The sequence below is a fragment of the Alnus glutinosa genome, chromosome 6, assembly GCF_958979055.1.
Source record: "Alnus glutinosa chromosome 6, dhAlnGlut1.1, whole genome shotgun sequence".
In the NCBI taxonomy this organism is placed as follows: domain Eukaryota; kingdom Viridiplantae; phylum Streptophyta; class Magnoliopsida; order Fagales; family Betulaceae; genus Alnus; species Alnus glutinosa.
The window spans coordinates 24,106,092-24,176,515 of NC_084891.1; the positions used below are offsets into that span (position 1 = coordinate 24,106,092).

A 70,424-nucleotide genomic window follows, 5' to 3' on the forward strand; every position below is an offset into this window, starting at 1 on the left:
TAATAATTTACAACTCGGTCCTGGGTTTCCGGTTTAACCGGGTCTTTTGAAATCATGAACCCAGGACCGGGTATCCCGGGTTACCCGGTTTTGAAAAACCGGGTACCTACCCGAGTCCGATTTTCCGGTTTTCCGGATCTGGTTAGTGCCGGTTCCAGTTCCGGTCCGGTTATAACTGGCCCGGATTTTCACCCCTATTCAAACATGGTAACAATAACGTTTTAAGTGTCTAACATAGTAAAAATGTAAATGACAAAGAAATTATCTCATATGGCCAGCTAAATGTTATATTTGGCTAGTGGAGAAGCTGAAATAGAAACAAAAAGAGCTACATCTTGGTTGCCAAATTTGGTGAGTTACTTTTTACTTACAAAAATATAAAAACATAACATTTTGTTAATTTCTGCATTCTCTCTCCTTTCAAAAAAAAAAAAAAAAAAAAGAAAGAAAGAAAAATTAAATCTTTGAGGTAGAATATTTAAATGGATAGGGAAAACATTCTTTGAGCATTCACATCCGATTCAGTTAATATTTAGTTAAAATTTAGCTAATGAACACATTTTTTTCTATTTGAGTTACTCACTTTGAAAAAAGAACCTACACCTCAATTCAACATTTTAGCTATCTATTTTCACATTTTAATTTAAAATATTATTTCTTTATTTACTTTTATTATTCCTAAAGAAAAGAGAGAATTTGATTGATTTTTTTATTAATATAAATTATATATGATTGAGTTATAGTGCTTAGTTATTTTGATTAGTCGTAGAGTTTTTATTATTATTATTATTTGTTATAAATAGAATTAAAAAAAAATTATCTAAATTAGAGTGCAAATTTGCTTAGGGGAATGTGAAGTGTGAACGCTCTAAACCAGAATGTGAAAAGCCAACCGGTCCATCACCGGGATACGCTAAGATTATTATGGGTTTAGCCGTGTCACCAACTTGAGTGCGGCACACGTACTGACACAACCACTCACGCACTGACGATGCACAGGAACTCATAAAAGCAACTGGCTGGGTTTCGTAAGACCCTAGCGCTTCGCTCTGCTAAATAGCTCATTGCTTCTTCTTCTTGGGTTTAACGTGCGTCCGGGCTGGTGGGTCTTTTCCTCTGTCTTCGCGGTAGATTGTAAGTCCCCACAGCCTCTGCCTTCCTTTGATCGAGTTCTGATTGTTTAACAGTTCCCTTTGTGATGGACATGTAATTTCTTTTATGGGTCCGAAACCTGCATTGTTTGGTCGCCCAGAGAAAGTAGGAAAAACAGAAAGAAAATCTAAGCTTTGAATCGTTTTTTTTTTTTTTTGCTCAGGACCTTAGGAGACAAAAACATTTGCTTAGTTGTTAACAGACTAGAATGACCCATTTGCATGTACAATAAATACATGATACATACAGACATATATCTGTTTTTTTCCCTTTGTTTTTCCTGGTAACCAAACGGAAGGTGAACCTGGGCTTCCATTTCTTTGGAGATTAGCACGTTTTTGTCTGTGGATGCATGTCATTTGGGTGAAACAAGAATGTCGCTTTTAATGGGTTGGTGAAAATTTTTCACATTTTTCTTTTACGAACATTTTCGCGTATGTGGGTTACTCGGTGTTTAAATATTTGGGCAATCAATCATTGTGGTACACAGTTAGCGTTCTTATTAAGGCATTGCTTTGTGATAATGAGTACAAGTTGATTCGAGGTCTTTGGTATGGCGCTAAGAGTTTTTACTTGCTAAGCTAGCTGGTACCTTAAGCTTCCGCCAGACATTACATGAAATTGAAAAGCGCTTATATCTGGCTCCCTTATGATATACATGCAATTTAATAAATTATGCCTCTTACTATGTGTTAAGATGTAGTCTAATCGGATAATTGGCTCAAGTAATAGAAGGTTACAGCTCAAAAATGGAAAGACAACATAATATAATATTAAGGCATCATCGTAGTAGTGGGTTTTTTTTTTTTATTATTTTTAAAAAAAAAAAAAAAAATTGTTGCTAAAAAGCAAAAACATTAACAAACTACCTCAAAGACAAAACACTCGAAACTACTTTCACCTTTATGACACATCAATTCATCAAAGCACTTTTTTAACAAACGAACCCAGTATAACCGTAAGGTTAAGAGGGAACAATGACATGTTCTGTTTAAATTTCTAATTGTATTATTTTACCATCAATGGCAAATAGTAATGCATGGGATGCTATCTGGTACTTGTTCTTGATATTAGACAGTCCATTTTGCAGGCAAACTATGAAACGCAAACATCTTAGAAGTGGAATAAGCCAGATTAGCAAGAAAGGTGTGGAGGAGGATGCAGCTACTCGAGTCACTCGGGGGGATTTGATATGGGTCAGACTCAATGGTGGCTCATGGTGGCCTGCACAGGTATTCGAAATTCTATGCATTCTAGTTTCATTTGGTCTTCACAAATGGTACCTATTGATATTACCAGAATATATTTGATGTTTATTTGTTTATGTACTCAATTCTGTGGTAGGTTGCTGATGAGAACACTGTGAATGGGAGCATTAAACCCAGAAATAAATCAGCGGGTGAAGTTCTTGTTAGGCTCTATGGAAGCTATAAATAGTCAGTGATTTGACCTTGTTTGACTTTTTTGTTTTTCCACCCGTTCGCACCTTTCTGTTGATTAACATGTCTGGCATCTATCTCACAGCTTGTATGTGGATCCTGTAAAATGTCATTCTGAGTTTGAGTTAGTAAGTGTTTAATGTAGATTACGTAAATTTTGATGCTTCCTTCTATGGACGTCAAGTATATTTGTTTTCGTCACATTTCAATTATTATTCTTTACATGTGCCTGATATTCTGAATCTTTAAACTCTTCAGATACTCCAGCAGAATAATGGTTGCCGTCGTAAAATTTTTGAGAAAGCACTGGAGCAGGTAACCTTTTCTTTTACCCTTTTTGGGCAACGTATAAGAGGTTTATCAGTGTGGTAAAGCTGCTCCTCTTGGGTGGTGAATGATGTTAGATGCTTGTAATTTATGGTTTTTCCCTATCATTTGGATATGGCTGTAGGATTGTCCCCGCTCAAAATATGGTATATCAAAGAGACGAGGAGCCAAATCTAAGGGTGAGCCAATTTTCTTGTGGTCATGTTCATTGTTTTCCCACCTGGCAGTCTGTACTATGTATGGCATTATATGCATGAGTTGGACATGAATCCTTCGAGCCTTGGGCATTTTATAAAAGACTAAAATAATTTGTAGTTTACATAAAATAAAATTTAAAAAAAAAAAGAAAAAAAAAGAAAAAAAAAAAAAAAAAGAAAGAAAGAAAGAAAGAAGAGGTAAAAAAGAGCATTATAGCTGAGAGCAAGGTCTGTAGTATTTATGTTGATTTTATGTCAATTTCAATGAACATACAAAACAGAATTGTCAGACCTCTGAAAAGGGGAAATGCACTACTTACCTACATACGTTGTGGAAAGATAATTAGTATATCAAGAGTTGCAGTTCTACTTTATTTATTGGAGAGATGTGGTTTTGGGGAGAGATGGCGAGGCTGGATTGCTCATTGTATTTCAATTGTTTTTTTTTTTTTTTTTTGATAAGTAGATTTTATTGAAAAGAAAGCGTAAGGCGCCCCTACGTGCACAAGAAGTATACACAAGAGAACCACAGCTGACCCAAAAAAACCCAATCAAAACCCAGCAAACAGCCCCCAAGACTAAACCTAGAAACAAATAAACAACCAAAAGATTACCCACAAAAGAACCCAAACAGCACCCACAAGGCCAATAGGTGCCCCTACGACCTATTGGCCTTGTCACTCCTACACCTCGAAGAAGCTTTGATGTCTCTGTATCTTACGAAACTTTGCAGATTCCGAAGCTCCCTCTTACTCTTGCGTTTCTTGCTCTCAATCATCTCGCCCCAAATCTCTCGATGCTTCTGTCTCTGTTGTTTAGTCACCAATGGATACATCTCGAAGATCTTCCCCTAGAGCCCTGCCTCGATTCTCCAACAATCATTCTCCCAATTCTGATCGCAAACAATAGCTTGATCCTTCTTCTCTAGAAGCTTTGATACCTGTTTGCTTCTCTATCATTATCAATGGGTTGCCTTTAGGGTTTTTTAGTAGCTCATAAGGTCTACAACAAGGGGATCATTTGTCTCTACTACTGTTTGTGTTGGTGATGGAGGCCTTAAGTTGGGTGATATCTGCTAGGGTGGAAAGTGGGCGACTCTCTAGGTTCTCAGTGGGATCGAGATCTCAAGAGGTTATGATGGTGTCTCATTTATTATTGGACAGAAATTTCCTACAAACTGGTTTGTAAGAAATTTCTTACAACCTGCATATAAAAATGACACATGTCCCTTAATCATGCGAGAATCACATGTTTTTTAATTAATGCTATTAAAAAAGCTTATAAGAAACACATGCTATTAAAATAACATATGATTCTCACATGCCAAATGACATATGTCATTTTTATATGTGGGTTGTAGGAAATTTCCTACAAACTAGTTTGTAGGAGATTTCTGTCCTTTATTATTCGCATATGATACATTGATTTTTTGTGACCTTAAGGTTGACCAATTTCAAGATTTGAGATGTTTGCTGCAATGTTTTTGAAGCAGTTTCAGGACTGAAAATCAATTTGTCTAAATCTGAGATTGTTCCTATATGTGAGGTAGGGGATGCGGGGGAGTTGGCTAGCATTCTTGCGTGTGGTGTGGCTTCGCTTCTTATAAAGTATTTGGGTCTTCCGTTGGGTGCTAAGTATAATGATTCTCATATTTGGAATAGCATTATTGAGAAAATGGAAAATAGATTAGCGGGGTGGAAGAGATTGTATTTATCTAAGGGTGGGATGTTAACTTTGATTAATAGTACTCTTTCAAGTTTACCTATATATTTTTTGTCTCTCTTCCTTATCCCAGTGAGAGTGGCTAATCGTTTGGAAAAACTTAAGAGGGATTTCCTTTGGGGTGGTATTGGAGATGAGTTTAAATTTCATTTGGTGAATTGGTCTATGATTTGTTTATCGGAGGTTTGGGGAGGTTAGGAGTGAGAAATATGATTCGGTTTAATAGAGCTTTGATGGGTAAATGGCTATGGAGGTTTGCTATGGAAAGGGATGCTATTTGGAGAAGGTGGTGGCTATTAAATATAGGAGTATGAGGGGTGGTTGGTGCTCTAAGGAGGTTGGGGGTTTGGAGTAGGAGTATGGAAATGTATTAGGAGGAGATGGGATGCTTTTGCATCTCATGTGAGATATGAGGTCGGGGATGGGTCTCAAGTCTTATTTTGGCATGATGTGGTGTGGGGAGTTACCTTTGAAGAGTCTTTTTCTAGAACTGTTTCTTATTGCATGTGGCAAGGATACATGGGTAGAGGAGAATATGCAGAGGCAAAATGGCACATTTCTATGGAATATTTTGTTTACTCGACATGTTCATAATTGGGAGGTGGAAGTGGTTACTAGATTTTTTGATATGTTGTATTCTCTTAAAGTAAAGTGTGAAGGAGATGATAAAATTTATTGGATTCCAGTGCGTAGAAAATCCTTTGAAGTTAAGTCTTAGTATAAGGTTTTATCTAGTCCTATATAGTCTTTTTTTCCGTGGAAAAGTATTTGGGAAGTTAAGGTTCCCCTGAGAGTGGCTTTCTTTGTTTGGACGGCGACTTTAGGGAAAATTCTAACTTTGGATAATTTACGAAAGAGGAATATTATTGTGATGGAGTGGTGCTATATGTGTAAGACTTCTGGAGAGTCCATTGATAATTTATTCTTGCATTGTATGGTTGCTACAGAATGGTGGAGTACGATCTTAAGGATGTTTGGTGTTGTGTGGGTAATGCCGCGATCGGTGAAAAAGAGATGTTGGGAGTTGGAGGAGGCCAAAGGGTAACGTTGATGCCGATTTGGCGTATGGCTCCGTTGTGTTTGATGTGGTGTATATGAAGAGATCGGAATACACGCAGTTTTGAAGATTGTGAGATTGGCTTGATTAACTTGAAAAAGTTGGTGATACAAACCATGTTTATGTAGAGAGTGAAGATACAGTCTATGTCTGAGTATTCTTATTCTGATTTTCTAGATATATGCTCTCTTTTCTCTTTGAATTAGGGGTATCATGTATACATTCTATGTACTATAGGTTTGCGCCTCTCTGCGCTTTTTGAAATATACTTTACTTAAAAAAAAAAAAATGCTTAATTAATTTCTGATTTCCGAAACTCACATGAAACTCTAAACGATTATTTTCAAGCATGCCAATTTTGATATAAAATGTGCATTTTTGTATTGTCATGAAATGCTTTGTGATTTAATGTTATGATATCAAAATGCAATATACATCATCTATCACTAAAACCATTGAGTTACTGTTGAATCTGGAAGAAAAAGAGAACAATAGTAGATGAATAATAGTTGCTTGTAATCTATGATTGCATATTGGCCGCTCCTCTTGGGGGAGTGTGGCGATCAAAGACACCCAAAAAATTTGCCATGTGTATAGAGTAGATGAATAAATATTCTCCCATTATTTGGTGTAGAATAGTTCATTAGATTCCTAAACCGATCACTGAATTTTTTTTTTTGGTTTTAACTAAATAAGTACCATACTGCACTGAATCAACACACTGGTCACAACTGATCAGTTTGAATCGGTTCGGCCGATTTTTTCTGTTTGTTTGGTATCATGAACACCTCGTGCTTTAGGGTTTTTCCACATATACAAACTTGAATAAAGATATGTTTTCGGCTTTCACGATCTTCTTGCTCTTTTTTTCTTTTTCTAGTTAGGTGTTTCTTTTTTATATATATTCTGTGTACTTGGGTCATGCCCTTATGCTTTTTAATGAAATTCGATTTACTTAAAAAAGAATATATATTTTCTGCATGGTTTCTATGAAACCAAGCTATGGCACATGCATACAGAGGTTTGGTCCCATCCCATGTAAGGGATTACCATGATCCAACAATTAGTGTTTGTGTTGGAAGATGAGGCTTATATCCATGTATGGATATTGTATGTTATAACGTGCGTTGTTGCTGTCATTTGGTATTCAACATACACAATACTATATAAGTTGGAGACTATTGAAAAAGAAAAAATGTGTCCTTTTCATTCCAATTAAAGATTCTTATACTGGTCAAAATATTTTTATTTTTGGACAGAAAATGTAGGAATTGACGCAACTAGAGATAAGTCCAATCAAAATCAAGTCAAGGATCAGGATATAGAAGCCTCAAATTATGTAAGTCTAGTTTTGATCTCAAAGCATCCTATATCTTAAACTGCTGATGCTTGTTATCACGTTGGCTGGCTTTGAAGACTATTTATATTCCATTGGTTGGGAAATATCCGGCTACAAGTATTAGGATAACTGAAGGCTTGTAATAATGCCAATAGTTCCCAGTACAGTGTTTCTGAAAAAGAGAAAGATGCAACGTAGAGCCAAGGAGATTAACTTGTTGGAGTACTGAAGCTTCTGTGAGCTTGTTGCTGCTTTATTTGCCTGCCTTCTATCCTGGTCTTGTGTTTTGGACTTGCATTACTTATGAATTTGATATTTGAATACCAATTTGGTGTTAGGTAAGGGTTTCTCCAAGAGGGCATCCTCCAACAATTACTCCAAAAGTGAAGGTGAAGAATGGAAGTTCCAGAAAAGCTGAGGAAGCAAAAAATGAGGCCTCTAAGCAAGATGGGATGAAAAAGAATCTTAAACCAAATAGCTCAAGCTCTGAGGAGAGGGCAGCAGAAAATATAACCTCTAAACAAGATAGGAGGTTGCAAAGGAATCTCAAACAGTGTAGGTCAAGTGGTGCGGAAAAAACCTCTAAGCAAAATGTGGTGCAGAATAAACTCAAGCTAGATAGCCCAAGCGTTCGGCCAACCAGTCGAAGGGCCAAGAAGGAGGCAAGAATTAAAATCTCTATGCAAGGAGCACGGCAGAGTCTCAAGCGAAAGAGCCCAAGTAGTGATGAACAACTAGATAACAAAGCCCATGAGCTAGATGATATGCAGAAGAAACTCAAGCCAAATAGCAGCAAAAACTTTAAGCAAGTTGAGGTGCAGAATAATCTCAAGACAGAGCATGCGGGCACTGAGAAAGGGAAGAAATGCAAAATTCCTGATCAAGATGTGCAGAAAAAATCTAAGCCAAATAACCAAAGCACTGAGGAGGATGCAAAAATTAGAACCCGCAAGGAAGATGAGGTGCTGAAGAAAAACAAGTTAAATAGCCCAAGCTCTGTAAGTATACCTGACTTCCTTTTCCCCATTTTTGGAGAAGCTTTTACTTATTCTCATATATAAATTTGGAAAATGTTTCATAGACTCCCTGAAATTAGGGTTAATTTAAGTGGCTTCTAGAAGTTTCAAAAGAGAGATTTAGACCTCTACGATAGACGTAATTTAAGAAGAGTGCGGGTTACTACAAGTTTCTTTAAAAACTGGCATGGCAATTCTTAATTGGTGAAAAATGATTAAGCAAAAAATTTAACTTATCAATTTAATAAGTTTGTGGCTTCTTTGTTTACCTATTTCTTCAATTGTGAACTGCCATGCCAATTTGTTGAGAAATGCTAGGGGTACTTAAAGTTTTACTAAGAGAACCTTATAAACTGATGTGGCATTTCTTTAATTGAAAAACTCATTTAAACCTCCCACGTCATTCCTCTCTTCTTCTTTTTTCTTTTTTTTTTTAAAAAAAATAAAAAATAATAATTATCTACACTTGTTCTTTCTCGGTTTCTCCAACGCATACAGCTCTCTGTGTGCTTTTCATCTTCCTGCTTCATCTTCATGTTTATCTTCATGTTCATCTTCCATAAACTAACATGCTACGGGTCAATTTCTCTCCCTCTCCAAAAGATTTAGAAAAAAAAAAAAAACTGCTTCTTCTGTCCCTGGTCTTCTCTCTCCAAAAAAACTGCTTCTTCTCTCCAAAAGATTTAGAAAATAAAAAAAAATAAAAAAAAAAAAAAAAAAAAAAAACAGAGAGGCCAATAGCAGATGATGCTATTATTATCACATATCAAAGATGACTATTTCTTGCATGTACTGCAAACAATTCTCAACTTTTTTTTTTTTTTTTTTGATGAATTAAAACTTTCATAAAACCAAACTCAGCAATTTACAACATTCATGAAAAAACTGGAACTAAAATTCTCAACAAGAGAATAAACAACAGCCACCAGCCCACTACTACAAACAGCAACAGGAACCAACACAAACAAGCAACAAAAAATCAAGTCTGCAGACAACAAAGGACAGCACAAGCTGTGCCTCAAAACAAACAAAATACAAGTCTGCAGACAAAAGAGGACAAAACAAACTGATCCTCAAATCAAACGCCAACTACAAGCAAGATTTTTTTTCTAATTCTTTTGGAGAGAAGAAGCAGTTTTTTTTGGAGAGAGAAGACCAGGGACAGAAGAAACAGTTTTTTTTTTTTTCTAAATTTTTTGGAGAGGGAGAGAGACTGACCTGTAGCATGTTAGTTTATGGAAGATGAACATGAAGATAAACATGAAGATGAAGTAGGAAGATGAACAGATTTTTCAGGAAGATGAAGTAGGAAGATGAAAAGCACAAAGAGAGCTGTGTACGTTGGAGAAACCGAGAAAGAACAAAGACAGCTAATTATTTTTTATTTTTTTTAAAAAAAGTAGAAGAGAGGAATGACGTGGGAGGTTTAAATGAGTTTTTAAATTAAAGAAATGCCACGTCAGACTGCCACATCAGTTTGTAAGGTTCTCTTGGTAAAACTTTAAGTACCCCTAGCATTTCTCCAATTTGTTAGAAGATTGTAGTAATAACTATTGTAACCGAAGTATTTCCATTTGAGAAACACTTCCTTTGTCAGGTTGTCCATCCACTTAGGAAATGAAAACCACGTTTTTTGGGTCCCACCTCGTGTCGTAGTTTCCTGTAAAAAATTAATAAAAATCATAAATAGAAAATTAAAAACAATAAAAAAAAAAAACTAAAAAAAAAATGTTTTTGTGAGGAACTGTGAGAAGGGATGGGTTAGTTTATAGTTTTTTTTTTTTTTTTTTTTTTTTTTTTTTTTTTTTTTTTATCAATTTTTGGAAACATGTTTTTTTTTTTTTACTTTTGTATGATTATTATTCTTTCTGGCGGAAAAGTACAGGCAACATGATGGTATAGCCTGGTTGGATCCAAAAACGCTCTTGCCTCAAGTGGCCTTAGTCTCATCTTTGAAAACTTTGGGACTGTAGTTAAATCAATCCTAACTTCAGGGAATGTATGGTACATTGTCCCTATAAATTTATATAAAGTTGGCAATGAGCTTTAACTCAAATAAAACCTGTCATGGAGGGTGAGATTACAGGTTCAAGACTCATCATGTGCATATGTAAATTAATAATAAAAAATGTTAATTTGTAAAAAATTGCATCGTTGCTCTCAGGAAACAACTTTATTTGGAAAGTCCCAAGAACTTAGTGCCCGAAGAACGAAAGTGATGCAAAGTCTTGGTCTGATTGCTCCTTCTGGGTCACCATTCCACAAAAATGGAAACTTTTGTCTGAGTTTGTGCTAATTGTTGGTACTGAGCCATTATTATTCTGCAAATTAGTTCTCTTGTATTGTACAGTTTAAAACTGTACAATGTCATCCCCAGGTAATTTTCTTTGCATAATATGCAAGCTTTTCATGTGAGGTTTACTGTGGTGATGTTAGGCTTTTGTGTTAAAAGCATCGCAAAACTGGTGTTTGGTTCAAAATTCTCTGAACTCGAGACATGTATTTGGTTTACTTTTTTGTGTTAGAACTTCAGAAAGATAACATTTTGATTAGAAAATGATGCTTCACTAGTTCTTTAATTTCTGAGGTTCTTGTTATATGGTATCATATTCAAACCAACCTTTAAACCAAGCATTCACTCACCCTTAAAGCTTTATCTTTGGTTTATAGTAGTAGCTTTCTTTCCTCTGATATATATATATATATATACTGGAAGAACACGTACTACAACATATGATTTGGTTGACTGGTGTGTTTTCCTTGATATTTTCAGAGAATGCCAATTAATAAGACTGGTATCCCCAGAGATTGCTATACCAACATTTATGATCGTGATGATCATTATGATCAAGATTACATTGAGATTTCTGTGGGGGGTCTCTAAGTTTTTAGATCATGTAAAGTTATTGTTACATTCGTGTGAAGCCTTGAAGAAGGGCATCTTGGAAATGAGATGGATAGTATTTATTTCATGGTCAATATTTAAAGTTTGTACATTTAACCGTGTACGTGATGTCACATTACTTAATTGTTTCAAGAAAAAAAAAGTGCCAACATTGATATCTTGTACACCGTTAGATTAGATGCACAAATTTTAAATCTTGACTATGAAATCGATACAATCCATTTCAAATAAAATGGAGAGATCCTATTCCGGCTTGTAATATTTTTCTATTGACTAATGTTGCTGTTTACATGACGTATTTTAAGTGGGCTTTTATTTTTTATTTTTTGAAAGTACTCGACATGAGACGTCACGTAAAATACGTTACGTCAGTCAATGTAAAATAGAAACTCTTTCTTTGTTCTTTTGCTCTTTCCCTAGTGAAATGTAGATTGAGGAGTGATTATGGTGTAAATCAAAATTAACAATAAAACGGAAAAGGCAATACAGATATAACAACAAACAGTAAGTAATGACCTACTGGTTTAAAAAAGGATTCGGACGATTCGGTTAAAAGCTTCAAGCGGTGAAAACAAAAAGCCTCTTAATTGTGGTTATTAGAAGAAAAATATTGCAGAAAACAGGTCAGGATCTGTCCACGAACAACCAAAGAAAGCATTGCTTGTACACAAAGTGGCACACAGGCGCAGCTTTAGGACAGACAATCAGAGACAATCCGTAAGATTTGACACTATTGAATGAGATTTCCTTTAAAGGGCACCTTCGTTCTACTCGTTACTCCAACCCCTTTGTCTCATCTTTTCCCTTCCAAAATTCCATTGCTTTCTCATCTTTGAAATCTGACTTACGGAAAAGGAGTAAAGGTCCACTTTTTAATTGGTCCCGTACCAAGAGCGGGGACACGAACAAAAATTAAAAAACAAAAAAAAAAAGGGTACTCCTAGAATAAAGAATTCTACAAAAGTAATATTACATCATTCCCTTTGTTCCTCTCTTATATCTCTCAAATCCTATGTGGCGTAATTCCCAAAACATTTGGTGTATGCGTGAGAATTGGTTCTTTGGTTCTTTGGTCGTGGGTGGGCAAGGTGATGTATGACATTACTGTTGCACAAAAGTTATATGGTTGTCTATAAATATATATGATCGAGTTTATAGTGATTTTAAACACATCAAACGGTCCAAAATCATTCGATCCAATGGGCGTAGTTCCTATTTTCTTATATATACCTATTTTATTATCGTCTGTTCATAAGGATACATCATTTTTTGGGACCAGATTTTGGACACTAGCAACTCTCATATCTTATTGTTATATATATGCTTGTGAAGCTTTTAATTTGCCCTTTTGTTGAGGTGGCCACCTGAATGCAGGGAGAAGGGGCTAGCTATATCGATCAGCTATATATACGTCAATTGGTGAGAGATCGAGCTCATCACGTGGAAGCAAAGCAACAAGCTCAAAGCCAAGAGGTAGCCATGGAAATTAAAATGAAACAAAAAAAAGGGCTAGCTTTGAGGTCCCCCTAGCTCTACCTCTCTGAACTGATCATCTGCTCTTCTTGTCTGGTCCACTGGCCACTGCCATCAGATGTTGATCTCACCTTCCTACTGTTTTTTCTACCTTTTGTGGGGTTCACCCAACATGATCACATGCATGTTCTACAGAGACCTGTTCCTTTTTCATTCTTTTGGTCTTTTGTAATTCTCTGCCGTTTACACTACTCTTGATTTTACACTTCAACGGTTGTCGCCCATGTAGCTTTAGACGTACATGCTTTGCTTCTCCTTAATGACTGTTCTAGCTACGTACAGCTAGCTGAAAGAAGAAAATTTCAAAAGGTTTTACTGCATGCATGCCAAGAACAAAGTGACAAAGATAACAACAATTTAACACGGACAGTCGACACAGACACAAATTCAGGCTTTTCTGTCTAAAATATATAGTGTTTTTTTTTTTTTTTTTTTTTTTTTTTTTTTTTTTTTTTTTAATAATCCAGGTATGTATCATAGTTACACCTATGAGTCAAGCAATATTTCGGGCTAGCCTACAAGAATTAGTAGTACCGAGCATAAAGGCCAAGTCAGAATCTACCAAGTTAATCATTGGCCCAATACTTCACGCCACTTAAGATAGTAAGCATTGATCAATCCCGGACTTCGCCCGAGTGGCTGGCCCCAAAAGAAGGTAGTACTACGTACCCTTAGGTTTTAAACCTGGGATCAGATAAATAATACACCCTACTGTTCTAGGCACTCTACCATCATGCCACTCCTTGAAATAAAACCGAAATTCTGTCAAATTATGACCTTTTTTAATAGTGCAGATTTGTAGTATCAGCTCCGCAATAAGCAGACACAATCTTGACTTAATTTGATTCAACCTTTTTTTTCCTTTTTTTTTTTGGTTGGGTGATGGAATATTACTCACGCACCATATATAAAAGATATCATTTTTTATTTACATGTGCATGACACGTGTGATCCATCATCACTGATGATATTTTTAATCCCCTGAATATTCCTAAGATGCAATATATTACAGATTTGTGGTCAAGTGGTCAACAACTGATTATCCTTTCTAAACCAAAATGATTAGATGAACATGTGACTAAAGAAATTCTCGTTAACAACGATAAAGGCCGCCGAGCTGATCTAATATTCAAACTCACAACAAAGATTTAAAAAAAAAAAAAAAAAAAAAAAAAAAAAAAAAAAAAAGAAGAGAAATTATTAATTAATGGTCTAACTTCTTGATCGGGATGATGAAATGGGAAAATGGACGTCGGAGATGGGTTCCCTTAATAATTTTTTTCTTGTTTTTTTTTTTGGATGTAAATTGTGAAAAAAATTGGCTCAATTTGCTCTTTTCTTTACTCTTACGTACTTTGACATGACTTTTAACACACATTTTCATTCGAAAATTGTTGCATATAAATCTCTATACATTTAAATTTTAAATTCATTATTAATTTTAGCACGCGTGGGTTCTATAAATCTAATTATAAATTTGAAAATAAAATATGTAAAAAATATGTAAAAAAAAAAATATTTATATCATTTCTTTTTTTATTCTCATATTCTTTGACGTGGTTTTAATACACACTCTCACTTTTATGCTTTCGCGCGTTCTCACAATTTGGCATAATTACGTACTGTTGAAATATGTCTAACATTTCCGAGAAAGAAAAACAATGGGCATAAACAATTTTCAACATCTAATGGCCAAAAGAGGTTGTCGGCTCATGATCGGTGCTGTCTCTTTTGATTCCCTAACAAAAGCTGTCGACGCCGCCGTAAGTAATAGTGATTTGGCCTTGAAAACGACTGTGCCACGTTTCGCTTTTTCACACCCCCACTTCTTTTCTGTCTCGATGGAATAAGCAAGCACTCACGTCCCACTAGCACTAGTTTTTGGGTAACTAATCATACTCAACCTACCCAATTGCTTTTCTGGTTGAGAAATGCAATATACTATCATTTTTATTTTTATTATTATTTTATAATGTTGATGCAATAATTCAATTGATATATATATATATATAATGACTATTTTAAAGTGAGTTATAACTCTTACATCAACATTATGAAATAATTATATAATAAAATTATAACTATTAACATTTCTCTTCCGTAAATATCGTACAGACTGGCAACGTTAAATACAATTCAGGTTATGACATCAAATTAGTTGGTTTTGGTTTAGGACAATCATAATCAAGCTTATTATAAATGAGAGATTATAGATGGATTGATCTTAACCCTATAAATTATGAATAATAATTCGACTTGTTTTGAATTGATCTATTTTCATAGTGTGTGATTTATTTGATATGTATGATAAAATTACATTAGTATTAGATATAATTAAGGATCTTCTCAATTTCAACTTAGATCGAGATGAACTATTTTATAATTAATATTAGATTTTGATGTATTTAATGGTATTGGTGACGTTGCAACATATACATTATTAAATTTGTAAAATTTAATATTGACCATGAATTTTTTCATTTCAAGTTAAATGGAGAGGGTCCTGTTTTGTGACCTTGATCTTATGTATGAGCTAGATCTTAGAATTTAATAAAAAAATATACCTAGAGATTAATGTTTGTGCTGTAATTAAGTATTTATTTGGATTTCATATGAATATGATAGTTTAGTTAATATTATATTATTAAAACAATTTTTGTGGAATTTATTCAAACATAATTCTTTTATTTGCTAATACAATATGCAATTCATGTAAATCACGTCTATTTCAGGTCAAATATTGACACCAACTCAATGCCATGTATTTATTAAGCAGGATAAAATGAGTCTCGCTCATGTTAATCTAATTTGACTTTTTTTTTTAAAAGGTAAATATATCGTAATCCTCTGAGTCGTTCATAAGGGGTATCTCAATCGGCTGGAGACCATACCTCATGAAGCGGAGATCACTAGCTAGTTCGAATCTCACATCTCCCCTCTTGTGTAGACATGTCTAAAAAAAAAAAAAAACCTCTCTGAGTCGAAGCGCTGTTTGAAAATGATCTATTGACTTTTTAAAAATGAGTTTTAACTCCTTCAGCTTTTCGCGAATTTGAAACGAGTCATTTCGTTACCTTTCCGTCCATTTTCGCAACTTCTATTAGTGTCACGTTAGTCTTTTTGCCACATCACCTTAAAATATTATTTTTTTTAATAATTTTACTTAAAAATTAAAAAAAATTAAAAAAAAAAAAAAAAAGAGGTGGCATCGGCCACCTTTGAGGGTGGGTCGCATGCCACCCCTTAGGGCCTGGGGGTGGCCTGAAAGCCACCCCTAGGGACAAGGGGGTGGCGCGCGGCCACCTCCTCCCCGAATGGCTACCACTCCAACCCTTTTTTTTTTTTTTTTTCTTTTTTATATATATTTTTTTAAAAAATAATAATATTTTAAGGTGATGTAGCAAAAATGTTGTCGTGACACTAACGAAAGTTACGAAAATGGACGAAAAAGTGACGGAATGACTCATTTCAAATTCGCGAAAAATTGAAAGAATTAAAAATCATTTTTAAAAGGTAAGGAACCATTTTAAAATCGCGCCCATACTCAGAGAATTATGAAACATTTACCCTTTATTAAATGGCTATCACAGGTTATGTTGTGCTACATGAAAAAACACCGTAACTTCTTTATTTCATCTTTGATCCCTTTGTCTATGAAACACCAAACGTGAAGATTTGTCATTGGTATATCAATTGTTTTCATTCCGCTAGATAGGTTAAATGAAGAGAGTTTATTTGATAGCTCCGATTAAAGTTTTTATAATGGTATATATATCATACGCATTGTCATATCACTTAAAATTTTAAACGACGTTATACTATGTACAACATTAAATATAACAAAACAAAATTTTAATAACTTCACTTGAATTAGAGAGGGCCCTTATTCTATTAAGAGTAATGTTATATGACACACCATTGTCACATTATGCTAGCGTGTCATTTTCAATCTATTATTAATGATTTTTTTTTTTAATAAATAAAGATTGATTTAAGGTTAGATTGACAAGGTCACATAAGCATAGTAGAATAGTAGTGTGATGAAAAATGTTATTTGTACTTCATGTGTACAATAGGAGTACAACACCCCCTCACATAGAATAGACCCCACACATTGGGACCCATTTCCCTCAAACTATTCCCATTTCTCTCTGTTGGCATTTACCAAATCCTTTTAAAATGCATACACGGTGAAACTTTTGGAAAGAAAGAAGTATCAACATAAGTTGTGCCTCCACATTCTGATCACATATTCAGTTTTTACCTCGAGTTAAAAACGGCAACAGTTCTTAAAAAAAAAAAGAAAAGAAAAGAAAAGAAAGTGAAGGCCTAACTAAACAAAACTAAATTTTTCGTCAATGTCAATCAAACCAGGCGAACGTACGGTGTGTCATGGACTAGTGAGCTTTCACTTAAACTGTTAAGGTTAACCCTCCTAGTCCCACCTCGGTTAACGTTTCACCTTTTTAACAGTCAGAGGTAAAAAAAAAAAAAAAGGTACCACTGTCTCTCTTTTTATACTCTTACGGTCTTTACCATTACAGTTAAACCTGATCTTGCATTTTTCATTTTTCAGTTCCCTCGACGACTCGTCTCATCCTCTTTAATTAGTTCCTCTCGCTTGTGTCTGTGCCAGCCGCCTGGTGCTCTTTCAAAAAACGACGTCGGATTCTTCGCAGAGGTAAATCTTCGTTCCAGTACTTTCAATAAAACCATAAACTCCAGGTCTATGTTATGTTTATACAGTTTATTGTTATTGTTAACGTTGTTTAATTTCTTGCTTCTTTTCAATTCGCCTAGAAACAGGAAAGATATGCTTCCTTCTCAAGGCTACTGTGTGTGGGAGTGCCAAAAGAGTGAACGTGTTCAAGAACCGAGCTCGGCGGTCAATTTGATGGACGGTGGGGATTCTATGATGAGCTCGGCGTCAAGGAGCCACAAGGACGCAGAGAGGAGACGCAGGCAGCGAATCAACGCCCACCTCTCCACCCTCCGCACCCTCCTACCTAACGCTGCTAAGGTCTGTATATTCAAGTTCTCTTTGCAGTTTGCATCCCTTAACTCGTTATTTAGATCGAAACGCCGGGGTATTTTAGGTAATTTGGGGACTTGCTTTGCTTGTGTCTTGGAACAGACGGATAAGGCTACGTTGCTAGCGCAGGTGGTCGAGCACGTGAAGGAGCTGAGGAAGAAGGCGGATGACGTGGCGCGTCAGGATGGCGACGCGTGTGGTGCGGCATCGGTGGGGGGGCTATTCCCGGGCGAGTCTGACGAGGCCACTCTGAGTTACTGTGAGGTTGGAGAGAAGGAAATGAAAGCGACTCTGTGCTGCGAGGACCGGCCCGGTTTGAACCTGGACTTGGCTCGGGCGATTCGGTCGGTGCGGGCCAGAGCGGTGCGGGCGGAGATGATGACGGTGGGTGGGCGGACCAAGAGTGTGGTGGCGGTGAAATGGGCTGCGAGTGGTGCGGGTGGAGAGGAGGAGATTGCGGGCTTGGAGCGGGCGTTGAAGGCTGTGGTGGAGAATCGGGCTTCGGGGTCTGGGCTGGGCCGGGCGGTGTCGGGGAACAAACGGACTCGGTTTTATGGTTCGTTTGATGAGGGGGACAATGCATTTTTGCTATCTGGCCTTTGATCATTTCCTTTTGAGTTTGGATAATATAATGTAAATGGGTGTTGGGGTTGGAAGAGAGAGAGAGAGAGAGAGAGAGAGACTGAAAAAAAAAAAAAAAAAAAAAAAATATAAAGGAAAGAAAGAAAAAATAAAAACAATGAATATTTGGTCATGTATTGCTATAGAAGAACGTAAACTATGTGGAATGACTTTCTACCCAAAGAGAAGAAGCGCTTGCTCATGATTTTCTACCCAGAGATGAATCTTCTTTAACACACGTCTTTCTTTTCTTTTCTTTTCTTTTCTTGGATTGGTTTCCAGAGTCCAAGCTCCGGTGTGTTACATGTTTGTAGTTATGTTCATTGTTATTTAACAGGCCGTCGTACAATTAAAATTTCGTAATAATATAACTAAAATAATGTGATAGTTAAAATTATTATTTAAATCAAAATAACTTGTAAAAAAAATATTATTGTCACATTATTTTAGTTATATAATAATCTATTAAATAGTATTACTTTCGTACAATTTTTGAAAGTGAGTAGCTAAATTTACGAGAGATAAACGCTCTGTTCTCTCTCCTCATTTCTGAAATCTCCCCTTTACTTACCGACATGAAAGGGAAGCCACCCCTTTTCCTTTGCCTTTTGCCTCTTCTAAGGCCCTCTACCTAATCATCATTCCCCCTTCCGTTAGCTTCCTTTTCATTCATCCATGTTCATTTCAGTTTCTATGGCCGTTGGAGATAAGCCATAAACTCTAGATACCTATCCACTTTTCTCATCCTTTTAGTGTTTTTATGTTTATTGTCTCCACACATAAGCTGTTTCTGATCATTCTCTCCATTCTCCACCGAATTCTCTGTACTTTTTGGCAATGGGTTATAATTAAAATTTTCGGATCTAGATCTACGCTCCTCTATCAACTTTTACAAGACACGCCCCTCACCAACGGGTTCTCCAGCGTCTCCTGCTTCCACTAATGGTCGTCGTTCGCTCCACTGCCATCTTCTCGCTAGAGCATGGCAGCTCTGTCCGCTCCCCCCGCCTTCCTTCACTTCGGCCATCAACGAATTCAAGCTCCCACTCTTTCGTCTGAACCTCTGCTGTTTATGTTATTATTTTTGTAATATCTACTTTTTCTTTGGGATTATTTGTTCCTTCCACTTGTTCACCCTTATCACTGTGTTTGGAGCCTTAGGGTTATGTATCAACACCAAACTACCTTAATTGGTGGCCCAGATTTTTGACATTCATGTTACGAATCTTTAGGCCCGCATCTTCGAAAGCATTGCATCCGCATACTTTATTTCCTAATTTAATTTATGACTGTACAAGCTTTGTTATTATGTTTTGTTTGTAATTTCTTAATGTATCTTCAAAAAAAAAAAAAAAAAAAAAAAGTTAAGATTCGCAGGTGGCCAAGCTAAAGACATCCTTGAATAAGACATTGCTTTGCACAGTCCATCCTCAGCCGCGAGAAGGGCCGGCCAATAACGAATAGAAACTTGTTCCACGTATTCAAAAATCAAAAGAAAGGACAATTATTGGTCTTTGCTAGTTGGATAAGTATGTCTTGCTTGCCATGCCTCATCTCTCAACTCTCAACTGCAAATTCCATAGCTACACAACCAAGCACCAACGAGTTATAAATAATATTAGAAGATAAATATTTCATAATGTTCTTTACTTGATAAGGATGATTACGTATATGGCTTTCAAGTCAAAGGCACCAAATGCAAAGGCCATAACAGAGATGATCTGCCAAATTCGTCAGTAATATCATCTTTTTAATATTTTCTGTTTGTTTACTGTTGGAGCTTTTTTGTTTTGTTTTTTTTTTTTGTTTTTAAAAAAAAACCAAGACATTTGTGTAAGCACGCGATCCTAAATCGTATTAAGCCCCTAACGACTCTAACCTCGAAAAATTACTTCAAAATAAAAATACAAATAAACACAGGCTGTAGAGCCCGGACGTTCATATCAAGAATGGTAGCTCTAAGCTCATCCAGGGTCTTTGGCGACTCCTATCATTGCCCACCCTTTTCTGGTTTTGGCAATTCCTTTGTGGGTTCTCGAAGAATTTTTCTAAATCCAAACACAGTGAGTTCTTCCACACTTGTCCCCTGTTTCTTCTTATTCTTAGGGTTAAATTATCTGCTTACCCTTTTTGAAAGTATTTTATTGCTTTTGGGTGTTAAGATTGCCAATTTCTTTCCTATTCAGTATTAATCTAACGTTCTTCCGCGAATGTTTAATTCCCAGACCAAATTGGCAAAGGACGAGAAGGCCCATTTAGCATTTCTGCCTTCAGTGGAGTAAGTTTGTTTATTTATGTATTATGATTGATAAGTACCAAAGTATTCTATTTTATCCTGATGGGTTTTGGTTTTATCACTGCAATGGTAAAATTACGACCCATGTTTCAAAGAAAGATGGGAAAACTAGGAAAAGAAAAAATATGGATCTGGAACGATTGAAACAAGCTGTAGCAGGCTGAAACTAAGGCCCCTAGGACATGGTATTTCATTCCTTTGTGCAATAAAGAAACAGAATTTAGTATTTGATACGAGCTTGAGGGCAAAGGTATCTGTAACATTTTTGTCATCAACAATTACTGTTACGCGCATTCTAGTTTGGTTAGGTTTTGAAAGTGAGAAAAATAGGTGTCTCACGGTTTGAGACTATATCAATGTTAAATGTCATGAATTTCAATTGTAAGTTCTTAAACTGAATGGATTTGTGTTGTTATGTACAGTCTGTCTCTGTAAAAAAATTTTGAAAAAGTTGTGCTTGTGGATGAAGGTCAATTTCTATGATTTTGCAGTTTCATTAATTTCCTTCTGTTGCTACTACTTTCATTGCATTGTGCATTTAGTTGATTCAGAGGTCTTGCATTGTGCATTGCACAACAGGCTTGCTCCAAGTGTTGCTACAGATTCTGGATGGTCAAGTCCTATTGTTTTATGTGTTTGTAGTTAGTCATCTTAGTTTATCAATTAGTCACATAATCTTTTTGTCTATCTATGCATTTATTTACAACCATCCTCTATCCTTTCTTTTCTTTCCCCATGGTGTTTTCACACATATAAAACCTGCTGATTGGTTCAGTTGACGTTGTTCATGGTAAGACAAATCTAGATCTCTACTGCATGTATTGCAATATCTAGTTTTGATTGCTAAGAGTCTTGCACCCTTATTATTGCAGACATCAATTCAACTGTTGCTTTTGTTGCTGACCCAAAAGATAAGGATGTGTCCGCTTTAACTTAAATATTTTGTTCTGTGAAAATTTTACCTTGAGGATCTGAACTGAACTTTCTATTGGAAATCTATTTATCCTTAAAATATTTGGCTTCTCTATCTGCAGGAGAAACCAAGTTTCAAGATTGAAAGCTTCGAGCAATTCACCTGGACTTGCACAAGAACTTATAAACTATAAAGTGAAAAATGTGGGCAAAACTGACGGTGGCCAGGACTTGTTTGGTGAAATGAAACAGAGGTTTCTTAATTTCAAGGAGCAGAAATATATGTGAGTAGCATTTAGTTTGCATATGAGGTTCCTGGCTATAGGAAAATTACTTTGCCTATTACCAATTAACTGACTTTTGCTTTGAATAGAAAGGAGTTGGAGCATTTTCAAGCTCTTGCTGAAGTCCAATACCCTAAGGTGATAAACAAACTTGATACTGCTTATTGTTCTTGATGCACTGCAAACTTTATCTTTTTATTTGATTTTTGAGCTAGATACTTTATGAAGTCTTTCCTACCTGCTTTCTACGCTGCTCCATGTTGTTGTGAATAAGATTGGGTAGATATGTTAACTGACAAATGCAAGAACAGTTTATGGTAATTGCTTGTGCAGATTCTAGGGTATGCCCTTCTAACATCCTTGGGTTTCAACCTGGAGAAGCCTTTATGATTCGAAATGTTGCGAATCTTGTTCCCCCACTTGAGGTAGTGCTCTACAAATTAACTAGTATGTTATGTACTATAGTACAGAACATTCCAATTGATTTTGAACTTGCCCAAAAAAAAAACATTCCAATTGATTTTGCCGTAGTCAAGTATAACAATTTATTTATGTTTTATCTTTTTACAGAATGGACCAACAGAAACTAATGCTGCTCTTGAGTTTGCGGTAAACACTCTTGAAGTAAGTGAAGAGTTTAACTCCCAAAAGAAAAAAAGAAAAGAAAAGAATAAAAACAGTCGGAGTGAAGCCTTTTAACATTATAAAATTGACTGGAAAAAATACTGTGTGAAACTCTGGAAGATGAAATTTTTGAACAAGAATTTGATGGACTGCAAATAAATTTCTAGAATGAATTTATGTTGGGGGAAAAGGAATGCCTTTAAGCTGAAATAGGAAAGGAAATTAGGCTGCAGAATCATAACAGTTACTGTGGTTCATTTATAATTGTACGTAGCTGATGAAACTTTTGGACAATATGCTGCATGTTTTCTTTATAATTGGATAAATACACAGGATAAAACTGTGTAGAGGTTTTCCTATATAAGGTTATTTAGAGTTGTTGAATCACTTCAGTTTAGATGCCTATACTTATTTACTGTGGAAAATACGTCTCCAGGTTGGGAATATATTAGTCATTGGTCACAGTAGCTGTGCTGGAATACAAGCCCTTATGAGCATGCAAGATGATGTGGACTCAAGGTTTGGTTATACAACTTCTAAATTACTTGTGGCTTGCAATCATGGTTTCTATTAAATCTGTATTTTTTACTCAATTTCTCATTCCAGTTCATTTCTCTTTTCAGAAGCTTTGTTGAAAAGTGGGTCATTAAAGGGAAAGTAGCCAAGTTAAGAACAAAAGCTGATGCAGCCCACTTTAGCTTTGACCAGCAATGCAGACACTGTGAGAAGGTTCCATTTATTTTACATTACAATCTCCCTAGACTATCACATTAGTGATCAACTAGATTCAACTTGGCAGAATATAAAATTCTAAAGCTTGTGAAAAGAAAGATTATGAGTGTGTTGGTATTAGAAGAATGATAAAACTGGTAGAGATTTTGAGTCTCAGAACATGTTGATCATGGAAGTAATTGTTGTTCAAATTTGTAAATTTGTTGAGCAGGAATCAGTCAACCGTTCATTACTGAACTTGCTTACATACCCGTGGATACAAGAGAGGGTCAGAAAAGGGCTGCTCTCTATTCATGGAGGGTATTATGATTTCCTCAATTGTACATTTGAGAAGTGGACACTTGATTTGAAGGGAAGCAGCATTGGAGAAGAGGGCAGTTGCTCTGTCAAAGATCAAGCTTTTTGGTGTTGACTTGCCTGCCACAAGCTGGGCTTCACTGTTACAAACTCTCTGTTTTTTTTTTTTTTTTTTTTAAAAAAATGAACTTATTGGTGGTTCTTAATGCAATTGAAATTGCCATGTCTGTAACAAGAAAGTTAAATCAGGTTAAATTGGAAAGTTCTTGGTGAACCTTTGGGACTCGTGAGTTGTGACGGGCTCCAACCCAGATGAGGCTTTTTATTTATTAAATAGTAGCTAAAATTGCCTTCTTTTTTATGTTGTCGTTTGGGATTAACAATAACTTAAGAGCCTTAGACTAATATGAGGTTGATGAGAACCAAAGCTGGCGGTCGTTTATTGACACAGGATTAACGAATAAAACTGTCTGTCGTTGATGAGACAGCAAAAGCAAACGGAAATAGTTAGTCATTTATTTGAACGATTTGCCCATGGTGACATTAGGAATGGTCGATCAAGTTTGTTAGGTTTTTTGATTGGACGGTGTTTAAAACAGGTGGTAGAATGTAACACTTGGCTGGGGAATCTTGTATTTAGGAGTATTTGACAAAGCTCATCAAAGTTGTGAAGAACAAAGGTCACTTCCGGATGCAATGTATTATAAAGAGCTATTAAGACACTCGTTTGAAACTGGGTTCGCACTTGTCCGGACAAGACACTTAAGAAGTGAATTTCAAGAGCCGCCAAGAAGGTTGTTTGGAAAACCGTTAACATGGGTCTCGACGAAAAAAAAAAAAAAAAAGGCAATCAACATCATATTGCTAACAATGAAAAAAAAAAAAATCAACATTGTGAATAGAACTTGGCCTTTGCTTTCACCTAAACACTTATCTACACCAAAACAATAGAGCACCTAGGGAGCCTAGCCATTTAACAAGTTTTGTGCTGTTTGTCAAGACAATCGTGACCTGTGTAGGGGCCTAACAGCTAAACTTGACCAAAATAGCACAATACAATGAGACTAGTTGAGAAAAAGAAGAAGAATGAGGAGGAGGAGATAGAAGACTAGAACTAGAAGAAAAATATGATTTATTGAATATTGAGTCTCCTCCAGCCTTTAGTCCTTTTTAATATGTATCTTTTAGGCTTTTGCATTTCTTGCTTGCAAAGAAGAGAAAAAAATAAAAGAAAAAAAGGGGAAGAGTCGAATTGTGGATGGGAGAAAGAAGTTCTGAAAAACATTAATGGGTGGGCAAAGAAGATGTAAAAATGTGTCATGTCATATTTTGAGATGTCAATCTATATAATTTTTTTTTTTTCGAAGGCTCGGGTCTTTGTATGGGTTATATATATATTTTTTAGGGTTAAATAGTCTTTTACACCCTTGCGCTTTACGACCTTTATTTTTTACCCCCTCAGTTTTACTTTTTATCAAATTTGGTACATGTGATATATGAAAAGACGGAAATGGTACGTCCGTCCAATTTCTCATCCAAAACTAACGTATAGCCATGTCATCCTACAGGTATTGGTGTGCATGCGCGACACCTGTCCCCGTGGTACACCTCAGCACTGACGTGGCTATCATTTTTTTTATTATTATTTTAATGATTTCTTTTATATATATAAATAAAAAAATCTAGGCCACCCCCAAGGCCATTTTTGGGGGTAGCCGAACCACCCCCATGGCTCTTGGGGGTGGTTCGGCCTTCCCCAAGGGCCAAAATGGGGGTGGCCGAAACCACCCCCATTTGGCTTGGGGTGGCTTGAGCCCTTGGGGGTGGTTCAGCCACCCCCAAGGGCGAAAAACCTAATTTATTTATTTTTTTTAATTTTTTATTTTTTTTTTCATTTTGGCCCTTGAGAGTGGACCACCCCCAATGGGCCACGGGGGTGGTTCAGCCACCTCTATAATTTTATTTTATTTTATTTTTTTAAAAAAAAACCTGTTAAAATTAAGAACCCATGTGGCCCAAAGGGGTGGTTGAGCCACTTCTATAATTTTATTTTATTTTTTTTAAAAAAAAAAATTGTTAAAATTAAGAACCACAATTTTTTTTCCAATATATACCCTTGTGGTTTTATACGTTTCATGATGTGCCCCATGTGGTTTTAATAAGTATCATAAATGGTACTTTAGTTTTGCAATTATATCTCAAATGGTACTTTATACACAAATAATATTTGTATATTTGGTATGCCTGTTTTGAACAAAAAGTAACATGTATGCCTGTCGTGTATCAAAATAACATGTTGACAACAATTGAACCCTTCATAAAAAAGAAAAAGAAAAAACAAAACACAATCACTCATGTGTAACAATTGGAAACACAAAATTATATGTGCAGTCAATTGATATAACCCAAAAAATGACCAAATGTTTGTTACTTAAACACAAATTTTTTTTCCAATATATACCCATGTGGTTTTATAAATTTTATGTTGTACCCCCTGTGGTTTGAATAAGTATGAAATAGTACCTTGAGCCACCCCCTTGGCCAAAATGGGGGTGGCAGCCACCCCAGATTTTTTTTTTAATATATATATATATATATAAGAAATCATTAAAAAAAAGATGGTAGCCACGTCAGCTCCGAGGTGTGCCACGAGAACAGGTGTCGCGCATGCACGCCAATACTTATAGGATGACGTGGCTGAACGTTAGTTTTTGACGGAAAATTGGACGGATATAACATTTTCGTCTTTTCATATACTACATGTACCAAATTTGGTAAAAAGTAAAACTGAGGAGGCAAAAAATAAAGGTCGTAAAGCACAGGGGGCAAATAGCTATTTAACCCTAATTTTTACAAGGACTGAATTACCATATAGATTTTCTTCTTTGAAGTTTTTGGAAGCTAGCTTGGGTTGGGGCCTAAAAAACAAAAAAAAATTGGGAGATTATTAAGATTTAAAGTTTATGTATCTAACGGTGTTTACAATTTCATATTATTTAATTTTTTTTTAAAAGATGTATTAATAGTGGCTTTATATTCACCGTTAAATGTACAAACTTTAAATTTTAATTATAAAATAAATATTTTTCATTAAATTTGAAACGGAGAGAATCCTATCTTCTTAATAGTGCATTTGAAATTTTAACGACCACGTCCAAAAAATGTGACAAAACAAAAAGAGTAATGATTCACTACCACATAAATATACAACTTTCCACTACCTTGTCTATGTGGCAAGGTGGTCCCCCACTTTAATTTATTTTTAAAAAATTAAAAAAACTCAAAAAGTAGTGGAGGATCACCTTACCAATGTGGCAAGGTGGTGAAAAGTTATATATTTAGGTGGCATTGAATCATTATTCTTACAAAAATACCCCTAAATTATAAGGAACTGTTCCGGTTCCAGCCGTTTTGGACAATTCTACACAAGTCTAAACGATCCGCCGTTAGTACAACGAGAGCAGCAGTAGCATATAGCTATGCTGTAAGCGTAAAATCCAACAAAAGACTGAAGAAACAAATCAATAGCGAAGCCAATCTGAGCTTGGCCTGACCATTGAGGCGTTAATTCGCACAAAATCCGAGAGCGAGCGGTCGAGTCATCATGATCTCGCAGTTCTTCGTGCTGTCGCAGCGCGGAGACAACATCGTCTTCCGCGATTGTGAGTCATCTCATTCTCACTTCGCGAATCTAATTCCTCAATTTCAATTTTGTTTTGTTTTGTTTTCAATTTTCTTTTTTATGACCCTTCTTCAATCTATGAATCTATATAAACATCAAACCCAAGCTGTATGGTTCAATTTGTTTCAATGATATATTAACAACGCATGCAATCTGTGCTCAATAAGATCTCGGAACATTTCGACTTTACTAGCGCTTTGATATATGCGTCACACTGTTTTGGATTATGCCTTATTCATTGGAGTTTTCTTTTAGTTGAGCTTTCTTAGATCCAGTGATTGTTTCCTTAGCAATTAAAGTCCAAGTCAGCTTCGATCTTGTAAATTAATTTAACTTTCTGATTTATGGAAGGATTGTTAGACTCTGTTTGGCCGTTAATTGTTAATTATCAATCTTGCAGATCGTGGTGAAGTGCAAAAGGGAAGCGCGGAAATATTTTTCCGTAAAGTGAAGTTTTGGAAAGATGATGGGCAAGAGGAGGAGGCACCACCTGTCTTTGTAGGTATTATCTTACTGTAAGAATGTCCAGCATTGTACTTCCTTAGGAGCTGAGCTTCTGATTTATATGATGTGATACGCCGTATTATGAAAGTTAATCCACACATTGGTGGGATGGATTATAAAAGTGTGCATGTACATTGGTTTTGTACTATGTGAGATTGGCTATACAATTGACTCTAGGGCTCCAATTGATTTTTTTTCTAATAAGTAATCACAAATTCATTAAAAGTGCAAAGGTGCAACCCAAAAAGATCTACCACCTTTCTAGGCATAACCCAAACCAACCCTACATTGTTGAAGATAATATTCTAAAGAGCACCTGCGATCTCATAATGGAGTAGAAGATGGTCCATTGACTCCCAATTTTTCTTACACATGCAATACCACTCAACCATAATGATATGTTGTTTCCTTAGGTTGTTCATGATGAGGATCTTCCCTAAGGCAGCTGACAAAGTAAAGAAAACCACTCTCAAGGGAGCCTTATTCCCCTAATTACTCCTCAAAGGGAAATGAATGTTATCATGGGGAACAATAACTTTATAGTAAGATCTAACATCAAACGAACCTCTCCTGGAAGAAATTCAAGAAAGTTTGTCATCACCGCCCCGTCTCATTCTAACGGAATACAACAAAGTAAAGAGTGAGGTCCTTTTAGATTATAGCACAAATGTGACTAACTTTTTTCTTGGATCATGAAATATGAATTCGATTAGTCAATACAATTACTTTACTACTTATCAAAAAAAATACAATTACTTTACATAGCTTTTTTGTATGTCCCCTAAAATGTTTACCGTGTAGCTATTAGTCTGTCACATAGCTAATAGTGGAGGAGGTGGATGGCCAGTGATGACTTTGGTGAGGGTTGTGATAAGTGGGATAGGGTCTCAAAAGAGGCGGACGGAGTTAGAGAGAACTCTAGCAAGATAGGGTCCTCAAAAGAGGCGGTAGATAGAGAGAGAGAGAGAGAGAGAGGGGGGGGGGGGGGGGTAGGTGCTTCCCTCCTCCCATGGCCAAAGAGCAACGAAACCGGGCGTTGCAGTTTCAGGAAGATGCTGTGGAAGAGAGACAAGGGAGAGAGCTTTCGTATTATTCCCAAGATTTCTTTAGTTGAAACAGAATACTCCCGACTTGACTTCCATATGAAACTTCAACTAGTGTACTTATTTTATTACTTTTGTTGTTGGTTGTTGTTGTTTTTGTTTTAATAGTGTTGAATCAGTTTATTGACAAGTTTTCGCCATAAAATAGTAAAAATAAATACTCTGTGAGCATTTTTGCCTTTTCTGAGAGAGCACTTGACAAATCATAGGAGAGAACCTAACCATCTCCACTAACTCAAAAAAGTTGATCTTAACCAGCTCCCTCAAACTAATGTGGGCTTCTCATTTGAAATAAAGTACATATACAAGCAATATTAGGAGCTCCACATCACTAAGAAAACTTTGGAAATCCTGCTGCAATGTGGCCAAATGCAACCATATAAATACAATGGCTTTAAGTTTTGCATTATTCCCTCTTAAAGTTGATAGTAAAATGTGATTCCCTCACACCCTCGCCCCCACGGCAGGCCCTCTCTTCTCATGCTCTCTGGTTGACTACAATACTCAAACATGCCCCACTCCACAACTCAGGATCTGGATGCCATTACTGACACTATTTGATGGTTTTGACCATGATTTCTTTAATATGAAATTTTCCTCACATAGAAATTGTTTTGTTAAATTTGCTTATTATTTTTTATATAGGATCTCTGGATCGTGACAATTAAAATATGTCATTTAATAACCCATATGGTTCAGTGTGCTGATTTTTTTTTTTTTTTATGTATCTTTCCCATTGACAGAATGTGGATGGTGTAAACTACTTTCATGTGAAGGTTGTTGGGTTATTGTTCGTTGCAACTACAAGAGTTAATATTTCACCTTCTCTTGTCTTGGAGCTTTTACAAAGGATTGCTCGCGTCATTAAAGATTACCTTGGGGTTCTTAATGAAGATTCATTGCGGAAAAATTTTGTGCTTGTGTATGAGCTGCTTGACGAAGTTATTGTAAGCATCCTCTCCTACCGTGTTAATTCCTTGGTCTTACTATTTATTGAACTTATGTACAAAGCTGTATTCCAATTTTTTTTCTCCGTTTTTGTTCTAATGTTGATGAATCATCATCTACTATGCTTTGTGTTGAAGCATTGTGTATGAGTTTAGAAATTTTGAGCATTTCTTTCTAGATATTTAAAGTAGTCTTGTACTTGGAATTATTCGTTTTCCCTCAAATATTCCTGTGAGAGATAGTTTTACTTCTATTTTCAGGAGAAAAAGATTTCTTTGTTTCAAGAGCCTAATGGTTTGGCCATGACTCTCAGCGCATGAGACTGATATTAGAGGTGTATCATTGCAATTCTGGTTGTTTTAGTTCACCTGAAGTGATATATGGGATATTTGGGATCTTTCTATGTGTAAGCTAAATCATTTGAGAGTGGTGTTGGTGGCATACGGTTTGCAGAGAGAAGCATCTAAGTCAGAGATTATTCCTGTAGGAGATGTGGATGGTTTGGCTAGCATTCTTGGGTGTGGAGTGACTTCGTTACTGATGAAGTAAATGGGCCTTTCCTTGGGTGCTCACTATAAGGCCTACCATTTGGAGTGGCATTTTTGAGAAGATGGAGCATTGGTGGCCGGGTTGGAAGATGCTTTATTTATCAAAGGGAGGTAGTTTAACTTTGATAAAAAGTACTCTTTCTAATTTACCGACGTATTATTTATCCCTTTTCCCTATTCAAAGGGACTTTCTTTGGGTGGTATTGGTGATGAGTTTCATTTGGTTAAGTGGTCGAATATATGTACTCTAATAAGTTCAGGGGGTTTAGGGGTGAAAAATCTTATTCAGTTTAATCAAGCCATCTTGGGTAAGTGGTTATGGAGGTATACTACGGAGAGGGAAGCTTTGTGGAGAACGGTGTTGAGCATTAAATATGATAGTAAGAGGGGAGATAGGTGTTTTAAGGAGGTTGAGGGGCCCTATGGTGTGGGAGTGTGGAAATGTATAAGGAGGGAGTGAGAAGTTTTCTAAACATATGAGGTATGAGGTAGGGGATGGATTTAAAGTGCTATTTTGGCATGATGTTTGATGTGGGGAGCTGCCTTTGAAGTTCTCATTTCCGGAATTATTCACTATTGCTTGCGGTAAGGATGCGTAGTGACAGATCATATGCAGTTCCGAAATGAAAACATTCATTGGAATATTATTTTTACTAGACTTGTGCATTATTGGGAGGCGGAAGTGGATTTTGGATTCTTTGAGTTGCTTTATTCTCAAAGAATAAGGCATGGAGGCGATGATACAATTTGTTGGATTCCATCTAAAAGGAAATCAAGTTAAGTCTTTCTATCAAGTGGTGTCTAATCTTGTAAGGTCCCCTTTTCCTTGGAAGAGTATTTGGAAAGTTAAGGCTCCCTCGAAAGTGGCGTTCTTTGTGTGGACGACGACTTTAGGAAAAATATTAACTTTGCATAGTTTACGAAAGAGGAATGTTATTGTGGTGGAGTGATGTTTTATGTGTAAGAAAGATGGGGAGTATATAGATCATCTATTCCTTCATTGTGAGGTTGCAACAGAGTTGTGGAGTGCGCTTCTTTAGTTGTTTGGTGTTGCTTGGGTTATGCCTCGAAGGGTTAGCGAATTGTTGGGAAGTTGAAGGGGATAATTGGGAAACCGTAGTGCTTTGAAAATATAGAGGCTAGCTCATTTGTGCTTAATGTGGTGTCTTTGGAGAGAGTGGATTGCAATGAGCTTTGAAGATCGTAAGAATGGATTGCTAGAGATGAAGAAGATGATGTTACAATCCCTTTATACATGGAGAATTGCATGGAATAGTTTACCTGTTTCTAATTGTTACGAGTTTTTGGAATTATGTTCTTTTTCTATAATGTAGGGGTTCTCTTATATATTTCATGTGTACTAGGGTTGCGCCCTTCTGCTCTTTAAATAATATATTTTTGCATCAATTTATAGTATATATAAATCACTTGAGTTCTCATGGAATGTTATGTGGTTTTCTTTCTGTTCAAGAAGTAATATAGATTCCCATTCCACAGTAAATAAGTTTTGACACTGCGTTGAACTTAAATTACTGCTTAATTTTATTGATTGACAGCACTTTCTGTAACATATTGACTTAGATGTGTTGACTGTCTTTTACTGGCAGGATTTTGGTTATGTACGAACAACATCCACGGAAATGTTGAAGTCTTATGTTTTTAATGAGCCAATTGTGGTTGATGCTGCACGTTTACAATCTCTTGGTCCTGCATCCATTTTTATGGTATGATGTCATCTGATTGGTCAAATTCTCCAATAAATGGGACTCAAGTGGTGTCGTTTTGATTGTTTTCTTGTGCTTCTCATTTGATTGAGTCTATAAATTTGGATAAGTGCAGCCAGGTACCAAAAGAATGCCAGGAACAGCTGTCACAAAATCTGTTGTAGCAACTGAGCCCGGGGGTAGGAGGAGGGAGGAAATTTTTGTCGATATAATTGAGAAAATCAGCATCACCTTTAGCTCGAGTGTACGTACATGTGTCTTCATTTGACTCTAATAGTTGTGATTATTCTAATTTCAGTGTTGTTGTATGTGGTAATTGACCTAATTGTGGACAACTCAAGGAAGTTAATACTGTTTATCAGCACTACAGAATAACGCAAAATCAAGCCCCTGTATATTTTCTTGATGGTGACAGGACAAAAACAAAATCCTTTTGTGGTCCCAATATCAAAACTGAGATACTAATACTAAGCAAGCATTTAAATTCCCTTGGAGAGGGGTTAGGCAGGTAGTATGGTCCCTATGACTTGCAGTTTTGTGCTGTGCAAAATAAAACATTAAACCGGCACTGTTGAATTCTAAGAAACTTCATTTACGTGTAGGCAACTTGCTTCTTCAGTGTAGAAACAGAAAGAGCTTAGCTTCTATGATTGATCATCTCCATCCTACTGATGCTCAGGGTATATTATGCCTTTTGTCAATATTTTTTATTTGAACAAACCCAAGGTAAAGCTGTGTCACAACAGTGGTTCCACAAGAAGCCCCAAATTTGCATGATGGATAGCTAAAAAATTCAACACATACAATAAGATAGATGATTCAATTTGAATTTCCATTTTCCACACAAACCAAGCAACTCCATATGCTACCACCACCCTGCATATTCGGGATATAAACACTCCCGGAGTTCCTGTCTATCTCTCCTCAACACATCCCAGCACCCCCCCAACCTGTTTAGGAAATAACCACTTTCAAACCTCATCTCTATCTCTTTAGTCTCTCTCTCTCAATCACTCACCTTTCTTTGTAACTTTCACTGTGAGTTTCTTCAACTTTCTATATAGGTAGCATTACTGTTGCATCCTCTTATCTTCTTTCTCTTATTTTTCTTCCATCTTCTAACCATTGTTTTTTTCTGTATTTACGATATTACTATGTCATTTTATTTGTTCTTCTATTTCTTAATCTTATTTAGACTCAATTTTTTTTTTAAAAAGCCTTAAAAAATAGCATCATGTGTGCTTAAGTTCCAGTTTTTGCCTATGCAGACAATGACTCTGATGTCTATCTGCTTTTTTTGACACCTTTTGAGAGTGTATTATAAATCCGACATTGCTTAATGTCTTTGTCGATTCTTTTATCCAAGATTAATGTTGCTTCTTTGGTTTTTAATTTTATTTTCAGTGTCTTTATGTGTTTCTCACTCAATTTCATTGCTCAAGTCTTAATTAAAAGTTCAGCTGTCTGTTGACAGCACACACTTTCAGTTCTGTAGTTTCACATAGATTCTATTTACCAATCTTTTGGATGCATTCATGTGGATCTAAAGTTAAGCTTGATCTCTCTCTCAAATATTTCTTATAATTGGCATTTTTCATTCTTTTCATTTTGGTGATTTTTCGGAGTACTTTTATTTATTTCTTTCATTAGTTTACTGGTTGCACTGTTTCTTAGTTCATCAGCACTTAAACCATTGTAATCAATTTAAACTCTTTTTTTGAGCAAATCAATTTAATTTAAACTTGTTTAAACAGGGGTATATACTGACTTCTGAGATAGACGGTACCATTCAAATGAAGAGCTATCTCACTGGCAATCCAGAAATCCGCTTAGCTTTTAATGATGATTTGGGAATTGGAAGAGGCGGGAGATCTGTCTATGGTATTTCTATTGGTTTTACCTGTTACACCACCACTTTATTTATAAAATGATGTTAAAACTTTGATTTTTCCTTTATTCTCGTGAGGCTCTCAAGTTTTTCACGTGTCGACAAGTAAAACACAAGTTCAAAAGCCATATTTCCATGTAAATCGTGTAGCTTTTGATTGATAAATCATTTTTTTTTAGGTAAATGCTTTTTATTTTTATATCTTGTCCATAGTGAACTTATGTTTGTGAAAATGTTCCTAGTGATTCTTGTCATACTTTAAGATCTTACTTTCACCAATATATTTGGCGCTGCTGCTTTCCATTGTAGATTACAGGAGTTCATCTGGGTCTGGAGCAGTGATATTGGACGATTGTAATTTCCATCAATCTGTACGTCTAGATAGTTTTGACATGGACAAAACTTTGAGCCTGGTGAGTATGTTATGATAATGTAGCTTGCAGATGTTTATTGTTTAAATAAATTATTTTATTTGTTCCCGTTGTCTAAACTGGTGCTTCCTCATGCTAATTAAATTAGATACCGCCAGATGGTGAATTTACCGTCATGAACTACCGGATGACTCAGGAGTTCAAGCCTCCTTTTCGTATTAACCCTTTGATCGAAGAAGCAGGAGCCCTTAAGGTTAATACTGTCCTCGTTTATAATGATTACCATTGAAAATGCTATAAAAACTAGTCATAAAAATGGGTGCTTTTGCCCTATGTTATAATGGCTGGTATATCAAATTTTTTCTTCCGGCTTTTTATGTGTTTTATTTTTAACGTTGTTATATAAAATTAGTACTTTTCAGTTATATCAAAGTTCACCAAGGGAATACTTTTATGATGGTAATACCCTTGCTTATATGGAACAATGCAATGATAGGCTGAAGTGATTATTAAAGTACGTGCTGAGTTCTCCTCAAGCATTACTGCAAACACAATTTTGGTTGCGATGCCACTACCAAAATATACTACCAGGTACTATTCTACACCATCCCTCTATTATCTTCTATACCATCTCTCTACTGTTTGATGAAGTAAATGGAGTTGTTAACTAGATAAAGTAATTCAGCAAAACTATTTAATTTTATTTGATGCTTCTGAGGGATTTACTAATTTTGTAGTCAAAAGTAATACATGTACCCTAGAAATTAGCTTTACCTGTTAGTGAATATATATAATCAAAAAATTACTGCGGTAACTCATTTTATGAATTTTTTTACAGTATTTGTGTGTTTCATGTTCATTAGATCATATAATCATTTGATTAATTGAACTTGTATGGTCATGTGGATGGAGAGAATGAGGCACAGTTTCAATAAAGTTGTCAGAAAAGCAGCAAATTCTCTTTAGCCCCACATGGGACACTTTAATAGTTCATCAGTCTCTGTTGTCTCACAGAGAAACAGAGTATCTACAAATATTGTTGGAAAGCTGTGCAGAATTTTAGGTAACTCTGCAGTATTTGTGGCAATGTCTAAAGCAAACTTGCGTTCTTGGTATTTGAAAGAGTTTAGAGAAGGTTGTCCATCATTTACTAAATCAAGAGTCATAACAGATAGACCATACTGGTTGGCCAGAAAACGCTGTACTACAGTTTTAATGTACGCTGATTTAATTTTCAATTGGTGTTATTTCAGAGCTAGTTTTGAGTTGGAACCTGGAGCACTTGGACAAACAACGGATTTCAAGGAAGCAAATAAGAGACTTGAATGGGGTTTAAAGAAGGCAAAATTTCTTATCCCTCTTATGGCATTATTGCGTAATTCTGTAGTCAATTAGTAGAGCAAGCTTTCGCCTTTTAATGCAATTATTATGCTTCCTTGTGCAAAAACCATTACTGATAAGTGTGATAAACAACAGATTGTTGGTGGATCTGAACATACTCTGCGTGCAAAGCTGACATTTTCTCAAGAATCACATGGTAAGATTTATCATTCTCCCCTGATCTGTCTCAATTTAAATACCTTGGTTGATGCTCCCAGTAAGTTGAATTTTTTGTGTTTTAATTTCTTGTTAATTTAATGTGATTAATTTATTTCCATATCTGTGCAACTTTTACTGCTCACAATAGGAAACATCACAAAAGAATCTGGACCAGTTAGCATGACTTTCACGATACCAATGTATAATGCTTCAAGGCTTCAGGTAAGACAGTCTTGGATTTTGCTAGTTGGCTATACTTTACTAATTGCTAGCAACTAAGTGTTTTACACCTTCACATTGAACCCATGAGTGGATTGTAAGCACTAACATATTTGCATTGTTTTGCTGTCATTAGTTTGAATGTTCTGTTTAATCTTTTACCCTTATGCTTTTGCTCTGTGATTTGGTCCTGTTTGCAACTTTGCATATGAGTACTCGTGTGTTCTCTGGCTTGGTCAAATTTTAAAGCTTATTTATGCATGGTGGGTTTATAACCTGCAATTATGTGGCTGTAATTATTGTTGTCAACTGGATGATAGTTTTATTGTACAGATGTTTGTTTGGTCAAGTAAGCTAACATCTGTCCTTTTGAGTTCTTCTGTCGATGCTCGGTTCCTCATATGTTTCCTTGATGCAGGTAAAATACTTGCAGATAGCAAAGAAATCTGGAACTTATAATCCGTATAGGTGGGTGAGATATGTTACTCAAGCCAATTCCTATGTTGCTCGTATATGATGCAGTTAAAGCTTCCCCCAACCACTGCTTTTCTTTCTTTCCTTTCTGGCTATACATTTACCATTCTAGTTGAATTATATGTCCAAGTTGCATTGTCTATTTTCATTTAATCCTTCTGCTAGTTTCTTTTATCTAGAGTGGACTCCTGTCTCTACAGGTACCTGTGTTGGTTAAACAGAGTGTGTCATTTAAAGAACTCTTTTGGATATTCATTGAAGGGGGGGTTAGGTTCAAATTATATGTAGTGTAAATCGTTTACATTGTTAGACCGCTAAATAACTTCTCCGATATTTTGCCGAAAACCATTGGATTGTAAGGTAATCTACATGCCTATTATGCTTGCCAGCTATTATTAGGATGATTGAAGGCTTAAAACTACCTCATCTAAAAACATGTTCAAAATTATGCTTCATATTATAAGAATCTACTAAACAAATGGTCTTGGAAGCTAAGGTCTTATAGATGAACTGACATTGACCCTGATGAAGATTTTTGCTACATATGGCAAGCCCTTGTACCTAACAGTTTGATATTTGCGTTTCGGATGAGCAGTTCCACCAACAATAGACAGCTCTAGCAACCAACCTGCCTATCTTCCCTAATCTCCTAAATGCCACATCCCCCCAGACAGATCATCCCTCTATAAAACAGTACTATGGTGAATCTTTATGTTCAAACCATTCTTGGAAGAAGCTTAACCTTCTTTGAAACTGCCAAATTCTAAAAGGTAGAGCAGACATGAATTGTCACAAGAATTTGTGCATTCTGTTTTTGGCTACTGTGTTAGTTTTTGGCAATGTAGTTCTCGCCACTCGCCTCCTTGTAGACACAACACTACCTAAGGTTCCTGAGTTTACCAAGCCAGAACCGCTGCCTCTTCCTACAGTTCCAAACTTGCCTAAACCTGAATTACCACTACCTAAGGTTGAACTTCCCCCGCTTCCTCATGTCCCGACCCTTCCAAAACCTGAGTTTCCAGCGGTGCCTCACGTTGCAAAGCCTGAACTGCCTCCTTTGCCAAAGCTGGAGGTGCCAAAACTGCCGGAATTGCCACCTCTGCCCCATCTCCCAGATCTGCCAAAGCCCATATTACCTACCATCCCAAGCTTTCCCAAGGATATACCCCACTCAACTTCTAACCCTTGAGTTTCCCGAATCTGGTATATGGGGTTCCGCCCGAGTGATTTGTGCATGGATTAGTGCAAGTAGTGATCTCCCCAATTATGTCTTCTTCGTGTTTGTGGAAATGCTGTGTTGTCTTGTAATAGTGGTTATCCTTCGTAAAGGGATGTGTAATATCTGTTCTATTTGAATGTTATATATATATATATATATATATATATATATATATATATATGTTGTTGGATTCGTCTCATCTCCTAGTCAGAAAAAACGAGAAGGATTAGTTTTCATAGACTGCCGATTTTCATGCTAAAGTTTGCTCGTAAATTAGACCATGCTCCTATATTTTTAAAAAAGATATGAGAACCTAAGCAAGAAATTGTTAAAGAGTATTTTCAAAATTAATATATATATATATATATAGTCTTTGTTTTGATCGGGCCTTTTAATAATGGAAGGCATTTAAGAGTCTTGAAAGAGGACTTGAAAGAGGAGAGCCCCTAATTCAAAAAGAAAAAGAAATAGTAGAGCCCCACATGAGAAAGTGAGAAGATAAAGAAGACACGTATTAAGGATACGGCTTACATCCAGTTAGTAAAGTAACTGGACATCTCCAATTAGTAAAATATGCTGTCAAGATTCAATAATACCTGTTTCGGTCTCTCCTGCAAGTCTTCAGACTACCTGCCTCCCTCACTCTCCACTGTATGAGGATCTTCTATAATTATTTGCTTAAATTGAAGAGAATTTGGACAGGTAATATGAAATCTCTTCTCTCATCAGGCATGAGTGCAATCCGGCTAGACAATTCCACGAACAGCTCACACACTTTGTCAGTCTCTTCTTTGTCCTCATCGCCATGGAACAACCACCATAAATCATTACACCTTCCAGTGAACTCTTGAAGACCCACAAAACCCATCACTCCCTCATCAATCTTAAGTCTATCTTTGTCTATTCAATGGTATCCACGGGTGAGGAGTGAGAGTGATGCTGTACTAGAGAGAGAGAGAGAGAGAGTGAGAGAAGCCATCAATGGCGTTAAAGATAATTGAATGCCTCGTCCATTCTTATCCTTCTTGGGCCTCTCCTTTCATTGAGTGGCTCGTTGAGAATCACCTCTAGAAATATCAAAGGCATGGTTCTTGCTAGTCATATCCCCTTGTTGAATTTGAGAAATTTTCTGAATTTCTTAGCCAACATGACTATTTAATCAGAATCTGTAAAGTCCTCACCAGAGGAGTCTACCACTTTCTTACTAGAGGACTTCAAATTAAGCCAAAATTTTCTTCTTTGGTTGAGACGAGAACAATTTCATAAGTTTGAATAGATTCAATGAAATATTCGACTTTGATAGAGTCCAAATCATTGCTTTCCTCTATGACAATCACTTTGAGTCTAAGTTCTCTGATTTTCCTGACAATCTTATTGTTTAGAATATTTTCTCCAAGATTAAAACTTGAGTTGATGATATCATTCAACTGAGCAACAACTCGCCAAATGTCTCATCATCATTCATTTTAATCTCTTCAAACTTAGATGTCAACATCCAAAGTTTGGAATTCATAGCCTTGTTACCTTCTTGGTAACCTCTAGGATTTTCCATGCATATTTAGCAATCTCACAAAGACAAATTCACTTGAATACCTTAGAAGACACTACCATGAAAATAGCATTCAAACCTTTGCTATTCTAATTAGAATAATGATTCAATGCCACCTAAATATACAACTTTTCACCACCTTACCTATGTGGCAAGGTGGTCCCCCACTACTTTTTGAATTTTTTTATTTTTTAAAAATAAATTAAAGTGGGGACCACCTTGCCACATAGACAAGGTAGTGGAAAGTTGTATATTTAGGTGGTAGTGAATCATTACTCTTCTAATTATATTCATTAATCTCGTCTTTGAACCATTGTTCCACAGGCGTGTCAATCCGTTTCCAACCTTTCTCAGTGATTGTCCAGACATGCTCATCCAAAGACTTAATGATAGCTCTCATGCAAACATTCCAACAAGCGTAATTATTTCAATCAAAGTAAGGAGGTACATTCATTCAAGGATTCTGAGTGAGCCATTGACAATAGAGGTCAATGATCACACTTAAAGCACTAGTAGTAGATACTTTATAGGTGGTTCCCTTCCTTAAATATAGGGAAAAAAAATATAAAAAATCACCTACAGCAGATTCCCTACAGGTTTCCTAAGCATTGAGAATGCTACAATGCTTCCTAATGTGTAAGGAACCAAAAGAGTTTCCTAGAATCCTATCCACTATTTCAATACAAAATATTTTTCTTTCCTCCCTCATCTCATCTTTTTGCCTTTTATTTGGAATTGTGTTGAAATTTTGTGAAAAATGTGAGGATAGATACAAACTTATACTTGTAAAGAATGAATATTTAATTGATATAAGAAAAGATAAGGGAAGCTATTGTGGGGTGTATTTGGATAAGGGAAGCTATTGTGGGGTGTATTTGGATAGGGAAGCAAAAAGTAGTTTTATTCTCTAAAGTTAAGAAAAATCAAAAGGAAGCTGCTGAGGAGGTTTAATCCAAATAGAAAGAACATCGCTCTGATTCTAATTAAAAGTCACAAGATTTTACCCCAAGGCGCACAAAACACAATTATGCAGTAAATTTAATAAAAATTCTGCAGCAGTAAAATAAATCCAAACCACAAAGTATAAAGCATCAACCACAATTGACACAAAAGATTTATAAACGAAGTGGAAACCTTTGAATAACACATTCAAGGTAAAACCACTCTAAGACAATCAATCTCAAAAAACCAATCCTCTAAGAAAGATCCAAAGTATAGGCAAAGTACATTTACAACCCTTTGTAACGATTTAGGCTACTCCCACTTGCCTCCTGCCGCAGCAGCTCCAGCTTTTCATTGGGCAATCTTCCTTCTTATTTCTTTAGACAGTGAAAACTCTCATCAAAGAATTCTCTTGGTTCACAAAGGAATGAAGCTAAGCACTGGGGCTCGGAATTTTTTATACGAACCATGAACTCGGCACAAATTCGATCAATACGAAATGAGCAAGTTAGAATTTTATATACCCGGGTTTGGGTTAATTCGTTTAATAATTAAACAAGTCAACTCCGAACTCGCTTATCCCATGGGTTTTTTCTTAATAATAATATAACAAAACCCTAAACCTAAAAGTAAAGTATGCCACTAACTTGTTAAGTACGGAGCCGCTTCTTCTTTCTTGAGCTCCTCTCTCCAGACTCACATTAATTCTCTCACTATATGTCGATCTATTTGTCACTCTCCCGCTTGGAAGGAAGATATATATCTGTCTAAAGCTGCAGTACATATATCTCAGATCGCTCTAAAATGTGTCGCAACTGATAGAACCGAAACACCGACCATCAATGAAAGAAGTTCTAGCTGGAGACACAGGCAGGACGGATTAAAGCTGCCAATGAAAGACATTAAGGGAACCTAGAAATCGTTTTCTACTCATCCTATGGCTCACCGACAAGGCCAGCAGCCTTTGCACCATCGCTCTCCACTTCACCTAAGACATGATGTGTCTTTGATACAACTGATCGAGCCATAGGATGAGTACAACTCACCGACAAGGCCAGCAGTCACGACGTCTAGCCGACACTGTTACTGACGCTAGTGTAAAAACTTACAGTTTCAACTGCATATATATTACATCCACCAAAATGACTAAATATTGTCTAACAACTAATTACGACACATATTTTGATGATCACCGAATAAGCCAACACTAAAAACCTTACAAAAATTATGTTTCATATTTTAAGAATACACTAGTTAATTAATAACCAAAAGGTCTTGGATTGAATAACAAAAAACATTGGATTAATTATATGAAATTTAGCGTGCATGGCAAAATATTATAGAGATTAGAGGGCATGTAATCCAACGATCGATGTACTCGGCAAGATATTAAACCAGAAGTTAATTGATCAGATGTGATATATAACATTGTAAAGAGTTAGGGCAGGTATGACTTGATGATCTCAACCGTTCAAAAAGAATGAGATGCATGGCATACAATAAACCCCTGCCTATAATCACAAACATGATATTTTTGATCAAATAGATGAACTTCCATTAACTACTCCGATGAAGATTTTTGCTACATACGGCAAGCCCTTGTACCTAACAGTTTAATATTTGTGTTTCGGATGAGCAGTTCCCCGAAAACTAGGTAGCTCTCACAACCACCCTGCCTATCTTCTGCAGCATCGCAGACGGATCATCCCTCTATAAAACAGTACTATGGTGAATCTTTACGTTCAAACCATTCTTGGAAGAAGCTTAATTGTCACAAGAATTTGTGCATTCTGTTTTTGGCTACTGTGCTAGTTTTTGGCAATGTAGTTCTCGCCACTCGCCTCCTTGTAGACACAACACTGCCTGAGGTTCCTGAGTTTCCCAAGCCATGAACCGCCGCCTCTTCCTACAGTTCCAAACTTGCCTAAACCTGAATTACGTACCACTACCTAAGGTTGAACTTCCCCCGCTTCCTCACGTCCCGACCCCTCCAAAACCCGAGTTTCCGACTGTGCCTCACGTCGTAAAGCCTGAACTGCCTCCTTTGCCAAAGCTGGAGGTGCCAAAACTGCCGGAATTGCCACCTCTGCCCCATCTCCCAGATCTGCCAAAGCCCACATGCATTACCTACCATCCCAAGCCTTCCCAAGGATATACCCCACTCAACTTCTAACCCTTGAGTTTCCCGAATCTGGTATATGGGGATCCGCGCGCCCTAGTGATTTGTGCATGGATTAGTGCAAGTAGTGATCTCCCCAATTATGTCTTCTTCGTGTTTGTGGAAATGCTGTGTTGTCTTGTAATAGAGGTTATCCTTCATAAAGGGTTGTGTAATATCTGTTCTATTTGATTGTTACGTACATATAAATTGTTGGAGTGTTTTCAAAAATAATATATATATATATATATATATATATATATATATATATATATATATATATATAATGTAAGTCTCTCTTTCTCTATCCGATGGCATTCACAGATGACGGGTGAGAGTGATGCTGTACCAGAGAGACCAAACAATTTTTGAATCTGGACCATCCATGTTATTAACCGGAGATGTCCAATTATTTTCTTAACGGAGTCATTTATTAATGCCAACTCATGCCAAATGATTGATTTAAAGCAATACTTGAGCGTATGCAATTAAATGTATATACTTTTTCGCACCAAACCAGAGTACTATTATTGGTTAGTATACATTAATTAGTTATAATTTGTTGGTTATATGTATATAAAATATTAAAAGGAAATAATATCAATACTTAATTGTTAGTTATATGATATAATGATAATCCAGATACTTAATCATATTACTCGTGTAATATAATAGGATTATAGGTCTATATGATCATATATAATATAAATTGTGACATATAACATGTAATCACTTTATTATATGTTATAAGTATTATCATTAGATATTTAATAATCATTACATCGTTTATTTTTATTTTTTTAAAGTTATATAGGTTATTTAACCATACAATATGAATATATATTGTTTATATGTTATATAATGTAATATTAATTTTTAAATCAACTCGCTGCTTTTTTTTGTATGTTAAATAAACTATATAACTTACAACAAAATTGGCCGAGCTTATGAGCTTAATTTTTAAAACACGTCATGAGCTCAAGTTCATTTAGTCGACTTGAGCTTAATTTTTAAAACTCATCAAGAGTTCGAACTCGGGTCGGGCTCGTGATAAATTTAAATGAGCCAAGCTTGCACAAGCTGACAAGCACTACTTGCTCAAGCTTGGCTTGTTTACAGCCCTACTTGGAGGCTTACAAATTAAATTTCAAATCTTGGTTGTTTTTTTTATTAGGGTCATTTACAATTATTTGTTAGAATTTAAGAAAATTTGGGCAGGTAATTGTGAGAGATTTACCTGATCAAATAAATCTCATAAATTATCTCTCATAATTATTTACCTAAATTCTCTCCAATTCAAACAAGGAATCGTAAAGCATCCTTATCCCTTTTTGAGACCACAACTTGGGCAACTTGGGCACTGGCAGCCTAGTAATAGATTTGATGTGTATCATTTAAAGCTGAAAATGCTTTTGTATTCGTGGAAGCTGGCTAAACAATGGTTGTGGGGGCGATACTGTGGGTCTGGTTTGTGGTTTTTGTCCACCACCTCTTGACTCTTGTCCCAATTTGGATACCATAGAGGTGTCCAAAAACAGAAAAAGATACATGCATGCGTCGCTGTATTCCACTTCACATAGGATGATAGGAAGTACTACATGTCAGAAAACAGATGAAGACTTTACTTTTTAGCAGCTCCTTTTAAATTAGCAATAATTTTTTATAACTGTCACTCACTCTTGAGTTACCGTTCTTTTTTTTCAAATAAATAAATAAATTTTACACCTAAACTTTTTTTATTTTTTTAATTTTGTCCACCTAATTTTTTTCTTTTTTTTTTTTCAATTTGACCCTCTTAAATTTTCAGGCCTATTTTTTGATAGGCCGTAGGGTGTTTTGTATTTGTTATTGGACTATCTTATCTATGTGGGAAAAAAAAAAGAAAAAAAAAAAAGAAAAAGAAAAGGATCCGATGATCAATGATGGATATTTTTTTGTCTTCTGTTACAGGAGGACGATGCATGTTCTATCCGGTGTCCATTACAGACCGGTTTTTGGTTTGTTTATTCATTTGATTTTTTAAATCATTTAAATTTTTTATTAATTTAGATTAGATAATCTTATAATTAGGCCTCTTTTAAATCGGACTCGAAGACCCAGATACATATTGGGTGGGCCCGGTTGGGTGTGAGGGCCGGGCCATGAGGCTTAATGGTTGAATTGCTAATTCAACAAACAATATAATTATTAAATATGTTTTTTTTTTAAAAAAAAAAAAACATAAATAATTTTACTGGGATTCGTTATCAATTGATTTTTTCAATGATGTTATTTTAGGATTGAGTTACCTATGAATTTATGTGCTTAATTCCTAGCAAAAAAGAGAGGTTTGAAAAGCTGCTAATGTAAATGCAGCTATCTGTTCTAAGTGACTCAATCTTGTCATACTCCTAGCTGCATGCATATATCCCTCGTGATCCCGCACTACAATACCAATTCCCAAGCGACCACCGACCTTATTAACAGCAGCATCCCAGTTTAACTCGTAACAAAACTCAACCGGCGCTTTCCACTTGAATTGAATGCCACTTATGTTCTTTGGTGATAGTACTGTCTCTCTGGCAAATTAAGATTAATTAGCTTATTTCGAGTGAAAAAATTACAGAAGGTCTCATGTTAAAAAAAACTAAATGGATTAGGTTGCAATATTGAAATAGAAGTCCATTATTTTTTCATTGAAGACAATCTTGTTGGTTCTTTTTTTTTTTTTTTTTTTTAACAAGAAGTTATTTTTTTTTTACTGGAACCAAGTCAAAGTCATAGAGGAGGGAACTATCCCATAGGAGGACCTCAAAGAATAAAAATAACCAAACAAGTCAAATTTGCTAATTGAACTTTGCATAATTATATTAATTCATGTCATGTTAAAGTTCCATTACACTTCATATTCAAACCTTTCAAAAAAGAAAAAAACACTTCATATTCAATGATTTTGTGATTAATTTAATAATAATAATAATAATAATAATAATAATAATAATGAGTAATTATAAAATAATTAAGTGGTTAAATTTAATATTTTCATCTATGTAAATTTTTATAACAAGTGATATATATCCAAAGTAAAGTACTAAACTAATAGTTAAACAATTAAATTCTTATTAGTCTAAATTTGGAGATCGACATATGATCATTTATTATACCTAAGTCTTACCTGTTTTAATTTAAAAATAAACCCTAACAGATTGTTCTGTCTTACTTGTTTTATTTTTAACATTAACTAAAAATATAAGTATTCAAATAATCTAATAACTTTAAAAAATAATAATAATAATAATTAACCAACATAGCCCGATATTACTTCAACTGATACCGCTAAATTTCACATTAACGGTGGGCAGTGAAAAAGCAGTGCTATAAATTACTTTTGCTTTGCTTGTCTAAGGAACACGTTAGAATCACGCAAAGTGATTCATTCGTCTCTGTTTTAACCACTTTAACCAGCTAGCTTGGTAATCCCTTTGAAGCCCACCTCTTTTTTCAGAAATAGGTAACTTTTCTTTTCTTTTTTATCTTTTTCCTTTTCTTTTTCTTTTCTTTTCTTTTTTCTTTTTCCTTTTCTTTTTCTTTTCGGTGCTGCTAAAGAAAGAGATAGCTAGAGCCCCATTTCCTCAACCCATGAAACTCGTCAATAACTAATTAAGCTGATTAATTAGAGATAATAAGAACAAAGATTATCCGATCGAGCCAAAGATTGTTATCATTCTAAATTTCTAATTAATTAAAAACCATTAAAGATGTTGATGCTAATTCAGGTCGGTGAAGCAGGAGCTGCCGCAGGTGGACTCGACCAATTGACCTGCAAAGACAAAGGACGCACAATGGGTTTCCCCAGCGGTCCTCCTCCGACGCCCAAATTAGATGAAGTATATTTTGAGTGAGAGAGAGAGGGAGAGTTCAGAACTTGTATCCAAAAAACCCAAAAAAACTTAATACCTGGACTTTGCTATTTATAGGCAGCTGCCCTCAAGGTTAGGTAGAAATATCCCGGTTTTTAGGGAACAATGACTCCCTGTGTGTGAACAAGTCCTAAGTACACTCTTGACAGCGATGGGCAGGTGGGCTTTTTAATGACGAAGCATGAGACTCCGGGAAATCCCAGATCTTCGGGGATTCAGCCACCTAATCGCTCTCCTTTATCAGTATCGTCATTATTACCACTTGTCGGTTAACGGAGCACCCGATACCTCCTGCTCGAACTGCACCGGTCGGGGCCTCACCATCCCAGGAAGGAGGCCTCATCGGTAGCGATGTATCCGACACCTTCCGCTCGGTTGGAACCCCCCTCTCGGGAAGGTTATTTTATCAACACAAGAATTCATCTTTTTTCAATAAATATTCGCTACATGCATGCAATGATAAATGTTAAGTGCTCAATCCAACTTTGAAAGATAGATCGAGCTGATGTTCATCGGAACACAATTCTTTCTTCAACATTTTTGTTTCTTTTTCCGATAATTGAAACTTAGAAGCAACCTTTAGGAATCTTTTAGCCTTAATAAAAGATCACATGACAGTTTCAGAGACTGAAACGCTATTTGGCTAAATAAAAAAAAAATAAAAGGGATTAAAGCGTGACTACTATCATGCACATTATGTCAAATCAATGTTGTATATTATTTTGTTTTGAAATGGAAGATGAAAACACTTCAAAACAAAATAATATGAGGGTTGCTACATTCACACCAAAAAGCTTACACTCATTTTTTACACCATGATGTGGCATTCCATATCAGTTTTTTTTTTTTTTTTTTTTTTTTTTTTTTTTTTTTTTTTTTTTTTGTGGGTTTTCTTCTTAGGCATACAAGGAAGATCGGTGCCCCCGAACTGCCCACCTGAACCACCTGGAACACGCGAGCACCACTACCTCCAAGACAGTCACCATCGAGCGTCCATTTCCGAAGGCCATGGACGGGTGGCGACTAAGCTCGGGAAAGATCCAGCCAGAACCCACGCACATTGGCGTGGGTTTGAGAGACCCGGCTGAAAAACCAAGCTGTCCAGATCCCGAACGGCCCAGATCAAGCCAAGCGTCCCGATCCAAACTCGAATCCGACCAGAAAACCACGTCATCCAGAGCCCGAACCACCCAAATCTGATCGAGTGTCCCGACCCGTCATCCTGATCTCGCAGGCCTTCCAAATCCCGTCATCCCGAGCTTTGTCGCCGATTGGAGAGAGAGAGAGAGAGAGAGAGAGAGAGAGAGTTGAAGAGGAAAAAAAAAATCCGATGTGGAATATCCACATTCGGGTGCAAGGGTTTGGGAGTAAGTCTAGCATTTTTCTTGGCTAAAAGTAGGGAAAGTTTTTATTATGGTAAAAACAATCCACGAAATAATAATTAAGGGCATGAGATGTCAAGTTTTAGGTCTCATTTGGTTCGCGGAATAAGTCATTGGAATAGAATAACTATTCCGTTGAAATAACTATTTTTTTATTTGGTAGGGACCTATTCCTGAGGGAATAGACAACCTTTTCCAAAAAAAAATTAAAAAACAAAAACAAAGAATTTAGATTAAATCAAAGGTCCAATATTATTGTTTTTTTTTTTTTTTTTAAGATTTGAGTTTTTTTTAAAAATAAGAACTTATGTGGGTCATTTTTTTAGTCATTTTGGGTCAATTCCAATTGTGGTATATGTGTTGTCACCAAACTAAAGGATTAGAATAATCATTCCATTTCACTATTCCTCATTCCTAGTAATAACTATTCTAAGACCTGTCATCCAGATTCAAGAGGTCTGCTACTTCAAAATGGTCCGAATTAAGATCTTCTCAAATTATTTGTTCGAATTAAAAAGAAAACGGTCAAGTGATTGTGAGAGATCACTTATACATAAGATTCACTTGACCAAATAAAAACTAGGCTATCCAACCACTTATCCAAAAATTTGGGCCGCAATTTTCGCTGATGAAGATAGGAAGACTAGCTTGGATGAATTAATCTTCTGCTCTGACCAATTATAATGGGTGCTTAGACAATCATGGATCACAATTTCTTCTCTAGCGTTGGCTTTGGAAAAAATCATCCAATCATCAACAAATAGAAGATGAGAAACTGGAGGACCTTGCCTTGATGCCATGTAGATTACCAAGATTCGCCTCTCTAAGAACGATTCTTGACCGAATTTTAGAACTCATAATAAAAAGAAAAGGTTCTCAGTGTTTTAGAATTTTCAAAAATCTCTAGTGTTCTAATCAAGCCCAAACCCGATGAAGAATCCGACAAATTGGGGTATGGCTAACAAATTATGTGTTATTACTATCTTGACTGTCTTATCAAATAAATTATTTGATGTCTATTGCAATTTTGTCATTGCTAAAGATTTATTGGATGAATTAATGGGTGGATATGTGTTTGAAAATGAGGGTACTAAGAAATTTGGGGCTAACAATTTCTTACACTTTCAAATGACCAATAAGAAGAGCATTTACTTTTCAAATTCATGAGTTTCATAATATAGTAGCCAAATTGGTCAAATAAGGTGATGGTCTACCTAAAAGCTTTGTGACTCAATGTCTTGTGAAAATACTACCGGGCTCTTGGAATGAATATAATCTCCCTTTCAAACAAAAAAAGACTTTCATGAGTTTTCAACAAACCATAATTCACATTAAAATAGAATAAATGAATAGATCCTTGGAGAAAATCAACAAAGCTAAGGAAGTTGTTTCCAAAGCTAATATAGTGGGACATAGACCTAGAAGGCCTCCACAGCACTATAGGAAATTTGATCATAAGCCCAAAGAAAAATCTTAGAATTATAACAAGAAAAACAATTTGTCCATTTCTCATATACAAAAGAAAAAGGGAAATTGTTTTGTTTGTAGCAAAGCAAGTAAATGTTCGGCCTTGTCTAGGCAAAGAACTACCTACAACAACAATGGATCAACATCAAAGAGCAAAGCAAATGTGACAAAAGTAGAGGAAATTATTGTAGCATGGTTTCCGAAGCTTACATGGTCATGGATTGATGTAGGACGGAATTTAATAATATTTTCGGTGCAAACGAAAATAGAAGAGTTGCCAAAAATAATATTGAAGCAGAGCCGTTTGATTAGAAGTTTACCTGTTTGCAGACAATGGAAGTACAAAAGGAAATACTTGATATTCAAACCAAGAGTTTATTTTATTTTATTTCCTTCTTAGAATTAAGACTTTATTTCCTTTACTTATTAGGACTAGATTTGCTTTATTTATTTGATTTCCTTTTAGAATAAGTTTTACTTTTACTACTAGGATAAGATTTACTATTGTTATTAGAATAAGGTTTACTATTACTATTAGGATTATGATTACTTTCTCTACAAGTATTTCTCTTCTATAAATAGGTGTGCTTATTATGTAAAAAAAGAATCAATTGAATTGTTATAAAATCAAAGAATTCTCTCCCAAATACTCTGCGGAGTTTTATCTTTTGGGGTAGAAGACGAAGACGCTTCTCCTTGCAGAATCGAAGACGCTTCTCCTTGCAGAATCGAAGACGCTGTTCTTTGATTAGTTACTTTAGTCTTCCGCTACATCATGGATGTGAAAGGATGGATAGTAGATTCCGTAGCTACTAGGCACATTTGTGGAAATAAGGAAGACTTATCCTTCTACAAACAAATGGAAGAAAGAACCGATCGAGCGGGAGATTGTTGGGGACAATAGATCCATACCAATGGTAGGCAAATGGAAGCTTTCATAAGGCTAACTTCTAGTAAAATCCTTTCACTTTCTGATGTCCTACATGTTTCTCACTTTAGGCACAATTTGATTTCGATACATGCACTTGCTTGGTAAGGCCGGACTTAAACTTTTAATTAATGGTGGTAATTAATGTTACCTTAACCAAGCATGATGTCTTTGATGGTAAATGATATGAAAAGGTCTTTATGTACTAAATGTCATTAATGAAATTCCACAATCTTCCTTGCTTACTTGGTTGATAAACTTGGACATGTAAATTTTAGCTATATCAAGAAAATGAAAGAAACTGGAATCATTAATTCACTAAGTAAAGTGAATATGGATAAATGTGAAATATCTGCCGAGATCAAAATCACTAAGAAGTCATGTAAATCTATTACAAGAGAAATTGAACTTCTTGATTTAATACATAGTGGTTCGGGTGTTTATAGCATACAACTATAGGTGGTAAAAGATATTATGTGATATTTGTTGATAACCGCTATAGATTCACTAAACTTTAATTTACTTGTTGAGAACCAAAGATGAAGTTTTAGAAATGTTCATAAAGTACAAAATTGAAGTTGAGAATCAAAAGAGTAAAGAATTAAAAGACTAAGAACCGATAAAGGTAGTGAATACGAGTCTAATCCTTTTAAGGAATTTTGTGAACAAAATGGAATGACACATGAAGTTATACCTCCTTCTTCATTATAATCTAATGGAGTAGCCGAAAGGAAAAATAAAGGTATTTCCTTATTCTACTTTCGTCTTATATATTTTAGTTATCTTATTGTTAATTTTCAAATTAATATCATTATGTTTTAACAAGAAAGTTTTGCAAGATCCAAATTATTTTCCAACAACGCACAAGCAATCTTATATGCTTGTGCGCAAAGCATTACTAAAAAATCAGCCTGCACAACCTAGTCTAACTCTTGTCATTCTTGAAGCACTTTTTACATGATGCCACCATGTTATCGTGATTCGTGCATAAAAGTGGAAGGGTAAAAAGAGATCAAAAGAGAGAACTCTCTAAATGTCTTAAGGAATACTCCAACTTTTTTTTTCTTTTTTTCTTTTTTTTTTTTTCTTTTAAACAAAAATCATTAACTAACACTTTGAATAGAAAACACTCTTAGAAATACAAATATAGTTTTCACCTTTATATTACATTAAAACACATTTAAAAAAATAAAAATAAAAAACACCTCTTAAAACACATTAACAAATAGAGCCTATATAGTTGATTACTTAGACTTAGGGTTGACAATTTGTGTTGGCGTGTTGGGCCAACTTACGAATCAACTTGATATGGGGTTTACATGAACCAGATTCATTTAGTTAAACAGGTCCAATCCCTCAATCTTGACATGACTCATTTAAATTAGCGGTGATACGACACGATCCGTTAACTCATTTAACAAACAAGTCGTGTTTAGGTCAACCCAATACGGCTTGTTTGGCCTGTTTCAACCTGTATATGAATTTAAATGGAAAAAAAAAAAATTATATGAATTTTAACCTCTTATGCAAGTCACTCATGGATCAAGGCCCAAGGGAGTTGACCTATTTATTAAATAGGCTAATTCAAGCCAAACCGAATTGACCCAAACTTAATTATACAAAATTTTAATATGTTAATTTTGCGTTGGGTTCGTATCGAGTTTACAGATCGTGTCAAAAATTGACGAACCTATTTGAACGGTCCAATTTATGAACATTATAGTAATTGAATTATTTTGGTGCGCAAGAGGAAGCAAACGGGAGGACGTTCAGGTAGCAGCACTACATCCTCATAGACTCATAGTTGTAGGGTAGGGAGCCATAACTTTGCCCCTTGTGCGGGTCAGTTTCAACTTGTTGGTCATTCCTTATCCTCTAACAAAAATTTATTCTTCTTTTCCAATTTGGAAAGAGAGAGAGAAAGAGATAGCAAAGCACATCTAAGGAGTATTGAATAGTGGAACACACATACGCATACCCCAGCTGTTGCCTGCTTCTTTACGCATACTTCTCTAAGGATGGAGAGATACTAAATGCAATTTTTTTTCTTTTCCTTTTTCTACTTGAATTAGGAAAGGATTATAGGGAATGACCATTTTTCGGATCAAGAGGATGATATATTATAAACGAAAAAAGCGTAGGCAAAAACAAATTTGATCGTACGTTGTTTATAATTCTTACGTTGGTTTAGAATTTCACAGGCTATATCGATAGGCTTCTCTTTTTCAAATTGTTGAAGTTTTACTCCAACGAAAAGGCAAAGGCACGGTTACTTTCATATACATCTAAAATTGACTTCATATTTATGCAGTGCTTTCTATTTCAGTAGATCAGCAGATCACGAATACTAGCTAGCTCCTTCAAATTCTAACGTCTCTTTTCTTCTCTCTATACTCAACTATTCAAATTGTTCTAATTTGCTTCTTCTTCTATTTTTCTTTTTCTTTTGAGAAAAATTGCTTGGAAAAGAGGTAAGTAGTACACAAAACATGTGGTGGAATAGAAGAGGAGAGGAGAAGGGAGGAGGGTAATTAGATGCGGCAGGGTCCACTTTTGATGAATAGACGACACAGATTGATTGGTTTAAAATAGGGAAAAAGTGCACCAATCATTCTGACTTTATAAGCATAGATGAAGATGTGTAGGCTAAGCAAAATGATTACAGGGTTTGAAGGTCGAGACCCTTTTGATCAAGGCTTAGGAAAAAGTCATCCTTCAAATTCCCAATTTTAGCACATGATCGAGGAGGAAGTGATCGATATCTTCTCGTCAAAGTAAGTGAGCTAAAACATTTTGAAAAATATAGCAAAGGGAGAGAAGTAGCCGTCACAGAAGGGCGTCCCCCATTACCCAAAAAAGGAACATCAAAGGAGTCAACGTCAATCCATTCGGTCGGGGAGGCTCTTGAAGACTCATGCCTGCCCATCCATCCATCGATCTCTCTTTCAAACTTGAAGAAATGTAAACAAAGGCGGTGTGGTCAGGTCGAGCTAACCCCTAACCAGTACCCGGCCATTTCTCTCTCTCTCTCTCTCTCTCTCTCTCTCTCTCTCTCGTGAGAGAGATGTGTACGTGGACCCTACTATAGCTCCAACCAGCGGCGCCATTAGTCTTTACTTGGTTTAGAAGCTCACCCACCTCCCCCTCTCTCTCTTCATAAAACACCCTCATCCCAAGTCCCATTCCCATATATTTATTATAAACAAATCCAAACACCACGCCATCACCTTCTTTGTCTCCCTCTCTCTATCTCTCTCGTAGCCCATCCCTCTCTGCACCAAGTGCAACTATTTCTACTTGTTTCCCTTATTTTAATAGACCCGCCAATCATAGAGCGAGGAGAAGATAACGAACAAATTATACAAAGAGGAATAAAGAGAGGGAAATTCCCAACATGAAAGGCGAATATGTAGAACCAAACAGTGAAACCTCCAGCATGTTCTCCAAGCTTCACCACCAACACCAACAACACCAACAACACCAACTCCTCCACCCATTTTCTCATCCCTTCCACCAAGTCTCCTCCGCCACCACCCCACGTGAATGCCAACAACAAACCTCTGAAGATGACGACAGCCGAAGCAGCGGTGGCCCCACTAACGCCACCCCTCCGACCAACCAGCCCCAGAAGATCAAGACCTCCTCCGAAGGCGACGGAGCCACCATCGAAGTCGTGAGGCGGCCCAGGGGCCGTCCACCGGGATCCAAAAACAAGCCCAAGCCCCCGGTCTTCATCACCCGCGACCCTGAGCCCGCCATGAGCCCTTACGTTCTCGAGGTCCCCGGCGGAAGCGACATCGTTGAGGCTATTTCCCGCTTCTGCCGCCGCAAGAACATGGGCATCTGCGTACTCACCGGCTCCGGTACCGTTGCCAACGTCACCCTCCGCCAGCCCTCCCCAACTCCCGGCGCCACCGTCACCTTCCACGGCCGCTTCGACATCCTCTCCATCTCCGCCACCTTTTTCCCAGGCACCACGTCCTTCCCCGTCCCCAACGGCTTCTCTATCTCCCTTGCAGGTCCCCAGGGCCAGATCGTCGGCGGCCTCGTCGCTGGATCCCTCGTTGCCGCCGGGCCTGTCTTCATAATCGCCGCATCCTTCAACAACCCCTCCTACCACCGGATTCCATCCGAGGACGAGGTCCATAACTCGGGGTCCGGAGGGGGCGACGGCGCGCACTCTCCACCGGTGTCGGGTGGCGGAGAAAGTGGGCACGCGCCGGGTGATTCGTGCGGGATGTCCATGTACAGCTGTCACTTGCCGACCGATGTGATCTGGGCGCCCACTCCGAGACAAGCACCGCCTCCACCACCTTACTGATTACTTCTACAGTTCTGCTGTTAATTAATTCTGGGAAATCTTAGGAGATGTATTTGTTTTTCTTTCGGTTAATTTGTGCCCTTTGATTAACCTCTGTTTTCATTTCGATGTTAATGTTAATTTTAGCGTTTAGTTTAAAGATCAGAATGGAAGCGGAAACTAAAGAGTTTAGTTTAGTTTTAGGGTTTCGAAAACCAGCTCCAATTTTCATGTTTCTCTGTGAAAAGAAAACTTGTGGACTGGTCTTCTCTTTTCTTTAATGCTGGATGTCTGGCTCCGATGGGTCAAAATCAAGCTTCTCTCTCTCTCTCTCTCTCTCTCTCTCTCTCTCTGTGTAAGTAATAGGATTGGTATGGAGGGATGCGTTGAAGTTTGAGACAGGGCTTAGCCTATCTGCTACGCTCTACTTCTGCGTGAAGATAATGCTGATTCGATTGATTTTTCCCTGACGTCCCCAGCTTCTTGATTTGGATAAAGCGTGTGGCAGTGGAGAACGTGGCTAGGGTTGTGCTTGCCAGGCTCCTTTTCAGCGCAGCAGCGGCTATCAGAGCTCTGTATGTGTGTGTATGGGTGTGTTTTGCTTTGTCCAAGACGTTCTCGAAAGCTCTCAGAACCACCAACCCTACTTTATTTCCTCACCCTGCTTTCCATCTGATACAGTTTTGTACTTTGGTTTGTCTCTTTTTCTCTGCCGATGGGTAAAAAGAAAAAGGAAGGAAAAGACTTCGGTGAATCTCTCTCTTTTTCTCTCTATCCCCGCCAAACTTCTGGTCCTGATCATCTGTGTTGAGCTGTGGGTCACTATAGACACACCCGTGCATTTTATAGCTTAGCTCAGAATGGCGGACAAGTATGGGACGTAGTTGCAAAAGTACAAACTATTTTGGGGGATGTATCGACTTCTTCTTCCCCCCACATTATTGTGGAATGGTTTGAAAACGATATCTCAAGTTTGTTGTCTAGCTCTTACAGGAATGGTCAGGGTTAAATGAACGAATATTGGGACTTGTCTTTCTTGGCCATTCAATAAAGAATAAAGAGGGAATTAAAGGGGGTCTTGCTCAAGGAAAGTTTTGAGTTAATTATGAAATGTTACTTAGTGTAATCCTATAGTAAAACTATTTTCTTTTTTCTTTTCTGAAAGAAATTCTGTTACCCTTGAAGCAATTGAATGATCGAGATCTTGTAGAGGAGAAGTATGATGCCTGTTTGTGATGATGGAAAATGTTTTGGGTGTTCAGTTTTTACTACAATCTTTTATAAATTTATGTGGTACTTTACATTTTATAAAAAAGAGTGTCCACTCACCAAAATTATCATATGGCAATTCATATTTTAATAGCTGATGTGAGAAGTGTTACGTGGACTTAAACGTGGTAAATGATATGTGAACTATCATGTAGTAGTTTACATTTTAGTGATTAATATAATAAGTATTACAGATTCACGGGAATTATCATTTTAGTTTGTAAAAAATTTGTAATAAAAGTTATAGTCATATTCGATGAGATAATATTCAACCCTCCGCCTCTCTCTCCCAGTAAATCTAGGTGTATCAGGGACTCCAAAGAAGTTTGGGGTCTCGAATCTTCACAGAATGTATGATATCAACTCCAAAGGAAAACATCTTCCAACCCATGGTTTCATCTTCACTCGAGGATTTGCAGGGTATTCTCAGTTCCAAAGATCATGCAGAACATGGAAGTTGTTGATCAATTAGGCACTGGTAGGGCCCTTGACATTGGAAACATTCTTGGATTCCAAATTTTAACCATCACAAATAGTTCCCTATTCCTTTTCCCTGAGGGCCTAGACCCTCTTGATTAACCTGGTTGAAAAAATGCTACATGTGTTTTTAACTGTTTACTCTTTAATGTGACAATAAAAATTATCATTAATATATTAAATATAGATTAACTCATTTAAAATGCAGTGTCAGTGAAAATCACCATTAAAATGATTCGTCCAGACTCTGATACTTTTCTGTGAGACCAACTTACTTTCTTGACTAGTACTAATTTCAAGAATGTAATTTCAACCTCCTAGATATTATCAACGATTGGAAATCTTTCTAGAAAGCCAAAATCTGTAAGAGAATCAAATTATTCATTTAGGAAATCATTTGGTGCATGCTTCCTACTAGATCCAAATTTATGGTGCCTTCAGATGGATACAAACGACCACAAAATTTTTCTACCATTTATGTGACACTATTATTGAAACCCGTGACTATCTTTCCTTTAGTATGTCACCTTATCCAAATGATATATATGGTGAATAATGCTTCCTTGGCCCCTAAATCTAAACAGTGTTAGTAATTTGATTGTCATTATCTGGGTCAAGATCTTTCCAATGTCAATCCCCTCTTAAATAAACCCCTTTGATTTTTATTTTATTTTTCCTGTAGCGATGGAGAGTAAATGAATGGCTAACTAAAACAAAAGAATTCATGAAAAGTTGCACATTAAACTTTCTTATAGCATTAACGGCAGTTTTCTTAAATTTCATTCAATTCTCTATATATAAGAAAACTCCTAAAAAATTACTTGAATCAGATATCGGAAAACAAAAAATGGTTTAATTCTCTAAATTTAAGAAAAGTTTAAGAGAAGTTGCTGTTAATGCTCTTAAACGTGACCATCAAAATGCAATTCTCAGTTTTTGTGATAATTTGCAGGAATCATCAGGGAACTATTGATCTTCCTAGTTCCTCAAAAAATAGTTGTATCAGTATGACAATTATCTTTCTCTGCTTGCCCTTGTTTTATTGCTTGTATTTGCTGATATTTTTTTAAAAATAAATAAATAAGAAAGAAATAAAGAAAGAAAGAATTAGAAGAAGGTGAAAGAATATTAAGCGGTATGCAAGTAGCACGAGGAAAAGTTAATCGACATATATAATATCATTACAATATCTTACCGAAAGTTAATGGACATATATTAAGAAAAGTAGTTATTATAGTTTCGCCGAAAGACTTCTAAAGTTGTCAATCTTCTTAACAAGTGGTATTAAAGCTGACGGTTGATGGTAGAGTTGCATAAGCACGGACAAGGATCCTCAGAATAGGGATAACAAAGGTGCAAAGTGCAGGTATATGTGGACCAATTAAGATTTCTTATTTCAATAAGAGGCCAAGGTTCTTAGTTCAGACAAACTTGATCACATTAGCATGTGTGGGGGTGATTGTTGAGTAGAACAAAGGTCTTAATAAGAAGCAAATGTGCATGGCACACACAAAGTCACATAGCACGTGTGAGTGATTATTAAGTATACACGTGTATTTGCAAGAAGATCATGTTAAACAATATTCAAGACATAAGAAATTAGTGTGAGATCTAGAACCTTAAGATTTATTTAGTGGCCGGACAATCAAAATAATTTGAATTTTTGTTACTGCCTCTACATATTTGGTAATAATATATGAATTCGGCTTTCATGAGGTAGTTTTAAACTACCGCATGGGTGCTGTAGTGGAAAACGGTATCGTTTTCCACTTAAAAAATTTTGCAAAACTTGAACTTAATAATAAAAAATTTATTAAAACTTAAAAATTATAAAAATAATAATAATTAAAAACAAAAAATATAAAAAACCTAAAAAAAAAAAGAGTGGCCGGCGTTGCCCAAGGGGGTGGCCGGCCACCCCATTTTTGGCCAACCACCCCCTTGGCCGATCTGGGGTGGATTGTCCACCCCAATTGGCTTAAAAAGCCAAAAAAAAAAAAAAAAAAACCAAAAAGGACGGTTTTCGGGGGTGGCTTGGCCACCCCCAGATCGACCGTATGGGGTGGTCGAAACCACCCCCAAGCCTTTAGGGGTAGTCCGACCACCCCTAAAACCCAAACATTTTCTTGCTTTTTGTTTTTTAGCCTTTTGGGGGTGGCCGGACCACCCCTAAAACCGACTGGGGTGGACGATCCACCCCAAATCGGCCAAGGGGGTGGCTCCCTTGGCAAAAAATGGGGTGGCCGGCCACCCCCTTGGGCAACGTCGGCCACCTTCTTTTTTTTTAGGTTTTTTATATTTTTGGTTTTTAATTATTATTATTTTTATAATTTTTAAGTTTTAATAATTTTTTTATTATTAAGTTTAAGTTTTACAAATTTTTTCAATGGATCCTTAAATAATATTTATTAAATGGTTTAATTTAATTTAATTTTTTTAAAAAAAAAAAAAGAAAAAAAAAAAAAAGTTTTGACTGATGATGTTAATATATAATAATATCAGGCAGAATCCACATTGATTAAAGTTTGAAGGTGAAATACGGGCGATCACACTGTTGATGATGTGTGCTTCCAGAAAAAGAAAGATTCGGTTTGACAATTGAGGTTTACGTCAACTAGACGTGTCTTTTGCTCCGAAACTAATTATTTTATTTCCAAGTTGAATGAATTATTATATATATATATTCACTGTAAAGGAACCTCATCTCGATGCATGCCGGACAATATTTTTCATCACCTGCCGTCTCTTTCCTTGACCAATGTCTTTAGCTTTGAATAGTTCTGATGATGATTTTCGTCTGTTTGACCATCTTAACAGCTGTCGAGTGATCGTTGAGTCGCTTGCACACTGAAAGACTCAGCTCGCTTTCCCACACCATTTTTTCCCGCTTTGCGGTGCTAAACCTAATCATATCTCCAAACGTTCACAATTGACTTTGGTTGCCGTTTTGTCGGGGATTTTCCCGTGGATTCATAGATCGGCAAACACAGATTGTCCATTTGATTTAAGACATTTTTGGAACTACATAAACCACTTTAATTATAATCAAAGTTGTATTTTCAGTTAATTACTTTATATATATATATATATATATTCGACATTTTCTTCTAATTGTCTGGTTTGTTTGGGCTTTTATACTATATATAACTTGCACTGAAGTCGATCTGAAGAGTAGAGGAATTTATGAAAAAAGCCACGCTTTCACGGGTTTAAGCAACAATAGTGTTATGGGGTTTTGGCTCAATCTTCTCCTTAGCTTGCTGATTAGGGCTTTTCTTTAATATATAATAAACAATTACGGGTGTTAGATATAGTCTTATAAACTATAAAGTATAAACCCTCCTTTAATTTACTGCAGTTTTGCCTCATCAAATGGCAAAAAGGGTAAAGGGACAATTAGAGGCTTAAATTTCCTAACCGGACTATACAATGAAGCACCAAGTCAAGTCAAGACGGCAGCGGGCGTGCAATGCGGAGGATCTGCATGCACTCTTTTAAGATGGGTTGTGTCATAATCTAACTCCAGTCCCACTAAGAACATTGGTGAGTAGGAATCAATTAATAGGTATGAGTGTTGTCCCATTAACATCGTGTCAGTTGAAACTCGAACTCATAATTTTTTCCCCTTACCTAATCACTTGAGGGTAAAACCTTTGCGGCTAAGACACTCAGTGATAGTTCCAAATTTACTTACGTTACGTTTGTTAAGCGAAATGGTTATTCCATTAGAAAAATGAAATAGTTTTTATTGAAAATAGAAAAAAGTTTGAATAAAATAGCATTTGAATAAACATTCTCATGGCCAATTAGGAAATGATTATTCATTAAATTGAGGAATAACTGCTTCTCTCAAATTGAAATGACTATTCTTTAAATTGAGGAATAATCATTCCCTTAAATACGGATGATCTGCATACACTCTCTTAAGACGGGTTGTGTCATAGTCTAACTAGTCTAGCTCCAGTCCCACTATAAACATTAGTGGGTAGAAATCAATTAATAGGCACATGAGTGTTGTCCCCTTAACATCGTGTCAGTTGAAACTCGAACCCATAATTTTTTCCCCTCACCTAATCACTTGAGGGTAAAACCCTTGCAACTAAGACACTCCAGTGATAGTTTCAAATTTACTTACGTTACGTTTGGTATGCAAAATGATTATTACATTAAAAAAATAGAAAAACTCCTATTAAAAATGGAAAAAAGTGAAATGAAATAACATTTAAATAGACATTTTCATAGTCAATTAGGGAGTGACTTTTCTTTAAACTGGGGAATAGTTGATTCTCTCAAATTGGAATGACTATTCTTTAAATTGAGAAATAATCATTCCCTCATTGGTGATGAGAATGATTATTCTAAATGTTAAAGTACTTTAGTACTAATATTATTTTATTTCACTTTCTTCCATTCTTAAAGAAACCATTCATTTTCTCAAAAAATAGCCATTAATTCAGAGTACTATAATTAAGTATCCTTAATTTTATGTTCGTGCAACTTCTATAAAACATGTTCTGCAGGTTTCCAATGCCCTATAATTAGTCAAATTGTTATTATTTTATATTAAAAAAAAAATTGCTAACTTAGACCATTTAAGGCTGCCACTGTTAAAATACTCATTTGGTTTGACTATGGAAATATTCTATTCGCATATGCATTATATGCAGAGGTACATCAATATGGACTTTCAAGAACAAATCTTAACACTGCCTAAATACAGATACCACCATTGGGATTTTTGCCCAGACATCCATCCATGAATAGTATAAAAAATAAAAATAAAAAAGGAATAAATCTGAATATTTATTCATAATTTTTCTTTTCTTTTCTTTTCTTTTCTTTTCTTTTTTTTTTTTTTAAAAAAAAAGACGACATTTTAGCTTGTATAAAAAATAGCATAGAATTAAAATGTCATCTTTTTTTCTTTTCTTTTTTCATATTGTCCAATATGTGGTTTTGGAGGCAGAAACAACGGGGCATGCATTATGGAGTTGCCTGGCGGCAAGAGATACTTAGAACATGTGTGGTCGGAAGCTTCAAAAGAGTCATGTGGAAACTGGAGAGTTCATCCATATTGTGGATTATATTCCCTCGTAGCAAACTAGAGAAGGATGATTTCGAATCAATGGCGGTGGTAGTGAGAAATTTGTGGGTTATGATAAATTCTTTGATCCATTGGAGAAATTTTTGCCATCCCTTAGTGATTGTGACGAATCCTATGAGGGAGGTGCTGACAACGTTGTAAGCCCAAAAGATAATATCATTGCCGAGTCCATAGCAGCTTTGCAAGCTGTGGTCTTCGTTAGAGAGTTTGGTTTGCAAAAGGTGGATATGGAAGGAGATGCTTTACAAGTAGTGTAAGCATTACGTAATGATGAAAAAATTGGCGTCGATATGGCCAATTAGTTGATGATGCCAGAATAGTGCTGAATTCTTAACAACAATGGGGGGAGGAGGTATTATAAAGGAAGCGAATAACGCAGCTCCTATACTTACAAAGAAAGAGCTTTCTTTCAGGGATGAAATAATTCACATGGAGGCAGCCCATCAATGTATTAATGACATTGTACTACATGATCGAACATATTGTTCAAGTTTTTTCCCATCAAATTAATGTAAATTAATATTTCGTTTGTTTTGACGTAAAATGTTTTCCGTCATAAAAATTTTAAAAAATGATTTCCCTAAAAATATTTTTCGGCATTTGGCTTGTACGAAAAAATTACCAACGGCGAAAAATTACCAGTGATGAGATTTCGTCACTGGCCAGTAAGATTCCGGTCACTTTCACCGGATTTCGGCTACTATTTCTGGATTTTGAAGAAACTGGCCGGATTTCGACTAGTTTCACGAAATCTGGGTTGGCCGAATTTTGACCAAAATGGCTGGAATCTAGCACGATCCAACCTGATTCCGGCGATGGTGCCAGACGTAGCTGGATTTCGGCCTATTTTGCCAAAATTCAGTTTTCGGCACCGGAATCTGGCGATCGGATACCAAAATTTGAGGGCCTTCGGCATTAGATTCAGGCTACTAACAAAATCCAATGCCTGGCGGTGGCGGATTCCCATAAACGTCCCTGTAAGAATGAAGAGTTGAAATCCAAAAACAATTTCATTTTTCAAATATTAAAGAGGCTTTTACGGTCAAACTAAAAATGATTTATGTTAAACATCATTTTCGATTACACCAAACACCAAAAAATAAAAATAAAATTATTTTTTAAAAAATATTTTACGCTCAAACATACATACCATGAGAGCATTTCACTTTTTGTTTTTTACGCTTACAATAAACAGAAATTCGGTTGAGCAGTTTTGTAATTAATTATTATATCTTCATCCGACAAATAGAATTTCATCAATAATTAATCAATTTTTTTTTTTTTTTTGAAGGGAATAATTAATCAAATTGAGCCCTAGATTGTTGCGGTCTGCGGAGGAAGGCAAATGTTGTTGCCTATTCGGCTATTCTACGTAGAATATGTTTCTTTCATTTACCGCATAAAAAAAATTAGGCTGTCTCCTCCCTTTCTGTGTGCGTGCATGCACGTGGGTTTTTGTTTCGTTTTTAATTCTAGTGTGGTTTTGGGCCTTCCCAGAGAGAGGAGTTAAAAAGGTAAAATGGAGACAATAATTGAAACATCGCTCTCTTTCTTTCTTTCTTTTCCCCACCTTTTTTTTTTTTTAATAATTTTTTTTTTAAAAAAAAAAAAAAGAAAAAGAAAAAGAAAAAAGTGAAACGTCGCTTTCTTGAATCTCGGCGATTTGCAAGATTATGTCCTGCATGGCATGGAAGATAGACTGCCAAACTTTGTACATACATGTCCGGCGAGCCCCAGCTTTTAGAATATTATTTAAATAATTATATAGTATTTAATTTATTTTTTATCAGCTTAAATTTTTAAAATAAATAATAATTTAACGTGATATTAGCACAAATATCTTGAATTTAACATTATTTTTACCATTTACTTCTCATTTAAATTAAATATTATACGTGAATTGAGCTTACATGTTTTTATCAATTAAATGGTGATTTAAGAGAGACATGTACGTTCGAGTGGACCAACAACAAATTCCAAAATTCATAACTCTGACCGGCTTATTAACTTGATAAAGTCTTGATCTAAAGTATGTGACATGAGTTTGGGAAGTACATATTTTTGTATTCTCTAGGTAATTCAATCCATAATTCAAAATCATATTAATCAGAAAACAAAAAAAAACAAAAATAGGCGAAGATCTGCACGGGTTGATACGCACAACACTTAGTATTCATCGTTTACGACTACGACTATTAATTGAGGTATCTAACTCCATTTGCTCCCTATCTTTATTATTATTTTATTTATAGATGAGAGGAAACAAGAACAAACCAACATGAGAAACAAAAACAGCTAGACCTAAGAAACAAAACATTGTCTTTACATAACAACAATCCCTAGCTTTCGCCTCAGTGTCAGTCAACTTTATACGGTAGAAAAATCACCAATTAAGAAAGTGTTTCTGGATAAAAAGGAAGATCAAGTAGTGGTCCAAATAATTGAATCCTCTTCATTTTCCAAGCAGTTAATGGCATCTATAGTGGGACCTGCATGAGGGGGATAAACTCCATCTAATAGATATGTGCACCTACTTTTCCAAAAGGGTGATGCTAATGAACTAAATCAGATTAGTGTTGTCGCCGGCCGGCAACTTCATCCATAGGCTAATATGGAATACTTTCCATCTTGGGTCAAGAATTAGACACAAGATTTCTGTGTACGAAAAGAAGAAGCTTAATCATGGATTAATTGTGATCTGACAAATGACATAACAAGTATATTAATTTCCACCCCACGAACCGTTTCAACAAATAGAGGTCGAGATTAGTGCATGCTACAAGTTCCATTCAAACGCATAGTCAATGGGGGCACTGCTCAAAACTAATTGGCGAGTGATTTGAGATTTACATCATTCGCGATCTCAATATTGAAATTAAAGAGTTTTAGTTAAAGAGTCTGACCCGTTTAATTAAATGGATCAATTTAAGGTTGACCTATATAATCTAATATATATGCTTCGACATTATTCGACCCGACACGCAGCATAATGGCGTACAACTTTTGACATGACCCGCGATCTGACACGAATCAAATACAAAATTAGAGGGTTAGAGTTAAGTGGTTTGACCTGTTTAATTAAATAAATCGGGTTAGTTAGAGTTGACTTATTTAGTCTTATACTCTTATTTCGACACGATCCGAACCTGACACGCGAGCACGAACGGCCTCTCTAAATATAAATAACCATAGTCCCAATGAACTGGTATATATGTAAACGACCATGTCATAGTCCATAGATTAAATGACCTAGCGGAGGCGATAAGAAAAGAATAAAAGTTCGACGACTCGAATTTTATACACTTAACAAGCTAATAAATAGCTTAGAAAAAGCAAAGGAAAGAGAAAATCTTATCGATTCTTCAATGATTCATTCAAAAAGCTCCCTTCTTGGCTTCTTCCAAACAATTACTGTCCTCGATCTTATTACATTAACCAAATTAACGTCTAGAAATGTAATAAAATTTTAAAGGTGGAAAATATTTCTTCCAAAATAATTCAAAAACCAAGTACAAAAGATTGGTTTTGGGATGGGAAGGTTCAGTGATGGCTTGTCATGATCATATATATATATATATGCGTGCAGCCGACAAAATCGGATGAATGATTTCAAACGGATTTTTGTATTTTTGTTTGCACCGAAAAAGGGCAGTCTTTCAACGCCATTAAAAGAAGAATTGAAAGGCAAGCATCCGGAGGCTTCGGTGACTTTTTCCCAATGGCAGCCAAATTTTCTTCTGTTGAATGATTTCTTCAAAGCGTAATGATCGACCCAGATCCAAAAATAACTTGATCCGTGTGGAAAAACCCATATATCATGCTTGCAAAAGGGCCTCAGACGTACCCAGATGGGAAAAATCATGAAAACATAGATCCCTTGCTTTCAGCCGAAAAGAAGAGTACTAGCTAGTGATGAGGAATATTGGAGTGTAATTTATGAAGATTATGACCACTTTTTTGGTCGATCTCTTGCTGCTGCTTTGTTCAACATCTGCGAGACATCTAAGATTCTGCCCAAGTGTGGCGGTTCGACTTTTTTCATGCTTCTGATGCATGCTTGCTATGGATGCATGAGTATAATGATCAAGCAACCGCAACTCTTTTAGAACAAAGAATCTCAACTGTGTATTTGCAAATAGATGTAGAGCAATTAGAGCTACGTACGTACCCCAACTGCTTCAGGAGCAACCTTAATTAACTCTGGTTTTGCACACAAAATTACACGTACCTTTTGAGAAGCATCTTGTTTTGTAAAATCTCAATTGAAAATAGAAACACTCCTTGTAAAAATAAGTTCTACTTGAGCTCTTGAACTGGCCGGCTCATAGAGTACTCCAACGAGCTCATGAGTCCAGCCAAATCCAACCTTGACTAATTAAACAGCATTAGTGAATGAACATCTTACGATCTGATGGCTTAAGCATAATCTTAATCTTGTGTGTATATCATTCTCTCCTTACAAGTTGATTTGTAAGGGTGTGCTCTACACAAGGTTTGTATTAATTATTTGATATCAAAGACAGTCATTAAGAGTCTACAATGAGTATAAGATTGAATGGGTTACAACTTCGTAACTGAGTCACAGATGGAGCGACCATCAGGTTAGATTAAAATGTCTTAGTACTATGTATAAGCATAGTGTTAAGCTATTGAATACAAATAGGTGAGTGTTAGATCAAGCCGCCAAAAGAGATCGAATGATATATACCATCATGTCAGTATCGATAGATAGAGTAGGCCGCCAGAAACGTTGGTTGCGGATGATAGTGGCATATTACAGTCCGAAGTACCCCACATGGCTTAATTAATACAATCTGTCAATCTTAAGCGAGAAGCTGGATTAAAGAGTCAGAAAGTTTGCATTGAAAAAGTCAGAAGCTAGATTCAATTTGGGTTATTTACAGCCCCACGGTCTGGTGTAAAGCAACCTGTTCTTTCATCTGTCTGTTTGAATGAGGAAACAACTCAGAATATGAGGGGCCCTATTGTCCTATTAGTCGGTTATGAGACATCACAGATTCACACATGCTTTAAAGTTGGAATAGGCAGGGAGAGATCAATTATGGCGGCCCTGAATCATCTCAGAGCCTGTGTGAATCCATGCATGCAGTTCCAGAACCATGAGTCGCAGCACATTTAAGAATGCCCCATTTGCGGTTTTAATTAAGCTTGTTTTGGTCAATTCAATCAAGAGAAAACTAGGCATGCATTGATTGACTATATATGATTGTCATTTCCATAAAAATCGAGTTTGAATAGGATGAAACATATGTATACTGTTATATATCAACTTGAATTTTAATTATGAAATCAGAGACGGACTCAAAAATTATTCTGAATAAGGTGGTTGAGGGGCCAATTTCATTTTATCTTTTTATTTTTTATTTTTTTTTTTATAATGTCTTATTTTACCTTGAAATTTTTTTTTACTTAAGAATTGGGAGGGGGCATGGCCTATACCTGTCCCCCCTCCTCCTTCCCTGTATGAAATGGAGAAGATTTTTGTCATAATCGTCGAACTCCTTAATTCACGATACTCCGATAGAAAGTAGTTAAGACATGTGAATTTGAAATATCGAAAATGGTTAAAACTCTCCTCTTTCCCTGTATGAAATGGAGAAGATCTTTGTCCTAATCGCCGAACCCCTTAATACACGATACTCCGATAGAAAGTAGTTAAAACGCGTGAATTTGAAATATCAAAAGCGGTTAAGACGCGTGAATTTTTCTTGTTGAACACTAACAAAGATACGATAGAATTCATGGGAAAAAAAAAATATATATATATATATATATATATATATATATATATATTTCCAAAAAAAAAAAAGGTATTACTATATTAATTTTATATACACTATTAGTCCCAACAATATCACTTCTTATGAAAATTAAAGGATATAGCCAATTAAAAGGGTTGGAGGGTGGGATCGTGAGGGTCACAGTCAGGCATAAATGAAGGGGAGTAACGTGTTCGATGGTGATTGTCCTTAATTGTGAAAGTCCAAGGCTGTCATAAAACAGGCCGTCGTAAAAGTCAATGAATTAACTTTCTCCTTATCTATAAAGCAAGAGAAATATAGAGGCCCAAGGCAAGAGGGGATGGCCAATTGGCCATAGTTGGCGCGTCTCGTCTTCTTGGTACCCCCCACGTGGTTGTCCTCTTTTCCTCTTGTACTTATCACCGTCGCATCCTTGACTTTGGCTTTGTCTTTGGTCGCCGGTAATGATAAACCACATGTACCGGATTTGAAAGAAAATGAGAAAAATACGAAAGGGTGATTAATCTAGAGTTAATGCGAAGATTTTTTGAAAAAAATGATGGAAATTATGCACCTCTTTCTCAATAGTTGCAACTCTTCTAAGAGTTGTTAGGTACCTCCATGTGTAGCACAGTAGTGTCTTTCATTATAGACCCAACATTAATTAAAGCGGTGACAACTTGAAATGCAATAACTTTTTGTAAAAGTCTAAGATTCTAACGGATTGATAATTTCGGAGGGAGATAGCACTAGAAATTGGACATGTCTTGCACCAAGAATAATTCAATTGGAGTTGGTACAGACAATTGATTGACGATATCCAAGTCAGCCTAAATAGCCTCCAATCATGGTTTATTGGACATATCTAGAAGAATCGAAGTCAATGAAGTAGCTCATCGTCTAGCAAAGACAGCTCTCCATCAATCTCTAGAATGAGTTTCGACAGAGGATAGTCTCATCTTTATTCGAAGTATTGTGTTTGCTGAACAAAAATATTTCGTTTAATTCAAATGAATAGAATGGAATTTTCTTTCAAAAAAAAAAAAAAACTACTCACATACAAATTTACAATGGTATCCCGCCAAAATACTTTTGAGATAATCATTTTATTGACCTAATGTCTTATCTCTTTAGCCACGTAACAAGTTGCATGCAACTCAATCAAGAGAAGCAACCCTTGGAATGGTTGATTCTATCACTTGAGAGTTGAGAAGAAACACCTTCGTGGAAACCTATCACTTTTGGTAGATAATTGCATGATTGAGGGTACACAGTACACACTTTTACAGTGTCATGATCAACTCAACACAAGCCTTTGAGATTAAACATCTTCAGTCTGATCTACCAAAAATTGACAGATCAGTTATGTAAACACAAATCTATCGAGCGATGACTAAGAATTGATTGGACTTGTCTCCAAGTGGCGGAAGAATATTAGAAGAACAAACACCGGCCGGCTTGACCAAATCTACGTGAACCAAGATTAAATGGGCTTGTTGAACCCAAGTATGAAGTTGTGATTTTAATTGGTCATGTGAATTCTATAAATAGTCTTTCATAATTACATATCCAAATTTTCTTAAATTTGAATAAATAATTTAAGAAAATTATAATTTAATCGGACTGTCAGACAGATTAGGATCCTGTCAGACACGCCAATGGGATTGTCATAATTTATGAGCAAATACATGGTCGGAAAGACTTGTAATGTATTTAATGGAACTCCTATTTCCATTAATTTAATTAATTCTTACCTAAGCATTCTCTAACTGAAGGTTCATCATCATGTTCGATGCTCAATCGACTTCCAAAGGATCGAAATAAATATACAAAATATACACATTAATGGATGCAAATTTGATCGATATAAATAAATATGCGCAAAATTGATGGAGGCAGCAAAATTACTGCTTCTTCAGAGCCACATGCCCGAAATTTTGTCAACCTCATGTAGGGCCAATATTTTTTACACTACTAACAAATTTTATACAAATCCAACATGAAATTAGTAGATTAGGTTGAGGGGTTTGATCTTCAAAAAAATTAAAATGATCAAATTATAATTGACCTACATAATCTTATACTCATATATCGACACAATCCCAACCTAACACATAAGAGTTTGCAATTTTTAACACGACTCACGACCCGATACGAACCCAATATGAAATTAGTAAATTAGAGTCGAAAGATTTGAACTATTTAATTAAATAGATCATGTTAACTGTAATGCCTTATAATTGCCACCTCTCTAGTGTAGACTTCTGACCCAAAAAAACTAACACGGATCGGTACATTACACACACACACACAAAAAGAGAGAGAGAGAGAGAGAGAGATAATAACATTCCACTAAAATAGCCATTAAAATTTTGATGTGACCCAGCATTGGATTTTGGCGATCCACCGTTGGCACCACATTTCATCCGGACCTATCCCCCGTACTCTCCTGAGAAGGGTTTTTATTATTATTAATAATCCTCCAACCCAGCAGCTAGTTCGGTAGTTTAATGGGGGCAACCAAGTGACAAAAATGCTTATGGCTGGATTAATTTACATACAGAAAATTATAAGGGGTATATTACACGTAGGCCCCTCTAAACTGTTATTTACCAAATGAATTATAACCAAATGTTTAATAATCTGTTCTTTCCCTCATTGATTTTCTAAAAGGTAAGCCAGAGTTTACACCGTGGAAGAGGTTGTTAGATCCTAATCTCTCTGAGTCAGTCTCCCTGTAACTACTACTAGTAACTAACTTTCTACTATGTCTAGTGTCAGAATGCCTAAAAGGAACACTTCCCTCTGTTCGAGATCCACTTGTTTCGGGTAAACCCGAAGCTTGCTGCTTCAAATAAGAAAGGGGCGATGGCCTCGAGCACAAAGGAGAGGAAGAGGAAGAGGAAGAGTAAGAGGAAGTATCAGAATCAGAAGGATTCCCTGAATTGCCGTTCCAACAACGTCCTGAATCACCAAATATGAAGTCAGATAAGTCGTCGGTGCTGGTAGAGTCGCGGGTGCTATCGGTGCTGCAGGAACCTTCATCAGAGTTGTTGCTAATAAGGGAAGAATTGTCACTTGATGAGTCTTCTTCTATTATCCTTCGCAGTTGGGGGTACCTTGTGCAGGATTCAACGCTGGCAGAACTGTCCGGAGAAATTGGACGTGGAAAATTGGGGGCAGCACTGGAACGTTCAGAAGCAGACCTTGATTTGGATGTAGTATTCTTCCCATTTATCCAGGAAGGAATGGGTTTATTCTTTAAGTCAGAAGAAATAATCATGTTCCTTATCAACCGCGGAGCCCTTGGTGAGCACCTGTAAGGTAGTTCAATCAGTCAAACATCCATGTAATAAATATTACAGAAATATTAATCTTGAATAATTGAAAGGAAAAAAAAAATTAATATTAGAGTCCTGAGATCTATTACCGGGCATAAAGAAGCATGTATGCCCCTTTTGTAAAGACCCTTTCACGTTCCAC

The 70,424-nt window shown here is 36.1% G+C and overlaps 7 protein-coding genes across 10 annotated transcripts in view; 6 read left to right on the top strand and 1 right to left on the bottom strand.

The window, feature by feature from the left end:
• Window positions 1–851: 851 nt before the first annotated feature.
• LOC133870492 (uncharacterized) lies at window positions 852–11,465 on the top strand. Of its 2 annotated transcripts, XR_009900747.1 has the most exons (10): window positions 852–1,134; window positions 2,243–2,384; window positions 2,497–2,588; window positions 2,677–2,719; window positions 2,850–2,906; window positions 3,043–3,097; window positions 7,154–7,233; window positions 7,572–8,231; window positions 10,414–10,626; window positions 11,023–11,465. XR_009900747.1 is itself a non-coding variant. In XM_062307640.1 (9 exons), the coding sequence occupies exons 2-9, from the start codon at window positions 2,250–2,252 to the stop codon at window positions 10,543–10,545; spliced, it is 1,254 nt and encodes a 417-aa protein (XP_062163624.1). In that variant the 5' UTR covers window positions 852–1,134; window positions 2,243–2,249; the 3' UTR covers window positions 10,546–10,917. The 2 variants fall into 2 exon arrangements, 1 of the variants encoding a protein (XP_062163624.1); XM_062307640.1 differs by lacking the exon at window positions 11,023–11,465 and having other exon boundaries at window positions 10,414–10,917.
• A 5,774-nt stretch (window positions 11,466–17,239) lies between these two features.
• LOC133871151 (transcription factor bHLH30-like) lies at window positions 17,240–18,574 on the top strand. Of its 2 annotated transcripts, none has more exons than XM_062308528.1 (3): window positions 17,240–17,368; window positions 17,488–17,707; window positions 17,822–18,574. In XM_062308528.1, exons 2-3 carry the CDS (start codon window positions 17,501–17,503, stop codon window positions 18,320–18,322), a joined length of 708 nt encoding a protein of 235 aa, XP_062164512.1. In that variant the 5' UTR covers window positions 17,240–17,368; window positions 17,488–17,500; the 3' UTR covers window positions 18,323–18,574. The 2 variants fall into 2 exon arrangements, with proteins under 2 accessions (XP_062164512.1, XP_062164513.1); XM_062308529.1 differs by having other exon boundaries at window positions 17,494–17,707.
• A 1,326-nt stretch (window positions 18,575–19,900) lies between these two features.
• LOC133871763 (beta carbonic anhydrase 5, chloroplastic-like) lies at window positions 19,901–23,839 on the top strand. Of its 2 annotated transcripts, none has more exons than XM_062309179.1 (10): window positions 19,901–20,072; window positions 20,261–20,403; window positions 20,566–20,618; window positions 21,671–21,832; window positions 21,922–21,970; window positions 22,144–22,257; window positions 22,403–22,456; window positions 22,893–22,975; window positions 23,080–23,185; window positions 23,400–23,839. In XM_062309179.1, exons 1-10 carry the CDS (start codon window positions 20,000–20,002, stop codon window positions 23,598–23,600), a joined length of 1,038 nt encoding a protein of 345 aa, XP_062165163.1. In that variant the 5' UTR covers window positions 19,901–19,999; the 3' UTR covers window positions 23,601–23,839. The 2 variants fall into 2 exon arrangements, with proteins under 2 accessions (XP_062165163.1, XP_062165164.1); XM_062309180.1 differs by having other exon boundaries at window positions 19,902–20,076.
• A 3,111-nt stretch (window positions 23,840–26,950) lies between these two features.
• LOC133870733 (AP-4 complex subunit mu) lies at window positions 26,951–36,849 on the top strand. The gene is made up of 13 exons (XM_062307940.1): window positions 26,951–27,147; window positions 27,568–27,665; window positions 29,518–29,721; window positions 31,878–31,994; window positions 32,110–32,238; window positions 33,749–33,875; window positions 34,192–34,295; window positions 34,402–34,506; window positions 34,750–34,844; window positions 35,507–35,594; window positions 35,730–35,790; window positions 35,941–36,014; window positions 36,430–36,849. The coding sequence occupies exons 1-13, from the start codon at window positions 27,090–27,092 to the stop codon at window positions 36,526–36,528; spliced, it is 1,359 nt and encodes a 452-aa protein (XP_062163924.1). The 5' UTR covers window positions 26,951–27,089; the 3' UTR covers window positions 36,529–36,849.
• A 294-nt stretch (window positions 36,850–37,143) lies between these two features.
• On the top strand, window positions 37,144–42,477 carry LOC133871645 (protein PELPK1-like). Its single transcript, XM_062309074.1, has 2 exons — window positions 37,144–37,672; window positions 42,073–42,477. Exons 1-2 carry the CDS (start codon window positions 37,267–37,269, stop codon window positions 42,366–42,368), a joined length of 702 nt encoding a protein of 233 aa, XP_062165058.1. The 5' UTR covers window positions 37,144–37,266; the 3' UTR covers window positions 42,369–42,477.
• Window positions 42,478–53,193: 10,716 nt separating this feature from the next.
• LOC133870868 (AT-hook motif nuclear-localized protein 17) lies at window positions 53,194–54,489 on the top strand. The gene has a single exon (XM_062308115.1). It carries the CDS (start codon window positions 53,424–53,426, stop codon window positions 54,348–54,350), a length of 927 nt encoding a protein of 308 aa, XP_062164099.1. The 5' UTR covers window positions 53,194–53,423; the 3' UTR covers window positions 54,351–54,489.
• Window positions 54,490–69,466: 14,977 nt separating this feature from the next.
• LOC133870314 (ubiquitin carboxyl-terminal hydrolase 17) overlaps window positions 69,467–70,424 on the bottom strand; it is a 10,460-nt gene continuing 9,502 nt past the window's right edge. Inside the window, exons 10-11 of the mRNA XM_062307407.1 lie at window positions 70,372–70,424; window positions 69,467–70,258 (exon numbers count right to left, since the gene is read on the bottom strand). The exon at window positions 70,372–70,424 is cut by the window's right edge and continues 9 nt beyond it. Coding sequence (XP_062163391.1) covers window positions 69,577–70,258; window positions 70,372–70,424 — 735 coding nt within the window. The 3' untranslated portion in view covers window positions 69,467–69,576. The remainder of the gene's footprint in view (window positions 70,259–70,371) is intronic.

Bases quoted from the DNA above. Each gene is read 5' to 3' on its own strand.
- LOC133871763 (XM_062309179.1), top strand. From the start codon at position 20,000: ATGATTACGTATATGGCTTTCAAGTCAAAGGCACCAAATGCAAAGGCC. The intron at 20,619-21,670 runs GTAAGTTTGTTT...CTCTATCTGCAG, and splicing joins GCATTTCTGCCTTCAGTGGA to GAGAAACCAAGTTTCAAGAT. The intron at 21,971-22,143 runs GTGATAAACAAA...ATGCAAGAACAG, and splicing joins CTGAAGTCCAATACCCTAAG to TTTATGGTAATTGCTTGTGC.
- LOC133870733 (XM_062307940.1), top strand. From the start codon at position 27,090: ATGATCTCGCAGTTCTTCGTGCTGTCGCAGCGCGGAGACAACATCGTC. The intron at 35,595-35,729 runs GCAAAATTTCTT...GATAAACAACAG, and splicing joins TTGAATGGGGTTTAAAGAAG to ATTGTTGGTGGATCTGAACA. The intron at 35,791-35,940 runs GTAAGATTTATC...TGCTCACAATAG, and splicing joins ATTTTCTCAAGAATCACATG to GAAACATCACAAAAGAATCT.
- LOC133871151 (XM_062308528.1), top strand. From the start codon at position 17,501: ATGCTTCCTTCTCAAGGCTACTGTGTGTGGGAGTGCCAAAAGAGTGAA. The intron at 17,708-17,821 runs GTCTGTATATTC...GTCTTGGAACAG, and splicing joins TCCTACCTAACGCTGCTAAG to ACGGATAAGGCTACGTTGCT.
- LOC133870868 (XM_062308115.1), top strand. From the start codon at position 53,424: ATGAAAGGCGAATATGTAGAACCAAACAGTGAAACCTCCAGCATGTTC.
- LOC133870492 (XM_062307640.1), top strand. From the start codon at position 2,250: ATGAAACGCAAACATCTTAGAAGTGGAATAAGCCAGATTAGCAAGAAA. The intron at 2,720-2,849 runs GTAAGTGTTTAA...TAAACTCTTCAG, and splicing joins GTCATTCTGAGTTTGAGTTA to ATACTCCAGCAGAATAATGG. The intron at 7,234-7,571 runs GTAAGTCTAGTT...ATTTGGTGTTAG, and splicing joins ATATAGAAGCCTCAAATTAT to GTAAGGGTTTCTCCAAGAGG.
- LOC133871645 (XM_062309074.1), top strand. From the start codon at position 37,267: ATGAATTGTCACAAGAATTTGTGCATTCTGTTTTTGGCTACTGTGTTA. The intron at 37,673-42,072 runs GAGTTTCCCGAA...GAGGTTCCTGAG, and splicing joins CCACTCAACTTCTAACCCTT to TTTCCCAAGCCATGAACCGC.